This window comes from Thalassophryne amazonica, chromosome 3 (assembly GCF_902500255.1).
Source record: "Thalassophryne amazonica chromosome 3, fThaAma1.1, whole genome shotgun sequence".
NCBI lineage: Eukaryota > Metazoa > Chordata > Actinopteri > Batrachoidiformes > Batrachoididae > Thalassophryne > Thalassophryne amazonica.
The window spans coordinates 98,108,245-98,180,333 of record NC_047105.1 but is presented as its reverse complement, the minus strand read 5'-3'; the positions used below and the strand labels follow the sequence as shown (position 1 = coordinate 98,180,333).

Below are 72,089 nucleotides of genomic sequence, written 5' to 3'. Positions count from 1 at the left end.
AATTGAAAAGCCACCTCAAGTGAAGCTATGAAATTGTCATCAAAAACTCTCAAAAAGTTGCACACAGGAACAAGAAAAGATTTGACAAAGTCATACATGAATCAACACTGGATGTGGGAGATGGAGTCTTAGTTCGGAGTCTTCGCTTGAGGGAAAAACACAAGCTGGCAGACAAATGGGAACAAACAATCTATGTCGTCACCAAGCGAATAGAAAACTTACTTGTGTACATTGTCAAACCAGAAAAGGGTGATGGACCTTCAAGAACTCTTCATAGGGACCTTTTATTTCCTTGTGGGTTCCTCTCCCCAACAGAACCAGAACCTGAATGAGTCACTAAACTCATAAACCACAAACAAGGCAAGATGCAGCAGAAGAACTTGAAAATGACCAAACACTTGAGGAAGAGTTTTATTACTCTGACCCACCACAAGTAGAAGAAAGGCATTTCATTCAGATATATGAGCCACGAACAACAAAGGTGATCAATCACACCAAATGGCCTGAAAAAAAAACAAAGAGAGACATGGAAATTGCAATACCGCTGGAAATGACAACTTATCTGAATGTGACAAGGAAACTGGATATGACAACCTACCAAAATTGTCAACAGAAATGGGAAAGGAAAATGAAACTGGAACTAACTCACCTGAAGTTGAAACTGAAAGTAGAACTACTTTGCCCGTGACAAGTGATCGAAACAGCACAAGTGAGCTTGAAACAAAACCTGGAGATGATACAGAAAGTTCATTGAATGCACCTTCAAAGGAAATCACAACAGTTTGTCCCAACTCACCTGAAACACATCCTAAAAGTGACAATGTTGTTATTTAAATTGAACAAGACCTTGAAACTGAAACCTTGCACAATGAAACACAAGTCAGAAGATCTGAGAGAAATCGACAACCATCCCACAGACTTACCTAACCACAGCCCGGTAACCCTCTTATAACAGTCATCAAATCACTCTTCCAAGGGCTAAACAAAGCTTTCGTTGACTCCCTTGCTTATGATGCTGACTGCAACGGAGCCATGCACAGGAACATGCATGTGATTTAAGAGGGGAGGGTGTAACCCAGTGGGTTTTAGTGCCCAAAAGAAGAAAACTATTATTTTAGTGCCCAAAAGAAGAATACCATTTATGGTAACATCAATCATTTTTAAACTGTAAATCAAGGCCTCTTATAGGCCATAATAGAAACACTGTTTCCCCATTGGCTCAAGACTCCACTTAGCCCACCCCCCTCCCTTGTTGAAGTGGTGCGCGCTCATGTTTTTATGTTGATCGAGAGATGAAAGCACACGCAGAAGAACCTTCGAGAGAGACGAAAGCACACGCAAAAGAACTTTCGAGAGAGACGAAAGCACATGCAAAAGAACCTTCAAGAGAGACGAAAGCACATGCAAGAGAACCTTCAAGAGAGACGAAAGCACATGCAAAAGAACCTTCGGGAGAGACGAAAGCACACACAAGAGAACCTTCGAGAGAGGCGAAAGCGCACGCAAGAGAACCTTCGAGAGAGACGAAAGCACACGCAGAAGAACCTTCGAGAGAGACGAAATCACACGCAAAAGAACCTTCGAGAGAGACAAAAGCACACGCAAAAGAACCTTCGAGAGAGATGAAAGCACACGCAAAAGAACCTTCGAGAGAGACGAAAGCACACGCAAGAGAACCTTTGAGAGAGGTGAAAGCACACACAAGAGAACCTGATGATTTTACATTGAATAGAATCGAAGATAATCAAATTACTTCATCTGAACGAAACCACATTGGACCTGAGACATTGGAGGACCGGACCCGACCCACCTCTGCAATCTGAAAGCCATTGGAACACTTTGATCTGCAGGGAACTGGGCTGGAGGACTGGACTCTAATGAGAATAACTATAGAAGTGTCTTGGCTGGGTTTCCCCCCCTTATTTTATCTACTGGACCTGGATCTGGAATTCTCCCTGACAAGGGAGATGGCGAGCCTACCCTGTTGAACTGAACTGAACCGGAGTTGGCCTTTTGAGAGAGCAGGTGGCTCTCCCAGCAACACAGACAATTGGAGTGTGGTAGGAAGAACCGCATGAAGGAGATTTGACTTGACTGACTAAGACACTGACTAAGCTGGCAGGACTAATAATTGTTTTGAGCTCACCTAGGGACACTGGGGTTTATGTTTTTGTTTATTCGTTATTTATTGCGTACTGTAACCTGGTTGACACTTTAATGCCCACAGACTTGTCAGCACCTTCTTTTGACCACAGATAAGACTTTTTGCTCTGTTAGCTGGGGAAAACAACAAAAAAAAATTATGCCTGATCTGCAGGTCAACCTGTTCTCCCTTGTGCAGTGGACAGCAAGAAAGCTATGGTTTGTGTACTGTATAAATCAGTTTTTGAATAGTTTGGGAGGTCCTGTGACTTATACACTGAAAAATCAAGCAGCCATTATTAATAATGACTATTTATGGAGGACTTTCCCAGGAAATGGCTCCCAAAACTAAAAACTCCAACTATAAAAGTACACTACAACAATTCACATATTTTCAAAATTAAAGAGCTGATTAAAATAAAATTAAATGTAAATATTCTCCCTAAATATCTATACATTTTCATTGATTACCAATCTTCCTACCCAGGTCATTCTTCCCCTTTTTATATCATATAATATCCTCATTTATTTGGGCTGGTATGCATGCGAGAGTCAGCAGATAACTTTTGCATTGGCACAGGTCCCATGGTGGCATTGGCCTACCTAGTTTTATTGGCTACTAGAGAGCGGCTAACACTCATAAGATTATGCTCTCATTCACCTCACCTCAGAGCAACTGGTGCAAGACTGAGGCCATGTCATGCTTCTCCTCGTTCCAGGCCCTGGCCTGTAGCAACCTTCCTCTCTTCCTCTCTCCCACCATTTGGCTGCAATTTACATATTCAGATGGCAGCAAAGCAGGATCCAAAATAATTTGAGCGCATGTGAGGGAATCTTGAGATGGATCTGACATGGCAAAGCCTGCCAGTATGACCTGCATGTGTCATGTATAATAATGTCCATTATGGCAATATTTGCCGTGTCAGGCATGGTTCCTGCACATTCTTGCTATGTGTGACGGGGACTTTACACTTTATTTCCTAAAATCTCATCCCATGTGGTGTAGACTTAATCCTTAAAGCTGGGTGTTTATATAAGGGATCTATTTCTTTCTTTTATAACCTTTTCTCTTCATCCTCTAAACCAGTCATTAATAAAATACAGCCAACTGGACAAATGAACTGTGGATTGCTGTGTCTTATCATTTCTGGGAAAAAAGCCTTTCATGCTGCCAATTCCTCCTCAAGCTGTGCCAAAGTCAGCTTAATACAATTTAAAGTACTACATAGAATTTACTATAGTAAGACCAGACTTTCCCAGCTTTATCCAAGCAAACTAGATGAGGGATGTTCTAGATGTTCTGGACTCGACCCACAGGTTTTAGTTGTTTGAAATTGTCAAACTACTGGCATACTTTATTTGATCCCATCTCAAAAAAATTTAGATTTAAAAAGCTGTCTTTCCCCCACATGGCTGTTTTTCCCCCCCACCCAGAGTTATTGAGCGGCCCTCTGTGTTTTGTTAGTTATGGGGCTGTTGAACAGAGCACTGTTTCTTCCCGTTTCATCCCGAATAACAAATCAGGGTGTGTTTTGAAGTATCATAGAAACTTCTTGATGTTGTGTGGGCCGCCAGAAGAGGAGGTACTGCTGGCCCACCACCAGAGGGCGCCCTGCCTGAAGTGCGGGCTTCAGGCACGAGGGGGCGCTGCCGCCTTACAGGAACAGCCAAGGTGACAGCTGTCACTCATCAACTATGACAGCTGTCACCGATCATCTGCACTTCACCCCGGATAAAAGCAGGATGACACCTCGTCGCCGAGATATCGTACTTCTTGGAGGTAACTTTCTCTGCCTGCGTATTGTACTAATTGATTTCAAGAGCTACTTTGTTGCAGCTGTCTACCCAGAGGCCACGACTGTTTCGTTCTACGTCCCACCAGATAAGTGGTACTCAGATGCTGCACGAGTGTGTGTTAGAGGTGGAGGTGGAATTCCCACCGTTGTTGTTACGGGGTGTACACACACCCACACTTGACTGTCTTTGCTCTTCGCCAGCAGTACCAGATCCGACACGCTGAGACGGTGGCCACCTGGGGAATTCGGGACCTGGCGGCTCCAGTATTCTTCGGGTTCGGTGGCGGTGGAAATCGTGTGGTTCCGGTTCATCTCCAGACGGACGTCTCCTATCGTCGAGCCTGCCCACACGACACCTTTATCCATTGACTTGTATTTATTCTATAATCTGCTGTGTGTGGTTGTGACATTCACAACAGTAAAGTGTTCAAATTTAACTCCCTCTATTGTCCGTTCATTTGCGCCCCCTGTTGTGGGTCCGTGTCACTACACTTTCCCAACACTTGATCCATCTTTGTCAGTCTTGTAAAAACTTGGTATAGTTACAGCCATCATCAATCTCTCTAGAGATTGGCTTCCTGTTAATTCTAGAATAGAATTTAAAATTCTTCTTCTTACTTATAAGGTTTTGAATAATCAGGTCCCATCTTATCTTAGGGACCTCATAGTACCATATCACCCCAATAGAGCGCTTCGCTCTCAGACTGCAGGCTTACTTGTAGTTCCTAGGGTTTGTAAGAGTAGAATGGGAGGCAGAGCCTTCAGCTTTCAGGCTCCTCTCCTGTGGAACCAGCTCCCAATTCAGATCAGGGAGACAGACACCCTCTCTACTTTTAAGATTAGGCTTAAAACTTTCCTTTTTGCTAAAGCTTATTGTTAGGGCTGGATCAGGTGACCCTGAACCATCCCTTAGTTATGCTGCTATAGACGTAGACTGCTGGGGGGTTCCCATGATGCACTGTTTCTTTCTCTTTTTGCTCTGTATGCACCACTCTGCATTTAATCATTAGTGATCGATCTCTGCTCCCCTCCACAGCATGTCTTTTTCCTGGTTCTCTCCCTCAGCCCCAACCAGTCCCAGCAGAAGACTGCCCCTCCCTGAGCCTGGTTCTGCTGGAGGTTTCTTCCTGTTAAAAGGGAGTTTTTCCTTCCCACGGTAGCCAAGTGCTTGCTCACAGGGGGTCGTTTTGACCGTTGGGGTTTTACATAATTATTGTATGGCCTTGCCTTACAATATAAAGCGCCTTGGGGCAACTGTTTGTTGTGATTTGGCGCTATATAAAAAAAAATTGATTGATTGATTGATTGATCAGCACCAGATTTGAAATTGGAGTCAAATTTTCAAACTGTTTCATCCCAATTTGCAAAATCGTCGCTAGTACTTGGTAACTTTCGGGTGTTTGTAGTCCTAACGGCTTCAGTCATGTTCGAATGTCTTCAAACGAGACATTCCTAGTTTCATTGGGGTAAAAATTTGAAATTTGAAGCCGAAGCATCATTTGTTGTGGACTGGTAGAAGGCGCACCTCCTTACATTCGTGTTAGGCAGGTTGCTAAGTCTGGACTTTAGAAGCCAGCCTTTTAGGAGGCAAGATGGATTAAACTGTTTCATTCTATTTTGCACTTTTTTTGTATCGTGGCCAATCGTAATCGAATGGTGCTCTGTGGAACAGGGGTGTTATCTTTGTGTTTTTTGTTTTTCTTTGGTTGGATTTTGTTTGTATGTTTGCCATTTTGATTAATGAAATATAGGAATAACTTTTTTTTAAATTAAATTAAATAGACTTACATTTTGTTGTAGTGTTTCCAGCACTGTTGGTCAGCAGTCTGTTGTCCAATTTTTTGTTGTCCAGACTGTCTGAAATAACATCCAATATGATCTCCATTGCATGTTTACTTCATGGCAACATAAAAGTCTCTATGTTGCACACGGCCCCCTGCATCCATGTCAATCTGACAATTTGTGTTGTTCAAACAGCATCAATTAGCATCCAATATGTTTTCCATCACATATTTATCTATCTTGTTTACTTTTAGAATATAAAAGTCACACCCCCAGGTAAACGCTGCTTGTAAAGGTGTGTTCCGCATACAGAAAAACGTATGATTTGTTCTACAGAGCAGTTTATTTATGTTTTCAATAAACATTTTTTTGATGGGTGCTACTTATGCATTTCTCATGTAAGGACACAAATCCTTGATGCTCACTTCTCTTCACCTTCTAACCCAGAATTGTCATTTGACACACAGAGGAACAGTTTGTGTCAGCTGCATTCTGCCCTTGTGTTTTTGGCATGCTTGCAACATTTGACTTTCTGCATGTATGCACATGCATACAGCGCATTTTGTGTATCTGTTGCTGACTCTGGAAGATGTGTTTGTGGCTTCACCTCCCTGCTGTCTTTGCTGTACTTTAAAGCTGAGTCTGGAGGAGAAGGTTTACTTCCATTTTGTCTCCAAAATTTTTTCACTTTGTCATGTCAAAAGTTCCTATTTTGTCTGCTTCTACAACCCCTGGCAAAAATTATGGAATCACCGGCCTCGGAGGATGTTCATTCAGTTGTTTAATTTTGTAGAAAAAAAGCAGATCACAGACATGACACAAAACTAAAGTCATTTCAAATGGCAACTTTCTGGCTTTAAGAAACACTATAAGAAATCAGGAAAAAAAATTGTGGCAGTCAGTAACGGTTACTTTTTTAGACCAAGCAGAGGGAAAAAAATATGGACTCACTCAATTGAGGAATAAATTATGGATTCATGAAAAACAAAAGAACGCTCCAACACATCACTAGTATTTTGTTGTACCACCTCTGGCTTTTATAACAGCTTGCAGTCTCTGAGGCATGGACTTAATGAGTGACAAACAGTACTCTTCATCAATCTGGCTCCAACTTTCTCTGATTGCTGTTGCCAGATCAGCTTTGCAGGTTGGAGCCTTGTCATGGACCATTTTCTTCAACTTCCACCAAAGATTTTCAATTGGATTAAGATCCGGACTATTTGCAGGCCATGACATTGACCCTATGTGTCTTTTTGCAAGGAATGTTTTCACAGTTTTTGCTCTATGGCAAGATGCTTTATCATCTTGAAAAATGATTTCATCATCCCCAAACATCTTTTCAATTGATGGGATAAGAAAAGTGTCCAAAATATCAACGTAAACATGTGCATTTATTGATGATGTAATGACAGCCATCTCCCCAGTGCCTTTACCTGACATGCAGCTCCATATCATCAATGACTGTGGAAAGTTACATGTTCCCTTCAGGCAGTCATCTTTATAAATCTCATTGGAACGGCACCAAACAAAAGTTCCAGCATCATCACCTTGCCTAATGCAGATTAGAGATTCATCACTGAATATGACTTTCATCCAGTCATCCACAGTCCACGATTGCTTTTCCTTAGCCCATTGTAACCTTGTTTTTTTCTGTTTAGGTGTTAATGATGGCTTTCGTTTAGCTTGTCTGTATGTAAATCCCATTTCCTTTAGGCAGTTTATTACAGTTCGGTCACAGACGTTGACTTCAGTTTCCTCCCATTCGTTCCTCATTTGTTTTGTTGTGCATTTTCGATTTTTGAGACATATTGCTTTAAGTTTTCTGTCAAGACGCTTTGATGTCTTCCTTGGTCTACCAGTATGTTTGCCTTTAACAACCTTCCCATGTTGTTTGTATTTGGTCCAGAGTTTAGACACAGCTGACTGTGAACAACCAACATCTTTTGCAACATTACATGATGATTTACCCTCTTTTAAGAGTTTGATAATCCTCTCCTTTGTTTCAATTGACATCTCTCGTGTTGGAGCCATGATTCATGTCAGTCCACTTGGTGCAACAGCTCTCCAAGGTGTGATCACTCCTTTTTAGATGCAGACTAATGAGCAGATCTGATTTGATGCAGGTGTTAGTTTTGGGGATGAAAATTTACAGGGTGATTCCATAATTTATTCCTCAGAATTGAGTGAGTCCATATTTTTTTCCCTCTGCTTGGTCTAAAAAAGTAACCGTTACTGACTGCCACAATTATTTTTCCTGATTTCTTATAGTGTTTCTTAAAGCCAGAAACTTGCCATTTGAAATTACTTTAGTTTTGTGTCAGGTCTGTGATCTGCTTTTTTTCTATAAAATTAAACAACTGAATGACCATCCTCCAAGGCCAGTGATTCCATAATTATTGCCAGGGGTTGTATTTGGTCTAGCTTCTGAATTTGTGTTGCGTCTCTTTGTAATTTAACAGAGGCAGTCGTCATGAGCCTCATAAATTAATTTAAAGACTCTAGCTTCATGATCTTTGCTGTGGGCTCTACAGCGCATAGCTCAAATCTATTTGGGGTTTGTGGAGCAAACTTATGTGCATGGCACAAAATTGTTTGAATTATCCTTTTAATTAGTCATGGGTGTGTTTTGCGCGTAACATGAAATAAATCAGTTGATCTGTCCCTAATACATGGTGGTGACACAGAGCAATGAGGGCAGCTGAAAGACAACCAACAACAGCATAAAACCAACTGATCAAAGTGTCATCTGTCATCCCCTTTAAGCACCAGGGTGCACTGGAACCTGGGGCACTGCTGTTTCAACAGCAGACTGAAGTGAGAGGTTTTCTGGTGAGCACCCCTTGTATTGTTTTCACTTTTGGGATCCTCTGGTATCTCCTGACCTACACCAGCAAGGATTAGGATGCCAAAGTATACATGATGTCCATCTCTTTGCACTGGTCACCAAAAACACATCTCCTCGCAAGATTGGTCAAATCCATACATTTTTCTGAATTAAGTCAAGAATCAGCATCTCAAAAGTATGACTTGATATCCTGAACATGAGTTACTGCAAATCCTTTGGGCCCTGGTACAATCTGTATTACACACGTTAGCAGCCGAGTTGGGGAGCTCTTTCAGTTGGAATGAAGATCATTCAGTCTATCCATTTGTAGACAAATATGTCTGTGGGGTTCTTCCAGCACCCACCTGTGGTGCTGTGAAGGCCATCTTCAAATTCACGTTCACAGAATCTCTCTGTATTGATATTTATATTATCCTCATATTTGGAGACATCTTCCTCTTCCACATCACTGTGTGCCTGGCTCTCTACAAATATGAGCTCTAAAGCCCCCTGACAGCTAAATCTTTTGGTCATGAAAGTGGAAGATTCTTTCCTGTGATGTAGAGATATTTGTCTCTTTTGTCCCACACCTGTGATGTGCAGATGTGAGTCATATATGCTCAAATATGTTTGATGTTGCAGGTGGACACATGAGAGAAGGTAATGACTGTGGAAAAGTGAGGGCAACAGTTTCTCCAGTCTTAGAATGTAAAGCCCCATTTACACATAGACGGTTTTGTCGGTGGGTAGTACGTAGACCGAAGTTTGCGGTAGTTCTGGCTGTTTTCGCAGTGGAAAGGGGCGGAGCATTTCGCCGGCGTTTTGACCGCCGTACTAGCCGCAAATATGCGGATAAAACACTGCTAAATCCGCTGAATAAAGCGGCATTTTTACACCGTAGCATCCGGCACACGTCAGGCAACGGGGGTTAATACCCAGTTCTATCCTTTACAATCACAGGTTAAGACGTGCGTGAGAACGGCGATGTTCTGCTTCCGCCGATAATGCCCTGTGTACCGCTGGTTTTATCGAGGCAAATCCTGCGTTACTCCAGGAACTTTTGCATATAGGCACTGCCCCTAGAGTATAATAGGATGAAGCAGCAGGAATACATGCCTCTGTCACTGCAGGAGGAGGGAGACCATCCTCAGCCTTTTCTTCTCCTTCCTTTTCCACCTCCTCAATGTATTGCTCCGTCTCCACCTCCCCTCTGCTTCTGAACCAGACCTCTTGGTAAGTCCTTGCCGCTGCCAATTTTCTTTTAGGAGGCATACTGGAGCTTCTCTGCAAAAATATCTGGAGCTGGCCGCGAGTGAGAGGCCTGCATGCAGCGCACTAGCGTTTTTATACTGACCGCCGCCTATCAGCTGTTTGGAACGCCGTTAATAACCGGGAGGTGGCGTTTAGAACGGCGTACTGTCCGCTAGCGCCGCTGTTTTGTCTGCCTCTGTCGCCAGTTAAAACGCCCTTGAGGATGCCGATGTGGGCTCTATCGCCGTTTTACACGCCGTTGATTAGGGATACAATGCCGGCCGCCAATTATGATGGTGTAAACTGCAGCACTACAGGAAGGGGCAGGATGAAACGGCGATTAAAAAGTATCAAACATCGTTGTTCGCATTGTCTCCGTCGTCACGCGAATTCTCCGGGAGCACTCCCGGAATTATTTGACATGAATAATTTTTTCGACGATTCCCGGTAAAGCCGGAACTAAGCCACGCCCCCTAGTGCCGGCGTTAACAATGCTGTTTGATCCTTAAGACAGCCAAAAACTCTTCCGGGACGCTTCCGGGAGCTCTTACCGTCTATGTGTAAACGGGGCTTAACATTATTTGTGTGTGTGGGTGGGGGGTTGTGGCATGTTTTGGTGTGTCTCTGTGTATGCAGGTCATACAAATCCTAACTTGAAGACCATATGAAGGAAGTAAAAGTGTGGGGTATAGTAGGATGTGTCCTCAATTTCTTTCTTTTTTTGTACATGTTTATCACTGTTAGGATTTGGGTTGTTTTTGTATTATGCATTAGAGCACACCTGGGCATTTTATGGTCCGCGGGCCACATACGGCCCTTTGGCTGACTTGGACTGGCCCACAAATATCTGGAAATTAGAGAATAAAATATTTACTATTCTACCAAGTTAGTGTTGCGTGTGACCTTTGTCCACCTCCTAAGCCATTTGTGGCTGCGTGTGCGTGCCCTTCGGAGTATAGCAGAGACTGGCACAGAGCAATTGCCCCATGCCACACAGCCTGCTATGGCACTATTGCATAATTCATGCCACACAGCCTGGCATGGCACCATTGTGTAATGCACGCCACACAGCCTGGCACGGTGCCATTGCATAATGTATGCCACACAGCCTGGCACGGCGCCATGGCGAAATGCACGCCACACAGCCACACAGCCTGGCATGGTGCCATCACGTTTGTCCCACGGTGCGATTATGTAATTCATGCCACACAGCCTGGCATGGCGCCATGGCGAAATGCACGCCACACAGCCAGGCACGATGCCATCACGTTCGTCTCACGGCGTGATTATGTAATGCATGGCTCACAGCCTGGCACGGCACATTCGCATGATCCATGGGGAACTATCCGTGGGGACAGCGACGGAGATGGTTGTGGGGCCATGGATCCAGCTTTGGAGACTGTTTGGTTTTATACCCGCTTTTGTGAATGTTTCGTTTTCACACTCATGTATTCTTGGTGCGTGGGATTTTCAGTGATGGGAAAGGTGCAGGATCATTCGTCCACCTTTTCCCAATGATTTGTGACTTTTTGACTTTTTCTCCGTTCAGCTGTCGTTGTGTGCCGTGTGACTGGGCCTTTGTGACTGAACTAAAACAGCATTGCTTTTATTTTGATGCCTTTTTTTTCATTTGTTCTCGGAAATGATTAATCTAGTCAGTGAGTACCACCCCTCAAAAGTGTCCGCTCATGCCAAAAAGAGAAAGGTGAATGCTGAATGCTGAATTTTGATGAAGTTTAATAAATCCAGGTCCAGGTCCTCTCTCACTGATGATCATTTGTCAGCTGTGCTTCACGTCTCCACCTGACTTTGATACACTTATTAATGTTGGGAAGGTGTCGTAGCACGGACCCACAACAGGGGGCGCAAATGAACGGACAATGAATAAGCCAAAAAGTAACAATTTAATGTTGTGATAATACACAACTAAATACACAGAAATTGCAAAGTCAATTGACACCAGGTGACGTGTGGGCAGGCTCGAAGATAGAAGACCCCCGACGAGAGAGAAGCCGCGTCCCACACGGCTTCCACCACCAATGGTCTGAAGAACACCGGAGCCGCCAAGTCCCGAGTCCCCAGGTGGCCTCTGTCTTCGGCTGTCGACCCTGGTACTGCTGGCAGAAAGCAGAGACAAGATGAATGAGTGTGAGTCCGCACACTCAGTAATCCACAGTCTGTACACAGTTAGGAGGGAGCACCTCCACCTCCAATCACACACTCGTGCAGCTCCTGATTAACCACTTATCTGGTTTGGAGTGTGAGGCGAAGCCGTCGCTGTCACACCAAACGCCAATCCCACAGACAAGGAAAACCACCAGGAAAACGGCTGCAACAGAAGTTCAGATTATTACACATTATTACAGGTGGAGTTGCAGTCCGGCCTTTATGGTGATGATGATGATGATGATGAACGAGTGACAGCTGGTGCAGAGGATGAATGACAGCTGTCACTTCTTCTGGGTCTGGCGCCCTCTCGTGCTTGGAGCCCGCACTCCAAGCAGGGCGCCATCTGGTGGTGGTGGGCCAGCAGTACCTCCTCTTCAGCGGCCCACATAACAATTAAAGATCAACAGAGACTAGATTTCTCTCACTGAACAAGAAAAAAGAACTGAAAAATGCTAAAATGTGGAAGTGGTGGAACATACACATATAGTCATGTAAAGACATGATGAGAACGAGTGTACTGGGACACTTTTCTCTTTTTTCTGCACAGTTCAGTGACAATGATATTGTGACTTGTCTTTAATATTTGGTTTAAGGCTGAAACGATTATGTACATGTGATTTCTTCATTTTTTTAATTTTTTATAAATTTTCAAAAATGTCAAACTTTTTTTCACACTGTCATTATGGGGCATTGCATGTAGAATTCTGAGGAAAAAAATCATTTCATCCATTTTGGAATAAAGCTGTAACATAAAATGTGCAAAAAGTGCAGCTCTGTGAATACTTTCTTGATGCACTGTACATGTCGAGCTGCATCAGGAAGGGCATCTGAAATAAAAGGTGCTAATTCACAATGTTGCTTTCTTGCTGTCTATACACACAGGGTGTATGTGTGTCATCAACTCATTTATCTAAGGTGCATCCAAATATTGCACTGCTTAAATACCACAAATCCACTGCACTGCACTTTAGACCGGGGTTTTTTTTTTTATGTGGATCTCCACTGTGCCTCACCACATCTTGTTTTTAGACCAACATGTCTGCAGGAGCACATATGAGCACATCTGGACTTGCAGTTTAAAGTAAGTAGATGCTAAACCAAAACTGTACTGGGTGGAAACTACAAATGACAACAGTTGTGTTGCACTGTGCTGCTTTGCAAATTGTGGAAGACAGGTTTCTGTCAGTCAGTTGTGCTTTTCATCTATTGACAGTTCTTAACCACGTGAAGAGATACACCACACAGTTGCAGATTATGGACTTAAATTTTCAACCATCCATTTCTGATTACTGTTTTTTTAAGTGAATAAGTGATTTAATGTATATGCAGTGTGATATTTGATTTTTATTGTAAATAAAAGTTATTTGCTTGTGTTGTGTACCATGTAACCCTTAGCTGACATCATGGCTATACCATTCAATATAATGGTAGAGCCATTATAGCAGCTGGAATTAGAATTCAAGCGAATGGGAGTAGACCAACTGGGATGTTAGAGATTCATTCCTTCTCTGTTGCATTTTTGCTCCTGTTCCAAACATTTGCCATGAGATGCAGCTGGTGTGTGAGCTCAACGTTTCTCCATTGGAACTGTAAATAAAGGTGGCCTCTGTGCTCTCCATTCTATCCCTCACACATCCAAAATCTTCTTCCCTTCCCTGCTGTTATCACTCCAAGTCTTCCTCTCTTTGTTGCTGGCTGTCTGACAAGTTGTGAACATGTCCTGAGGGCATTGTTCAACACATCAATTGTCTTATTGCCAAGTGTAAAGGCTCTGTGACACTTGCATGACTTTGATCCACATACTTGCATGCACTCTGCCGTGCACGAGAGTAAACCCGTCTCAAAGTTGTTGTAAACCGTTGTAAACTGTGCGCGGCTTTGTGCAAGTGCGCAAAGAAAATTTTGAAATGTTCAAAATCTCCATCACACATTAATGATGTGAACTTCAAGTGAACATTGTCCAAACAAGTCAAAAACACAGCGTGTGTGTGACTGCGTCAGTGCTCCGCATCAGAGCGCAGCTCGTCTGAATGATTATAAATGAGATGTTAAATCTATCATGAACACACTTTTACAGCTGCACAGAAGAAGGAAAGAACATGCAACTGTTTTACCAAGCCATCACAATATAAACATTACAAATAATGACCTTTTTCGATGGTTCCAAATGTGTTCTCCACCTCGTTCAGCGTGCGTGAGAAAAGCTGCTGCTGGAACAGTCCGCTGTGATTCCGGAAGCAATTAGAGCCGTTTTCAACAGCCAACTCGGAGAAAATGATTAATCCACTACAAAATAATTATTTTATATATGCAGGGTCCAGCACACAACGTGTGGCAGTCAGTGGAACAAAGCGCGGCATCCAGCTAGGAACACGATGGGTGGGATCATCACGACGATGTGTGTACAAGTGCACTAGCGCTGTTTATGTTTATATAGTGAAAAAATAAAAGTTGTGAGAGACTTTGGGGCACATGTTGGTTTTGTTCCATTTTGGGTTGTATAGGTGCAGACCAAATTTGAACTCAATCAAATAAGATTTAGAGGTCCCCCAGAGTGACACATTTTTCTCTCCCTCCGCTGTCAAGGCAACGTCACCCTAACGGGAGAAGACTCTGATGACATTATTTTTCTTTTACAGGTATATGTGATGGCTTCTAATCGCAAAAAGTGGTGGTTGATTGGTCACCAAGAGGAGAACATTACTGGAATTACTGGATCACTACATTGCTTGTTTGGGGAAAATTGTTGCTTTGTGGGGGACTCCTAAACAATGTCCAATTACAATAAAATTTGTCACAAGAACAACATGTGGCCCAAAAGATTTTGTAACACTTAACATTTTGAACAGGTCTAAAGTGTTCAGATCAAAGTCGTGCAAGTGTCAGGGCACCTTAAGTGAGAATCTCCCCTACAATGACAGAGGACTGACATTTCTATTTCAGATTTTGTCACCCAGGATTTCTGCATCAGTTTGTTCCCACATGTTTCGAAGAGTGAAATAATGTGAGAGCTGTAAAGCAAGAGAGATGTTGAGATGGCAGAAACAGAATCAGAACCCAGGGCGCATATCTCTGACACTAAGCCAGTGATAATTAGATTTGATGTGAAACTCCACAGAACAAATGAGTACAGTGCTGTTGTCTGTTAATTATCTTTTGCCATCCTGTTGTTTCTCTTCTCTCAGTGCTTCCATTTGTGCAAAACATGATGCGATGACACAGGCAGAACGAATTATGAGTTTTAATTACTAATTATGTGCTAGAACAATGCAGTCATTAAGGACCCCTTCACACATAACACGATGTTGGGCGAAAGATGCAGAGACCGGAAGAAAATCCGCAAACAAAAAAACAAAATGGGGAACCACGAAACATTCCACCTACTTTCGGAAGGGACACATGGTCGGACAGGTGTGCATGATACTGCGGTGACGGTTCCATGCATGCTCGTGTTCACACGCACGAACACAGTGTGAGCACGTGGAAAGTCACGCGCACACAGCAGCGGAGCAAAAAAATTTAAAAAACAACACAATTTCTAATACTTAATTCTTGTTATAAAGCGCGGACTTAGACTCCGCTTAGATGTACACCAGGAAGTATTTAAATGATGTGGAGTACTGTTCTCCCTTTTATGTTTTACATGAAATACATGATGCACTCATCTCATGAAGACATCATCCAGGCTCTCATCTCATGAAGAGCCGGCTCCCGTGTCATGAACACATCAGCTGGCATGGCGTGTCCAGCATGCAATGATCTGCTGTTGACTGCTTTGCAAATGTGATATGTGTTTTAATTATTACAATGTGGGGAAATTCCGCAGATACAGTAAATTTTGCTGAGTAAAATATACTCTGCTGAGATAACATTTGGTCCCAGTCTAAAGACTAGAGTAAAATACACTCTATTATAGAGTGAAATCAGCTCTACTGTCTTGCCAAATCAAGTGTTTCTACTGCAATAAGAGTTGATTTTACACTGTGATAGAGTTGATTTAGCACTGTGTTAGAGCACATTTAACTCTATTTGGACTGGGACCAAATGTTATCCCAGCTGAGTAAATTTTACTCTGCAAAATTTACTGTGTACACGCGCCTCGTCGGGGCATCCCGTGAGGTGATTTTCTGCATGGCACGATATTCACCAGCGTTGCAGCGTCACAGAGTTTCAATCCTAATTGCCTGATTGTCAAAGCTTTATTTTGATGTGAACTTTTGAACTTTTTGAACTTAACATTTGAACTTTAACACTGGCCTTCGATGCTGATCACTAACTTTTGATGTTCATCCTGACTGACAGTTGCTCAGGATCAAAGTATTAAGAATCAAAGCCAAGATCCATCCCTTGATCCACATCTGAGCAAATTTAATAGGTTCCTACTCTTCCACCAAGTGCCATTACATTTGGTTCATAAATTTTGTGCAATCCTGCTAACAAACACACAAACCCATACTGTTAAGCACATGCAACAACAATTTGTAGCTGATTTTTTTCATCCCTATGTATGGTATAGGCAGTACGGTAGAATAGTGGTTAGCACTGTTGCCTCACAGCAAGAAGGTCATGGGATCGATTCCCACCTGTGGCCTTTGTGTGGAGTTTGCATGTTCTCCCCGTGGATTGTGGGTTCCCTCCAGATGCTCCAGCTTCCTCCCACATCCGAAGACATGCAGGTTTGGTGGTTTGGAAACTTTAAATTGATCGTAGGTGTGCGTGCGAGTATGAATGTGTTTGATTGTGTATATGTGGCCCTGCTACAGACTGGCGTTCTGTCCAAGGTGAATCCTGCCTCACGCCCTATAACTGCTGGGATAAGCTCCAGTCCCCCCACGACTCTTAATTGCAGTAAGCGGATATCGAAAATGGATGGATGGATGTACGGTACATGAATCACCAAAACAAACAAACAAAACTGCACCAAGTTAATGCATCCATTGCATCATATTTAATCACAGGAAGCTCACAAAGTCTAAAGGATTCTATGTAATGTAGAAAGGCTTTGTTTGGTGTATTACTTTAAAAGGTTTTGCCTTCATCTTTGCTATTTGCGATTTGTGTTGCTGATCAAAGCCAGAAAGCTGCTCAATAAATAACGTCTTTCATTTTCACCCAGAATTTCATCACAGTATTGGATTTTAGCGATAAACATCATGTACATTATATAACATGCTGCTTACTGGGTTGTGTTATGGTAAAATGATGGATCTTTGTGTCATCAGCCAATGAGTACACACATTAAATACCCACAAAAACAGCCTTCATACACAGATTCAACAATAAGAATGTTTTGGCTTCTTTTTCCTCATGATCGGTCGGCTCTGTTTTCAAAGCTGGCCATGAACTTCAGCTCATACATCACATATTGTCACCTGGAAGAGTGAAAGCCAGACTCTGAGGCTTAAAGCTGCCCTTACACAATGCAGCAACACAAAGAAAGGCCAGGAAGGAAGAATTACAAACACATCCTCCACAAGAAAGTCCCGGCCCAAGCTGGCGTATCGTTACACATATCACATCCGTTTATTCAAATAACCCTGATTAAATTATCGTCCACAGTCAAAGGGCTCCATATGCAGCTGGCTGATATTCCTGTTTGTTCACTTGTCCCTCCCCTATTGAGGGACTTGATTCCAGGAATGTTAAAAATGTGGAATCACATTCATGCAATGCAAGAAAAGGTTCAAGATGTGCATTAAAGTGCCAGAGTTTCTGTGCGATCATTTGATCTCATAGAATAAGATGTTCGTCTTTGGAGGCAGATTAAATGTTTTGGCGGTTTGTGGCATTCTCAACTCATCACATATTTACACTTGGTCAGTGCCCCTTTGTGTTGCTATGTGATCGGTGAGGTAGCCCCCTCGCAAGTGGTATAGAGGGGGATTTTCTTAAAAAGATTTGCAAGTTCAGCTACACATTGCCAGAAGGTACATCTGAGATGCAAACCTAGATTTGATCTGTTTTTGGTGAAAGAAAATCCTTCTCCGCTCTACTCTACTATGAAGCTAAGCGTGGTGATGCAAAATGCAGAACTTGCACTGTGCACAATTTCTCCAATCACAGCCACATAAGCCTATAACTTCTTCTGAGTTGTCTTGGTGTCTTTCTTCACTCTTCTCCTTCTTGCACAGTTTTTGAGAACTGTCTGCTCCATGCAGATTTACCATAGAGTGCCATACTGATTGATGTAAATTAACTCCAAGAAATATGAATGTAGACATATGAATAAAATACAGTTTAAAAAGTGGCTGTAAACATTCAGGGCAGTAGATTGGGTTGGTTGTGTTTTGTTTATGGGAGTAGGTCTATGTGGCTGTGTGTGTGTGTGTCCATGAGTGTTTGCAGTACGTTACGTTTGGCTCAGGGATGAAGCTTTTTGTCAGCCTCTCTGTTGTGGGACTTTGTTGATCTGTTTTGTCTCCTGGAGGGCAACAGGTCAAACAGGGGCTAGGCAGGGTCTGAAGGGCCTCCTGTCATGGTCTTGGTTCTCCTAACACAGCAGGATGTGGCAATGTTTTACAGGCTGGGCAGAGGGCAGCCAATGATCTTTTGGACTGAGCCTTCTTAACCAGAGCCCTGATATTGGAGGTCCAGGTGTGGTCTGTGGAGATGTGGGTGCCCAGAAATCTGAAGGTGATGACTGTTTCCACCTGTTCTCCATTTATTGGGGGGGGGGGGGGGGAGTCCTGTCTGTTCTTCCAAAAGTCCATGATAAGTTCTTTTGTCTCATGAGCGTTCAGGGTCAGGTTGTTCTCTGAGGACCAGCGCAACAGTTCCTCCAACTTAGCTCTGTATGCTGTCTCGTACCTGTCGCAGATGACTCCAACCACTATGGTATCATCAGCATATTTTATAATGCGTTTGATCCAGTGACAGGTGGGGAGGGGGATCTGTAATTTCAGCAGTTTGGTGATGAGAATGTCCAGTATGATGGTGTTAAACGCTGAGCTGTAGTCCACGAAGAGCATCCTCACATAGCTCTTCTAGCTCTCCAGGTAGCTTAGTGCTATGTGGAGAGTGAGGGCAATGGCGTCCTCTGTAGAACAGTTTGCTCTGTAAGCAAACTGGTGGGGGTCGAGGGAGGGAGGGAGGGAGGGAGGCAGTCTCTGATGATGGAAGACTGATCGCTTCAGGCCCTGATTATAGATGTCACGGTGATGGGTCTGTAATTATTCAGGCTGGCTATGTCAGGTTTTTTTGGGAGATGGGGTACAATGGTGGAGGCCTGACTGGATGTCTTTGGTAACATGATGAACACCCTACTTAAAATAATTACACAATGAGACAAGGTCAATATATGGTGGTCAACAGTGGTGGAGTTAAATGCAAACACTTTTGTACATCCCATGAGGGCCAATGGTAGTCCTAAAAAGACTGGAAATGTGAACTCTTGTTGTTAATAAAGTGAGCTGTCTATCAAATTGCTTCTGGAAATCACTGTTCAATAATGGCAGAATCACTGACCACATTGTAACGTAAGAAGACATGCAGTGATGTCCTGATGAATGTTTTACATATTGAAATCATCTCTGGTTTGCAATAAAATGGGCAAGTGTTTGAGTTTGAGTGTGGTTTGCTTGATTGGTGCCAAGCTTCAGTGATCATGACAGGACTGCCTCACACTGCCCCTTCAACATTTGGTTTTCATCTTCCCGTGGATTTGATTAGTGAGGTATCAGCTGAGCTTGACCTAATCATGTTGGTTTTGAAAAATTTATCTTGCCTCTCCTGTATGCAAATGTAATGACTTATTTCTAGATCAGAAAATCTAAAGCAGTTCCAAGTGAGGGCTCCTAGATGTTGTTTGTGGAGGAGGTTTTGGTTGATAAATAAAAGCAGATTTAGACCATGATGCACTGCATGTCTCCTGATCGTCCACCTGGCGGTGAGCCCACTGACCAGACATATCAAATGGGAAAGAAGCAGTAAGAGAACGGCCGCTGTGTATCAAACAGGACTCCACTGTTTAGACTATTCCATAACTTTCCAAGGACATATTGATAACACTGAGTGGAAGAGAAGTTCTGCAGAAACCACTGCACTGACTTACTGCAGCATGTGCATGTACTCATGTACACTATATGCTGGATTGCCTTCTGCAAATATATGCTGTTCAGTCGGCGGCATCCTTGTGTACATTTTACTCTTATGACAGTGTTGATGTTTGTTAATCACTTACAGATGTTGTTTGCGGTAGAGCTTCATGTCAAAAGAACCAGAGCGGAGAACAGAGGAAATTGGTTTTTGCAAAATCATGATGGTTCCCAGGTGAGTTCTCCATTGTTTTACACAGGAAACACAAGCAGGCACATTTTTCCTTTCCTTTTTTCTGATGTGCCTGACCTGCTATTTCTCAAGACATTCCCGCTTCAGGACATTTTTTTTTGACTGGTTGTAATTTGGTATTGCATTATTTCCAACACAGAAGAGAACCATTTTCTCTTTGCATTACATCTCTGTAAGATGGCATATAAATATTCAACTGTGATTCATTTATACATTTGAAAATAAATACATAGAATTACTGTTACTGACATGTAGTCATTTCGGATTATTTTCAGGAAGAAGGAAGAAGTAAGTCCTCTACAGGTCCTAAAGGTTGATGGGATGGTGCTTGTCCCTGAAAACTGTAGTGTGTAGTGGTTGTCATTGTCCAACCTGTCATTCATGTCATGACATCTGGGTAACAGATGTGAAACAATGGTGAAACAAGAAGTCCTCAACAGCGGATCAGATGGAGGAGGTGATGACTTGTAACTGGACGGCTGTGAAGGCTGCAGCAGGTCCTCAGGCCCTGATTGTCTGGGCTTTCCCAGCCATCGGACTAGGGTATGGATCTGTCAAGGTCTATGTGTTTGTCGACGTGGAACAACATTCCCACGTTAAACAGACCCATGCACAGCCGTCTCTAAATCAACCCTGGATGTCCACTATCCAGGTATTGATGAAGAGACCATCTTCCTTGCCACCGAGGGATTCCCACGATGAGTGTGTAGCAGTTGAGAACCTATGACTTTCCCTGGATGGGATGCCAGGTCACCGCAGGTAACTTTCCTAGCTAAGGCTCGTACTCATTTAGAGTTGGATGGACTGGGACAATGCAAATGAAGTATCTTGTCCAAGGACATGGACAGGTAATGTTTAAACACAGATGTGGAATCAAACCCCAGTGGAATCAAACTCTTATACCACTGATGTAAGAGGATTTTTTTTTTTTTTTTTACTTATTGACTTATATAGTGACATAAAAATACATTTAAAAGTAGTTATGAGGTTACTGGACAGAGGTGTTTGGTGGTGTCTGGTGAACCTGATACCTTTGCCTGAAAAGTAAGGTCCATATCAAATGTGGATGCATGGTGATTCAGTGGTGACAAAATTATTACACCAGCTACAGTGTAACCATGACCTGATCAGCCTCCAATAACACCTGGATGGTAGGTTTAATTTCCCTTTTTGTTCTGTGATATATATATATATATATATATATATATATATATATATATATATATATATATATATGGAACTTTTGGTTGTGGAAGCAAACACACTAGCCACTACTTCTGTATTGTGTTTGCTTTATATTCAGTTAACACTCTGGTTGGCAGGTGGCATCACCATTGAGATATGGAAATGTGCAAGCATGCACTCTAAGGGCCCTGTCCCTCTGGCGTTTAGGAGGATTTGCATATGGATTGCGCACAAAATTGGCCCATATTCGCCAAACATCCGCAATATTCGTGTAACATGCCTGTATGAGTCGGCCGTCATCCGAACACGCCAGTGATCATCCGCAGAGGCACGCATGTCCGCAGCCAGGATTTTTGAGCTGTTAAAAAATCTGAATGCGGATAACATCTGCCTTACATACTCCATATATACTCAGTTCATACACAATATATACTCACTCTATGCGCTGTATATCTGCCGTTAACCACTGATATCCGCAACTGACGGGGATTTGCGGCTTGGCAGCGGACTGGGACAGTGTGTAAAACAGATATATTGCGTGCCTAACATGTCCAACATCACAAGCTAAAATATGTTGTAGCGAATGCATACAAATTGGCCACAAAGCGTTTTTATTACATCTGCTTTGCAGCTGATTTGCGGACAATCTGTGAATGCATAACAAACACGTCACGTAAACCCAAAGTGTGGCAGAAAGCGACATACCTGCCAGTCAGTGCCGGTCCGGCTGTGTGAATCCTTTTATTTAACACCAACAAAAGGAAGAGTTGCTGTTTACCCACAACTCACTCAAAAAAAAAAAACAAAAAAAAAACACCTCGCATGACAAAATGAACATTAACTCTGTGATCAACATGTTCAAGTCCAGCAAATGCTCCAGAGGCTGTATTGTTGGTGTGAATAGTGATGCCGACGGCCTGAGTGCGCTTCATTTATGACCGCAATGCTGATGCCGTGCATGCGCAACACGTGCGCGATGCATTCATAATACACCCGTAATACTGCCGTGATAATCTTAATGTGTCGGATCAGTTTCCTCACTACATGCGTTATACGTATAATTGTGATTGTTCATCATATATTCGCTATATATTATTAATATATCCGTAATTCATACTGGGACATTTGTCATTTTTGGCCATTTTTGTTGCGGACGACAACGAACGCCCGCAATTTGTATACTCAATTCATGCGCAATTAATCCTCTCCCCAGTGGGACAGGGCCCTAATATCTGATCATGCTTGCAATATTTTCTCTGCACTGCAAGTGATCAACTGAGCAAGTTCACATGTGTTCACATGACACAGAATACATTATCTAAATTGGTATTTATTTGACTTTGGCATGGCAATGTGATTAAAATGAATTGTTTCTTGGTTAAACAGCCTCCTCCAAGTCAGCATCCGGTGAAAATGACAAACAGCAGGGCAACAGTTGAACAGTGGGACAGAGTGAGGGGGAAACAGGTAGCACCACCTAAAGAAGAGCAGACTATCCTGACTCTGCGTCTTCTAATTAGATCAGTTTGTAGTTAGTCTTTTCTGTCTATAAATTTTCCAGCCTCCTTAAATTTCCATTTGTACAGCTGGATGTAACCTTCTGGGACCCAAAGCAACATTTTGTTTAGGGGCTCTCCATATGAGGTATGAGCCATGTAAACCATTTTCTGTTGTCCCACAATCAGCAGATACTTAACAAAATAGCTAAGAGCTAAGCTAGTGAAAGGCATTAGAGGGCTTTATTTTATGAATTATAGATACTTAATGTCACCAATATATCTCATTAACTTTGAGGGACCACACATATTTGAGTAAGGTGTGGTCTTTTTTTAACCATATACTGTATTATGGAAGCACATTGCATTCACTGGATAAAAAATAAAATAATGCAATGTTAAAATACCCTCAGCCATATGAGCATAAAATTAAGAAACAGAATGTGACCTTTTGGCCCCTTTAAAATAGGCCAAGGTTAGCCATCTTTGAAAATGTCCAAAGTCTGTGTCCCAGTTATGGTCCCTGTGAATTTGAAGACCCTGGCAGTAATAGGACTGGACTTATGCTGAGCACAGACAGATGGATGGAGGTTAAATCTTCACAATAATTGATGGCCATATTTTGGCCTCAGATAAAAATTAGACACCTTATGTCATAATTATGAAAAAAAAACCTCGTAATTATGAGATCAGGATCTTGTAATTATGAGAAAAGATCTCGTAATTAAGAGATAAGATAAAGAAAAAGTTCTTGTCGCATGTAAATTCTTACTAATCAGTGAACAATGATCACAGTTAATCTGCTGTTACTATTTCCCAGTTGGAGACACTGGGAAATATGGATGTTTCTTAAAAATGAGGTGTGCAGGCATCTCAAGTTGCTGGGATTGTTCAGGTAGAAAGCCCAGTCTTATCAACGGTGTCAGACAGGAATGGTTGGACACAAATGCAGGACGCAACACAAAAGCTCTGGTTTAGGTTGGCGTTTACTGAGAAACTCAGTGGGGTTCGGTACACAAAAAGGCAGTCCAAAACAAGCAAACAAAGCAGAATCATCAGGCAAAAGCGTGGTCGGTACAAACAGGCAGGTGGTCAAATACACTACGTGGAAACAGGACTTGGAAAATACACACTAAACAGAGCCAGAAACGAGGGCACAAGGCGCAACGATCGAGCGAATAACCAGTGCAACCAGTGAGACTTATATACACCTGGGTAATGAGCAGCTGATCAGAAACACCTGTGCAGAAGGATCCAGAAGTGGGCGTGGTCAAGACAGAGACACGCCCACCACCCGGCACCAAGAGATGGGAAAGACATGATCACAAAATAATACTGACATAAACCTCGCAGAAGAACCGAACAATCACAGAGCATGACAAGTCTGATGTGCCAGATGTCGCTTTCTTGCTGCAGGAGCAGTTGAACCAATACAGGATGCTTCATGGATACAAGTTCAGTGGTCAATGTGACACCTTTCCTGATCTCATAATTACAAGATCTTATCTCATAATTACAAGATCCGGATGTCGTAATTATGAGATATAATTATCTCGTAATTAAGAGATCTTTTCTCGTGATTATGAGATAAGGTGTCTAATTTTATTTTTTATCTACTGAATGCAATGCTCTTCCGTAATATATGACTTTATAATATAAATTCTGTGTAACTTCATTATTAAATCACTTGTACCATTCATTGATTTTTCTATAATAGTTATTCCAGTTAAGGATCACAGGGGAGCTGGAGGGGTGAGAGGTGGGGTACATCCTGATCAGGATGCCAGTCTATTGTAGGGCCACATGTAGACAGACAAGCACAGTCACACAATCACTCACACCTACAGACAATTTAAATTTACCTAGTCTGCTGTTTTTGGAAGCCGGAGCACCTGGAGGGAACTCTGTCAAGCACAAAGGACCGGGCGGGTTGTGATCTCACTACCTTCTTGCTGTAAGGCAACACTCCTAAACCTTATGGCATGGTGTCACCCTCACTTATACTGGTCAGTTACAAATATTGCACTGATCAATATGAGCTTTTGATCAAATCTCTTGTCACGTTGGGTGTGGAGATATTATGGTAAACATACTTTCTGGGATATGTTTTGCTTGGCCTTGACATTGACCTTTGACCAAGGTGTTGGAGACACTAACACAAGTTGGAGACACTAACCTAAGTAATATTAGCACATTGTTTGTCGATAATCCATCCAGCCGTTTTGTGTATATATATATATGTGTGTGTGTGTGTGCGTGCGTGCGTTTTTAGTTATTTTTGTTTACTTACACACACACACATACACAGGAGTGACTACAGGATAATGACAATAATTTTACACTGAGTTATAAAAACATTGTGTTGAAAAGTAATAAACAGAGGGTCCAGGATTTAATCATTTTGACATTTGAGGTAGAAATAATATCTTGAAATACTACATGTCATAAAACTAAGACATTTGATTGATATGTACAGAGTTTATAATAAGGTCTTTTTAATGCCTTTAGGAGCTTTTATGAGTTTGAGTTTTATCTTTCTTTCATCTTCTACCGCTTAGTCCAGTTAAGGGTCGCCTACGGACAATTTTTTTTAAAGATTCCAATTCACCTAACCCGCATGTCTTTGGATGTGGGAGGAAACCGGAGCACCCGGCAGAAACCCACGTAAACATGGGGAGAACATGCAAACTCCACACAGAAAGGCCATGGGAATTGAACTCACGACCTTCTCGCTGTGAGGCAACAGTGCTAACCACTAAGCCACCGTGCTGCCCACAGTTTGAGTTTTATCAATATATCAAAATTATTTCAATATAGAAATTTCATATTGGTGTTAAGTTTCTGTCAAATGATATAAAAATAAAAATGAGATGATCAAAAGGGGCGGATGTAAGAAGTCTTGTAAATCACTTCAGCAATGTTATCTGGTTTCAAAAGCAGCATTTTTAGATTTCGAAGTGTTTTATTTCTCACTAACATTTATAAAATATATAAGAAACATATTACATTTATCCAGAAAGAGAGAGCAGCCAGCAGACATCACTGTGCTTCTTGACTCTGATTGGCTGTCGCCATGTGCTTCCCAGCATCCCTCGCTCACATCAGGGGAATACCCTATATTGACCTCATGTGTCACTACTGTAAGTAGTTCAAGATTGTCTGTTCTTTTCAAATTTTTCCCTTCAGGGGAAGTATTTATTAATTATTGGTAATGTCATATTATGAATCCCCTATTTAAAGGCTAATAAATAAAATCATAATGGTGCCAAAAGAAATTATTTTCATCACTTAAGTCTTAATTTGAAAGGCAGTAGAGCTTTTAACATTCGAAACACAAGGCAGTTGCTGATAATTTTATTTATTCAGTTTAACTTCTTACTGAAACAAGATCCAAACTGGGAAATTCCTCTGTCCACCTCAGCTGCTATGAATGAATTTGAATCAAGCAAAAATAAAAAAAATCAAGCAATGAATTTTGTCTAACATCAGCTAAGCATTGTAAAATTAGAAACAGTCACATAGAACAATGATGTCTTTCACTGTAAAATCTGTGTCATGATGCTGGTCTTGATTTTATGTTAATATGCCTTTTATTGTTTTTTTAATTGTAATTAGAAATATGAGAAGTATTTTAGTGAAACAGTTTGTGCACTAAAAGTAAGAAAATTCAGTGGCCTTTCTTCATTTGTAAAACCCTATATGCAACATGCATATTGAGCAGATAGGGTGACCCAGCCCTGACAATTTGACTCCTGTCACCATAGTGACATCACTGCAGAAGTCTGGTGATTCCTTTGGGAGGATATGGTGGGTATAAAGTTCATCTGGCCTGAAGTCCTGGTCATCTACAGCAGTGATACTTGGTTGCTTTTGAAGATGTAATCTCCCGTCTGATTTGCACTCAGCTGGCAGGATGGGAGGGTGCTGGTCCCCTGCTCCCCTGGGTTACCACATCCCATCCGTATCAGGGTCTGGCAGACTCTCACATAAACACTGATTACATGCGCTGGAAGTCACTGCAGGACTAAAAGCTGACAAGAGTCAGCGGGATGGAGTGGCACTGAAAGGACAAACATGGTGACAAGAAAGTAATACAAACATGTAGACCCATCATATGAATCTTGGTCATTCCAAACCTCTTTAGGTGCTTTTGATGACAACACTCACTCACTCACTCACTCACACACCTTCAACTGCTTACTCCAGTTAAGGGTCATGGGGGAGCTGGAGCCTATCCAAGCTGTCATAGGGCATGAGACAGGGTGCATCCTGGACAGGATGCCAGTCTTTGATGACACATCTTATTTTTACCCAAGGCCATCAAATATGGCCGTCGGGTATTGTGAATGCTTTGTGTCTGTTCGTCCGTCCGTCCATCTGTCTGTGCTCAGCATAAGTCCAGTCCTATTACTGCCAAAAAGTCACATTCTGTTTCAATCTGTTCCGTCTTTTTTTTTTTTTTTGAGTGGCAGGGGTGACAGCCAATCAGAGTAGAGATGCGCCATGATGTCAGTGGTAGGTCTGTCTAAAATCGCTTCATTTCTGTGTTAATATGAACTCTTTTTCATTTATTATGTAAAGCTAGAGAGAAATAAACACTTTTAAAACTGAAAACACTGTTTTCGGAACCTAACAACACCTTTGAATTGATTTAGAAGACATTTTGCCGATGTTAGAGTGATAACGTCACAGGCTTGTTTAGCTAGCTGCAAAGCTCTGCTTCATTTTTGTGTTAATATAAACTCTTTGTCATTTATTATGTAAAGCTAGAGAGAAATAAATACTTTTAAAACTGAAAACACTGTTTTTGGAACCTAACAACACCTTTGAATTGATTTAGAAAACATTTTGCCGATGTTAGAGTGATAATGTCACAGGCTTGTTTAGCTAGCTGCAAAGCTCTGCTTCATTTTTGTGTTAATATAACCTCTTTGTCATTTATTATGTAAAAACTAGAGAGAAATAAACACTTCTAAAACTGAAAACACTGTTTTTGGAACCTAACACCACCTCTGGAGCAAAATCACGGATGTTAGTGTGCACGCTGACATCCGCTAACTCAAAGGTAACTTCCTATGGAGTTGAATTTGTCTCATTCATACCTGCAAATGCACAGAGGGTGATCTACTATTCCTTGTCAACTTCCGCTCTTGTCAAAAGCTCATGTATAAACACGCACTGCCTCATGCAGACACCATCAAAACCATCCATTTCTATTTAATCCACTAGATGACGGATGCAGCCTGTGAGCTGTTGCCAAGCAGCCTCCATCTTGCTGTTTCATTTTATTTATTTTATTTTTATTTTTCGCAGGTGGGTTAAGAGCAGTCTTTAATATTAATATCTTTAATATGATGCGAGCGTCCAAACCTCTTACTTTCACCCCCAATTATTTCCCATCTTTAACTTAACTTCATAATGACATTAATGAAGGATCAGAGTAGTATCTTGTGTCGTGGCAGACATGGTGTGTTTCACAAACTGGTGGTATTATTTTCTGTCTGGAGTGGGACCAACAAATTCATTCAAGTCTTTGATATAAACAGTCTGATCCTCTTGTGTTGACAAATAGTGGCTGTACAAATGTGGGACTGAGTTTGAATAAATGTAACAGCACAGTAAAAGCATGGAAAATGCAGATTTATGGTGATAATCTCTTGAAAACATTGATCATGCCCATCAATTTCTATTTATGTCTGGTTGTTAGATGCTAACCAAGATGGCGGCGATCTGGCAACAGCCAGCAAATGAGGGGATCAGCGCGGTCCTCCATCTAGTGAGAAAATATAAATCGATGGTTAAAACGTATATATTGTTTTTGATTGATTTACTGATAGTAGGGCTTTATTGAACATGTACAAATTGTATGTATGTAAGACTGTCGGATCTTAAAAATTAATTAAACAACTGCAAATTATAAAGAACACAATGCTCATACAGCCGAGGATATTTTAGCATTAAAGTAGACCTGCATTGAAATAAATGTGCTCAGATTTCAGAAAGAAATAGCTGATATGTATTTATAAGACCCTTGTGAATGCAGTAAAGTAAATCTGTAAGCCCAAATTTGTAATTCAGCGGAGAAATCTTCGTTTAAAAATGACAAATTTGCAGCTAAAATTTAGCCCTCTGTGAAAACAGTTTGTACAGCCGTATCATTTCCATGACGTCAGGGACAAGACGACGCGCTCCCGCCTTCAGTCCAATCCCACATTGAAATTGATTTTATCTGTTAGTAATGTTACTTATACACGTCCTGGTTTCAACATCCAAAAGTAAGCTGCAATGAATGTGAGATACAGATCTGTGTGCTCAGATCAGCAACGACATCAACAGCGGGCGCCGTTCTTCCTCTCCCGCTCTCTGCCTCTGCTACGCTTGCTGTTTTAATGCGAAGCGGCCGGTACACCTGTTGCTGCAAGGACAGACTTCTTGCGGCAAAATCCACAGCATCGCATGTCTCGGCAATCGGAGCCCCAGAGCTCCATGGACACTGAGAGAGGTTTATATATTTTTAATGACTGGGATTCTTTGCGGGTCCTGCCTCCATATCCCGCGATGGTACTGGAGGCGAAAGACAGTAGATTTTCATTGCGAAACCACTCAATGAAACGGGCGTATGAAAAAGTCCCCCAAAATAATTTTCAAGCACAAATAAAAGAAATGTGTACTCAACAAACGTGCTGTAAGACAATATGAAGTTTTAAAAAAAGTAGATCCTTCCGTATAAGACAAGAAAAAGGTGCAGATGCAAACTGACGTAAATCCACAAATTACAATTGGCGCAATGCATGCTGGGAGAGGGTCTTGTCCGTGACGTCTCGGCAGCATCCATGATGAGAGGGACAATTTGCGGAGGGCTAAATGTTAGCTGTAAATTTGTCATTTTCAAATGAAGATTTCTCTGTTGAATGACAGATCTGGGCTTGCAGATTTACTTTACTACATTCAGAAGGATCTCATGTGTAAATGTAAGTCATTTTTTGTTCAAAAAATCTGACTGCATTTTTTTCAATGCAGGTCTCCTTTAAGTTATACGTATTTTTAATATGCTGAAGTTTGTCACTTAGTTTCACTTTCCATTAGCTGGATATTTTCTTCTCTGTTGAACTTTGCTGGCTCTCTGGTGTATTTAATGATCCTTAAAACTGTGAAAGCGAAACGTGTTATTTATTGTTACCATCAGCAGAGCATGCAGTGAATGTCCGTTCATGTAAAACAGATGCAACGGGTTCAGACGTCATTACTGAAGAGATTTCACTGGTTTTATTGCAACCAGATAGTGAAAGCAAAGACTGATGTTTATATCAGTGGCCTGCATGGAAAATATTTGATCTGCAACATTGATTACTTTACAGTGCACAATAATACAATGAAGGACTGTGTGGGTTCAGCTTGCGTTATTGATGTCTTCTTTTTTCTGTATTTATGGAAAATGACAAACTTTTGGGGAGGTGGTGGCCTGGAAAAAGAAGTGGGCTTTGATTCTCTGTTAGGGCCCCTTCACACATAACACAATTGAGGCAGAATGGCGCATGAAGGAGGAATCAAATGGCACTCATGGGAAATCGGAGCCGCACTCAAATGCCTTGTACAGCAGTCACAACATTCATTCTGGCACGGCACATGCACTCTATATTAACAGAATAGAATAGAGCCTTGATTGTCATTGCACATATATACGAGGTCTGTCCATAAAGTATAGGTCCTTTTAATTTTTTTCAAAAACTATATGGATTTCATTCATATGTTTTAACGTCAGACATGCTTGAACCCTCGTGCGCATGCGTGAGTTTTTCCACACCTGTCGGTGACGTCATTCGCCTGTGAGCACTCCTTGTGGGAGGAGTCGTCCAGCCCCTCGTCGGAATTCCTTTGTCTGAGAAGTTGCTGAGAGACTGGCGCTTTGTTTGATCAAACTTTTTTCTAAACCTGTGAGACACATCGAAGTGGACACGGTTCGAAAAATTAAGCTGGTTTTCAGTGAAAATTTTAACGTCTGATGACAGATTTTGAGGTGATACTGTCGCTTTAAGGACTTCCCACGGTGCGAGACGTCGCGCAGCGCTCTCAGGCGCCATCATCAGCCTGTTTCAAGCTGAAAACCTCCACATTTCAGGCTCTATTGATCCAGGACGTCATGAGAGAACAGAGACATTTCAGAAGAAGTCAGTTTCAGCATTTTATCCGGATATTCCACTGTTAAAGGAGATTTTTTTAATGAAAGATGTGTTGGCGGATTGCAGCGTCGGCTCGCAGCCGCCGCGACGCTCCGTCACAGGAAAAACACCTCCATTGGAAGCCTTAAGGACAAGTTGGAACATGTCCAGCTGTTAAACAATTTCTCATATACTCACTCCACTGAAAGCCATCAAAAGCCTGGATTTTACAAATGGTTATCAACACGGAGGTGTTTTTCCTGTGCCGCCGCACCGCGCCGGCTGCGTCCCGATGCGCGGACCCGTCCGCACGTCTTTCTTTCTTTCATTAAAAAAAATCTCCTTTAACAGTGGAATATCCGGATAAAATGCTGAAACCGACTTCTTCTGAAACGTCTCTGTTCTCTCATGACGTCCTGGATCAATAGAGCCTGAAATGTGGAGGTTTTCAGCTTGAAACAGGCTGATGATGGCGCCTGAGAGCGCTGCGCGACATCTCGCACCGTGGGAAGTCCTTAAAGCGACAGTATCACCTCAAAATCTCTCATCAGCCGTTAAAATTTTCACTGAAAAGCAGCTTAATTTTTCGAACCGCGTCCACTTCGATGTGTCTCACAGGTTTAGAAAAAATTTTGATCAAACAAAGCGCCAGTCTCTCAGCAACTTCTCAGACAAAGGAATTCCGACGAGGGGCTGGATGACTCCTCCCACAAGGAGTGCTCACAGGCGAATGACGTCACCAACAGGCGTGGAAAAACTCACGCATGCGTACGAGGGTTCAAGCATGTCTGACGTAAAAACATATGAATGAAATCCATATAGTTTTTGAAAAAAATAAAAAGGACCTATACTTTATGGACAGACCTCGTACATACAACGAAACTTGTCTTCTGCATTTAACCCATCCTAATTACAGTTAAACACAATCTAACCACTAGGAGCCATGAGCAGCCACAGTCCAGCGCCCCGGAAACCACCTCCAGATGAAGACAGTGCCTTGGTCAGGGGCAGAGAAAAGAGCAGACCCTAAATAAGTGTTTTTGAAATATTCGCGTGCCGCTTGTGGCGGAAAACTCATTTGAACAGCGGGCAAAATGAGGTCACACAGCCATCTGATCATGTTCGGAGCATTTAAACGGCATGTCGTACGCAGGTCGGGCATATTGTACCACGGCCGAGCAGCTGCACAAATTCATTGGCCATGTTGAACCGTGGCTGAATAACACCATTGAGGCAGCCTTCACACAAGTGGTCAAAAATCGTCGAATGCCGTGTGAGTGGCCAGTCTGTAAACGGCTGGAGTCCCAGTTCCACCCATGAACATCCAACACCACTTGCGGGACACTTAGGAAAGGCGGGGCTATTTGCGCAGCCTGCATAAGAGAAGAGGGGAGACGACCACATTCGACCTGGCTGTGCAAATGGCCCCACAATGTCAAACTGCCCCACGGGTGTGCCATTACCAAGAAACCTATACAGTAGTGTTCAGAATAATAGTAGTGCTATGTGACTAAAAAGATTAATCCAGGTTTTGAGTATATTTCTTATTGTTACATGGGAAACAAGGTACGAGTAGATTCAGTAGATTCTCACAAATCCAACAAGACCAAGCATTCATGATATGCAAACTCTTAAGGCTATGAAATTGGGCTATTAGTAAAAAACGTAGAAAAGGGGGTGTTCACAATAATAGTAGTATCTGCTGTTGATGCTACAAACTCAAAACTGTTATGTTGAAACTGCTTTTTTAGCAATCTTGTGAATCACTAAACTAGTATTTAGTTGTATAACCACAGTTTTTCATGTTTTCTTCACATTTGCGAGGCATTAATTTTGTTGGTTTGGAACCAAGATTTTGCTCGTTTACTAGTGTGCTTGGGGTCATTGTCTTGTTGAAACACCCATTTCAAGGGCATGTCCTCTTCAGCATAAGGCAACAGACCTCTTCAATTATTATGAGATATCCAAACTGATCCATGATACCTGATCTGCGATATATAGGCCCAACACCATAGTAGGAGAAACATGCCCATATCATGATGCTTGCACCACCATGCTTCACTGTCTTCACTGTAAACTGTGGCTTGAATTCAGAGTATGGGGGTCGTCTCACAAACTGTCTGTGGCCCTTGGACCCAAAAAGAACAATTTTACTCTCATCAGTCCACAAAATATTCCTCCATTTCTCTTTAGGCCAGTTGATGTGTTCTTTGGCAAATTGTAACGTTTTCTGCACATGTCTTTAATTTAACAGAGGGACTTTGTGGGGGATTCTTGCAAATAAATTAGCTTCACACAGGTGTCTTCTATCTGTCACAGCACTTACAGGTAACTCCAGACTGTCTTTGATCATCCTGGAGCTGATCAGTGGGTGAGCCTTTGCCATTCTGGTTATTATTCTATCCATTTTGATGGTTGTTTTCCATTTTCTTCCATGCGTCTCTGGTTTTTTTGTCCATTTTAAAGCATTGGAGATCATTGTAGATGAACAGCCTATAATTTTTTGCACCTGCGTATAAGTTTTCCCCTCTCCAATCAACTTTTTAATCAAACTACGCTGTTCTTCTGAACAATGTCTTGAACGTCCCATTTTCCTCAGGCTTTCAAAGAGAAAAGCATGTTCAACAGGTGCTGGCTTCATCCTTAAATAGGGGACACCTGATTCACACCTGTTTGTTCCACAAAATTGACGAACTCACTGATTGAATGTCACACTACTATTATTGTGAACACCCCCTTGTTCTTTGTTCCTCGCCAGCAGTACCAGGTCCGACACGCGGAGGCAGTGGCCACCTGGGAGTTCGGGACTTGGCGGCTCCAGTATTCCCGGGGTCTGGTGGCGGAGGAAACCGTGTGGTTCCGGTTCTACTTTGGAGAGGCATCTCCTATCTTCGAGCCTGCCCACACGACACCTTTGAGAATTGACTTTTGACCATTGTTGTAATCTGTTGTATTTGTTGTGCGCATTCACAACAGTAAAGTGTTGTTATTTGACCTACTCCATTGTCCGTTCATTTGCGCCCCCTGTTGTGGGTCCGTGTACCTACACTTTCCCAACAGGATATCTCGGCCAACGTCATGGACCCCGAGGGGCGTCAACCGGCTGTTGAACGGCCAATGGAAGAGCAGGGCGCACAGGCGTCTGCAGGAGGAATGGTTGGTGAGTTGCAGCGAATCCTCACCGCTTTTACGGCTCGGTTGGATCTAATGACCGAGCAGAACGTCCTCCTTAACCGCAGGGTGGAGGCTCTCGCCGCACAGGTGGAGGTGCGCCCTCAGGGCGCTGCTGCGGCTCCCCCTCCTGTCGATCCTGTGCGCAACAGTGACGTTCCACAGGTCGTTCAACGACCCCTCCCACCTTCCCCTGAAGCATACATAAGCCTCCAGAGCCATACGGGGGTTGTGTGGAGACATGCGCGGACTTTCTTATGCAGTGTTCGCTCGTCTTCGCACAACGTCCCGTCATGTACGCGACTGATGCTAGTAAGATAGCTTATGTGATTAATCTGCTTCGCGGCAAGGCACGAGCTTGGGCTACAGCGCTCTGGGAGCAAAATTCACGGCTCCTTCTGACATATGATGGGTTTGTGAGGGAGTTCAGAACAGTGTTCGATCACCCAAATAGAGGAGAGACCGCTTCAGCCGTGCTGCTGTCAATGAGACAGGGGCGCCGGAGCGCAGCTGCTTATTCAGTCGACTTCCGCATCGCGGCTGCGAGGTCCGGCTGGAATAACACTGCCCTCCGCGCCGCGTTGGTCCTGAAGGAGCTCCTGGTGGCCAAGGACGAACCGCGGGATTTAGACGGGCTTATTGATCTCGTTATACGATTAGACAATCGGTTAGAAGAACGCCGTCGGGAACGAGACGAAGGGCGTGGCCGGGCACGCGCCGTCCCTCTCCCTTCCGGTTCCGACCGAGTTCCACCCTCCCCACGCTCCACGGCCTCTACGCTCCATGTGGTGACAGCTCCCCCTGTTGACGAAGCTATGGACACGAGCAGGGCCAAATTTAGGGCACCAGATAGACAGAGGAGGCTGGCCCGCGGAGCGTGCTTTGTTTGTGGCTCAATAGAGCATCAAGTAAGGGACTGCCCCGAGCGGTTAAAACACCAACGCCCGCCCCTAGACACTGGGTTAGGGGTGGGCCAAAACATTCACGTGGGACATACCCATATTGCCACACGACTCCCAGTGACAATCCTTTATGAGGATTTAACCCTGAAGGCCCCAGCACTGGTGGACACGGGCTCTGAAGGGAATCTGTTAGACAGCAGATGGGCCAGGGAGATAGGGCTCCCTCTGGTGGCGCTTACCTCGCCTGTGCAGGTGCGGGCACTAGATGGCTCCCTACTCCCACCAATCACACATAAGACACCACCAGTAACTCTGGTGGTGTCAGGAAATCACCGGGAGGAGATCGAGTTTTTTGTGACTCCTACTACCTCCCGTGTGATTTTAGGGTTCCCCTGGATGTTAAAACACAATCCCCGGATCGATTGGCTGTCCGGGGTAGTGGTTCAGTGGAGCGAGACCTGCCATCGGGTATGTTTAGGTTCCTCGGTTCCTCCCGGTTCCCAGGCTAAGGAGGAGGTCAGAGTCCCGCCCAATCTGGGGACGGTGCCGGTGGAGTACCATGACCTTGTGGATGTGTTCAGTAAGGATCTGGCGCTCACCCTTCCCCCCCACCGTCCGTACGATTGTGCCATTGATTTGGTTCCAGGCGTTGAGTTCCCGTCCAGCAGGCTGTACAACCTCTCACGACCTGAGCGCGAATCAATGGAGACCTACATCCGGGACTCTTTAGCTGCCGGGTTGATCTGGAATTCCACTTCCCCGATGGGTGCAGGTTTCTTTTTTGTGGGAAAAAAGGATGGCGGACTACGTCCATGCATTGATTACAGGGGGCTGAACGAAATCACGGTTCGTAACCGATACCCATTGCCTCTGTTGGATTCAGAAATTAGATCTTAGAAATGCGTATCACCTGGTTCGGATCCGGAAGGGAGACGAGTGGAAGACGGCATTTAACACCCCGTTAGGTCACTTTGAGTACCTGGTCATGCCGTTCGGCCTCACAAACGCCCCCGCGACGTTCCAAGCATTGGTTAATGATGTCTTGCGGGATTTCCTGCACCGATTCGTCTTCGTATATCTAGACAATATACTCATCTTTTCTCCGGATCCTGAGACTCATGTCCGGCATGTACGTCAGGTCCTGCAGCGGTTGTTGGAGAACCGGCTGTTTGTGAAGGGCGAGAAGTGCGAGTTTCACCGCACTTCTTTGTCCTTCCTGGGGTTTATCATCTCCCCCAACTCCGTCGCTCCTGATCCGGCCAAGGTTGCGGCGGTGAGAGACTGGCCCCAACCCACTAGCCGTAGGAAGCTGCAACAGTTCCTCGGCTTTGCTAATTTCTACAGGAGGTTCATCAAGGGCTACAGTCAGGTAGTTAGCCCCCTGACAGCCCTGACCTCACCAAAAGTCCCCTTCACCTGGTCGGATCGTTGCGATGCCGCGTTCAAGGAGTTGAAACGGCGCTTCTCGTCTGCACCCGTTCTGGTGCAGCCCGATCCTAGTCGCCAGTTAGTGGTTGAAGTGGACACCTCGGACTCAGGGATAGGAGCTGTGCTTTCCCAGAGCGGGAAGACCGATAAGGTCCTTCACCCGTGTGCCTATTTTTCCCGCAGGTTGACCCCGGCCGAACGGAACTATGACGTCGGCAATCGAGAACTCCTTGCGGTGAAAGAGGCTCTTGAAGAGTGGAGACATCTGTTGGAGGGAACGTCCGTGCCATTCACGATTTTCACTGACCACCGGAACCTGGAGTATATCAGGACCGCCAAGCGGCTGAACCCCAGGCAAGCCCGCTGGTCACTGTTCTTCGGCCGTTTTGACTTCCGGATCACCTACCGTCCCGGGACCAAGAACCAGAAATCGGATGCCTTGTCCCGGGTACATGAAGATGAAGTCAAAACAGAGTTGTCGGATCCACCGGAACCCATCATCCCGGAGTCCACTATCGTGGCCACCCTCACCTGGGACGTAGAGAGAACCGTCCGGGAGGCCCTGGCACGAAGCCCGGACCCCGGGACTGGGCCGAAGAACAGACTCTACGTCCCACCAGAAGCTAGGGCTGCAGTCTTGGACTTCTGTCACGGCTCTAAGCTCTCCTGTCATCCAGGGGTGCGAAGAACCGTGGCAGTTGTCCGGCAGCGCTTCTGGTGGGTGTCCCTAGAGGCCGACGTCCGGGACTATATCCAGGCCTGCACCACCTGCGCCAGGGGCAAGGCTGACCATCGCAGGGCTTCGGGACTGCTCCAGCCGCTGCCCGTGCCCCATCGCCCCTGGTCCCACATCGGCCTGGATTTTGTCACGGGCCTCCCGCCGTCCCAGGGCAACACCACCATCCTCACGATAGTGGACCGATTCTCCAAGGCGGCCCACTTCGTGGCCCTCCCGAAGCTCCCGACGGCCCAGGAGACAGCGGACCTCCTGGTCCACCACGTCGTCCGGCTGCATGGGATACCATCGGACATCGTTTCGGATCGGGGTCCCCAGTTCTCCTCACAAGTCTGGAGGAGCTTCTGCCGGGAACTGGGGGCCATGGTGAGTCTCTCATCCGGGTATCATCCCCAGACCAACGGGCAAGCAGAACGGGCCAATCAGGAGGTGGAGCAGGCCCTGCGTTGCATGACAGCCGCGCACCCGGCGGCCTGGAGTACCCATCTGGCCTGGATCGAATATGCCCATAACAGCCAGGTGTCGGCAGCCACCGGCCTCTCCCCTTTCGAGGTGTGTCTGGGGTATCAACCTCCTTTGTTTCCGGTGGTTGAGGGAGAGGTCGGTGTGCCCTCGGTCCAGGCCCACCTACGGAAGTGCCGTCGGGTGTGGCGTGCCGCCCGTTCTGCCTTGCTGAAGGCCCGGATGAGGTCAAAGGCCCATGCAGACCGTCGGCGGACCCCGGCCCCTACGTACCGGCCAGGGCAGGCAGTGTGGTTGTCTACAAAAGACATACCCCATCAAGTGGACTCCCCCAAACTGCAGGAACGGTACATCGGTCCGTTCAAGATCACCAAGATCATCAGTCCAGCCGCAGTGAGGCTTCAGCTTCCGGCCTCACTGCGGATCCATCCCGTTTTCCACGTGTCCCGGATTAAGCCCCATCACACCTCACCCCTCTGTACTCCCGGTCCGGCACCACCTCCTGCCCGGATCATCGATGGCGAGCCGGCTTGGACTGTGCGCCGGCTCTTGGATGTCCGTAGGATGGGCCGGGGCCTCCAGTATTTGGTGGACTGGGAGGGGTACAGACCTGAAGAACGCTCCTGGGTGAAGAGGAGCTTCATCCTGGACCCGGCCCTCCTGGCCGATTTCTACCGCCGCCACCCGGACAAGCCTGGTCGGGAGGCGGGGGGGGGGGGGGGGTCCTGTTGTGTGGGCCGCCAGAAGAGGAGGTACTGCTGGCCCACCACCAGAGGGCGCTCTGTCTGGAGTGCGGGCTCCAGGCACCAGAGGGCGCAGCCGCCTCACAGGAGCAGCCAGGGTGACAGCTGTCACGCATCACCTGCAACAGCTGTTACCAATCATCCTATCGGCAGGAGTATATCAGCAGGACGACGTCTCCACCTCTTTGCTGAGATATCGTTTCTACCTAGAAGGTAACGTATCTCAGCTGACGGATTGTATCCTTTTGGATTTTGTGCATTGTTCTGGAGATTACTTTTCCAACGAGAGGTGGAGGTAGCTTTCCTACCGTTCGGATTCCTGGGTGCAAACGCGCCCTCCTTTAATTGTTCTTTGTTCCTCGCCAGCAGTACCAGGTCCGACACGCGGAGGCAGTGGCCACCTGGGAGTTCGGGACTTGGCGGCTCCAGTATTCCCGGGGTCTGGTGGCGGAGGAAACCGTGTGGTTCCGGTTCTACTTTGGAGAGGCGTCTCCTATCTTCGAGCCTGCCCACACGACACCTTTGAGAATTAACTTTTGACCATTGTTGTAATCTGTTGTATTTGTTGTGCGCATTCACAACAGTAAAGTGTTGTTATTTGACCTACTCCATTGTCCGTTCATTTGCGCCCCCTGTTGTGGGTCCGTGTACCTACACTTTCCCAACACGGACGTCATGTGTCACGGATCAAACCTCACCACACCTCACCCCTCTGTGCTCCCGGACCGGCGCCGCCTCCTGCCCGGATCATCGACAGGGAGCCGGCTTGGACGGTGCGCCGGCTCCTGGACGTCCGTCGGATGGGCTGGGGGTTCCAGTATTTGGTGGACTGGGAGGGGTATGGACCCGAAGAACGCTCCTGGGTGAAGAGGAGCTTCATCCTGGATCCGGCCCTCCTGGCCGATTTCTACCACCGTCACCTGGACAAGCCTGGTCGGGCGCCAGGAGGCGCCCGTTAAGGGGGGGGTCCTGTTGTGTGGGCCGCCAGAAGACGAGGTACTGCTGGCCCACCACCAGAGGGCGCCCTGCCTGAAGTGCGGGTTCAGGCACGAGAGGGCGCTGCCGCCACGGACACAGCCGGGGGTGACAGCTGTCACTCATTATCTCTTGACAGCTGTCACCCATCTACACTACATCATCTCACTCCATAAAGACCGGACGTCATCTCCACCTCGTTGCCGAGATATCATCTACCTGTGAAGGTAATATTCTCTGCCGTATTAAGTAATTATAACTTACATGTGATCTGTTAGCAGCCGTTGTCCTGTGGTGCCTTGTCAGCTGGATTGGCGGTTTGTGAGAGTGCCGACGTCTCCTTCCAGATAAGTGATTCAACAGGAGCTGCATGAGTGTGTGATTAGAGGTGGAGGTGACTTTCCACCTTCTGATTGTTTTTGTTACTGGGTGTGCACACACCCACGTCTCACTGTTTGTGCTCCTCGCCAGCAGTACCAGATCCGACAGTCGGGGACGGTGATCACCTGGGAATTTGGGACTTGGCGGCTCCAGTATTCACCAGGTTCTGTGGCGGTGGAAATCGTGTGGTTCCGGCTCTTCTCAGGACAGACGTCTTCTATCCTCGAGCCTGCCCACACGTCACCTTTGTGGATTGACTGTTATCAGATTCTGAGATTGTCTGTATATTCGTTGTGCACATTCACAACATTAAATTGTTACCTTTTGGCTCATCTATTGACCGTTCATTTGCGCCCCCTGTTGTGTGTCCGTGTCACTACACTTTCCCCAACAGGTCTTGTTGGATTTGTGAGAATCTACTGAGTCTACTGGTACCTCATTTCCCATGTAACAATAAGAAATATACTCAAAACCTGGATTAATCTTTTTAGTCACATAGCACTACTATTATTATGAACACTACTGTACATTAAAAAAAAAGCTTATAATGGTGAGGAGTTAAGAGGGCTGTAATTAGGGGGGTCAGCTGAAAAGCAAAAAAAAAAAAATGCTTAAAAAGGCAGGGGGTCTGGGGGGTCTTTCATGGAGAAAAGAATCGCATTTGATTTCCTTGGCATGGAAACGCTAGTAACATTTCAGTTTAGATTTTTGTTTGATCCACATATGAAGACCAAATTGGAAGGAAAAAAGGCAAACACTACATGATCAAATTTCTGTCAAATCTAAAACTTTTGCAGAGTAGTTAATGCTAAGTATTTACACATTTAGCCTAATATGTACAAACATCAAGCTAAATATTTAGCTAAATGTTGAGACAAATATGTACCTTATTAAAAGAGCTAATTGTTCCTTCCTGAAAGACAGATGTCATTCATGGATGTTTTATTTTGGAGTAATATTGTAGCCTGTGGCCTTTTGATGTCAATCTGAATTGCAGTTTCAGGGGCACTTCTAAAATATAATATATAATATAATAATAAAAAATGGTTGTGCAAAATTTTGTCAGTTTTTTTTTTTTTTTTTAGGTGCTCACCCTCCCCCCACCTAAAAAAATAATTTTTTGGAGGGGGGGCAAACATTCACCTGGGGAGTAATTCAATGTAGAGCTGCCACTGCAAAAAAGAAAAGGAAGAAATGAAAAAAATGAGCTTGCCATGATATATTTATTATTATTATTATTATTATTATTATTATTATTGCACTACCAGTCAAAAGTTTGGATGCACTTTTGGCTGGTAGTGTGTATCAAACAATGTCATTGCAAAATTTGTTGCTTTTGTCACAGCATATTTGCTGATCAAGTTCATTGGGGTCAAATGTCAGATTGCTGTAGCCCTTGCTGTCATGCCCACAAGTATGATTACCTAGTTTTGAATAACAGTGACTCTGTACAGTAACCTCAGTAAATAATTCTAGCATAGAATGCAAACATGGCTGACTGGTATATCCATATTTTGATTTTGAGCATATGAAGATTTTCCCCAAAGTGATTCCATTTGTAATGTGAGAACACAAACCTGTTTAACAGCCTGGAAATGATCATGTGAAAACTATTTAAACAATTATAAGGAAGAACAATTTTGGCACGAATCATGATACATGCTTCCATCAACAAACTCAAGCACATAATCTGAATCACAGTCAGGACGACTGTTCTGAAACATTGGGATCATATTGTGCAGGTTTTTTTTTTTTTTTTTTGTTAAAGTTACACTTTAACATTTAAAGTTGGTTCATGTTGAAAAGTGTTCTCACAATTGTAGAGAAGCTTGAATCTTCGACTGGACTGGGTTGCTTGATGTGAGGACGTTTCGCTTCAAATCGCAGAAGCTTCCTCAGCTAAAATTCTTGCTCTGGTAGTCTGACTTCAACAGAACAGAAGCCACAAAAGCTGGAGTTTTAAACCTAACCAGACACCTCCTACCGAGGCAGACTGCTATTGGCTAGTAACTAAACGATTGCTTTAATTAACACCTATTGTGCTCTAGTTAGTTAACTAGAGCACAATAGAGCACCATCAGAGAGCCTTGTCCACAACTACCACAAAAGACTTCAAGCTGTCATTTATGTTAAAGGGGGCAATACGCAGTATTAAGACAAGGGGTATGTCAACTTTTTAATCAGCGTCATTTGGGTAGTTCTCTTGTCATTTTGATTTAAAAAGAGGAAACACAGCTGTTTGACAATAAATGGCTTCACCCAACCACTAACTATGAGTGAAAAAAAATGTTTTTGTGTTGTCGTTCATATTCTCTGAAAAATGGCCAACGCCTCCCCTCCCCAAAATTCTGCCAGAGTATGTAAACCTTTGAGCACAACTGTAAGTGGTTTCAAGACACCTGTTTGCCTCTATTATCTTGATAAAAGCTGCTCTTTTACTGCAATGGAAAGCGTTCATGTGTAATTTGCTGGGAAATGTTAGGGGGAAATAATAGTGAGCTGGCTTACAACTACCCATAATGCTGCAGTGCACGTAAGTAGCTGCCTTATCAGTTACAAAAAAAAAAAAATCAAGTTAGCAGCTTTGACCTCACCAGTTGATGTAATTATATTCAACTGTTTCATTCAACAGCTCAGTTCCCACGTAGCCACTTAGACTGTGAGTCAGTGGAGTTTGTAAAATAAGGGAAAAGCTGTGTACTGTATCCCACAGATGTGGACTCAAATGAAGTTCATTGCGCCTTAATTCAGCGTTTACCACGACTGTTGCAAAATTAGCTGTACTTCACCAGGATTTGATTATTAAGTAATTTTATGCGTAGGTCATTGTACAGATGTAGAGAATAACTGCTGGGGTCCACCTCCTCCAGCTGCACAAAATTCTTTCAGATCTCTGTGTCTTGGCAAATAAAACAGAAATGATGAAACACGAATCTTAATTGGGCTATTAGTAAAAAAAAATGTAGAAAAGGGGCTGTTCACAATAATAGTAGTGTGGCATTCAGTCAGTGAGTTTGTCAATTTTGTGGAACAAACAGGTGTGAATCAGGTGTGCCCTATTTAAGGATGAAGCCAGCACCTGTTGAACATGCTTTTCTCTTTGAAAGCCTGAGGAAAATGGGACACTCAAGACATTGTTCAGAAGAACAGCACAGTTTGATTAAAAAGTTGATTGGAGAGGGGAAAACTTATACGCAGGTGCAAAAAAATATAGGCTGTTCATCTACAATGATCTCCAATGCTTTAAAATGGACACAAAAAAACAAAACAAAAAAAAAAAAACAGACATAGAACACATCAACTGGCCTAAAGAGAAATGGAGGAATATTTTGTGGACTGATGAGAGTAAAATTGTTCTTTTTGGGTCCAAGCGCCGCAGACAGTTTGTGAGACAACCCCCAAACTCTGAATTCAAGCCACAGTTCACAGTGAAGACAGTGAAGCATGATGGTGCAAGAACTATACGTACCGGCCCGGGCTTTGCGGTCGCAGGATGCGGGACGTCTCTGTGTTCCCAGGGTGAAGAAGACGTCTGCAGGTCAAAGAGCCTTTTCGTATCCTGCACCCACCCTGTGGAACAGTCTTCCCGCAACCGTGAGGCAGTCTGAGTCCGTAGACATTTTTAAGTCAAGACTCAAAACCTATTTTCTCTTTCTTATGGATAGTTTTTATTTTTATTTGTTTTATTCTTTTACTTCTGTTTTTATTTATGTATTTGAATTTTTTTAAAATTCATTTTTAATTATTTATTCAATTTTATGTTGACTTGTTTTATGTAAGGCGCCTTGAGATGGCTTTTGCTGTGATTATAAGCTAATTAAATTAAATTAAATCATGATATGGGCATGTTTCTCCTACTATGGTGTTGGGCCTATATATCGCATACCAGGTATCATGGATCAGTTTGGATATGTCAGAATACTTGAAGAGGTCATGTTGCCTTATGCTAAAGAGGACATGCCCTTGAAATGGGTGTTTCAACAAGACAATGACCCCAAGTACACTAGTAAACGAGCAAAATCTTGGTTCCACACCAACAAAATTAATGCCTCGCAGATGTGAAGAAATTATGAAAAACTGTGGTTATACAACTAAATACTAGTTTAGTGATTCACAGGATTGCTAAAAAAGCAGTTTGAACATAATAGTTTTGAGTTTGTAGCGTGAACAGCAGATGCTACTATTATTGTGAACACCCCCTTTTCTACTTTTTTTTTTACTAGCCCAATTTCATAGCCTTAAGAGTGTGCATATCATGAATGCTTGGTCTTGTTGGATTTGTGAGAATCTACTGAATCTACTGATGCCTTGTTTCCCATGTAACAATAAGAAATATACTCAAAACCTGGATTAATCTTTTTAGTCACATAGCACTACTATTATTCTGAACACTACTGTATAATGCTGTTTATACTGGCTCGTTTTAAGTGCGCTGAGCTCAATGTCTATGGTGTACTTTCTCAGTTTCCAGTTCCTCTGTGCATATTGCAATAAGGACAAAAGTCTCTCCAGAAGACTGCATTTCCTTGCAATTATTTGACACAGTATAATAAACATTTAAAGTTAAGCAAGATAAGAATTTTTAGCAGTGACGCAAAATGAATTATGGTGGTGTCAAAGTTCAGAACAGTCTACAAGTGCGACAGACTCATACAGTCCTATCTTCCACCCAGCACATTGCTAGGGTACCATGACACAGCAACCATGTCAAGTAAATAGCAAGTATAATTATGCTCTTCTGCACACCCATGTTAAAAAATAAGGTGTGGTCAGGTGGAGTGCCCATGGCTTGCTATCATGAGGCAACAGAAAGGGACTGTGCCATAGATCAACAACTCTGCACAACGGGAGGCACATTGGAGCATCACGAAGCTGAAAACTCAGAAACTGAAATGAAAACAAAAATGAACTAGAGTACTGCTCATAGAATGCAGACCTCTGCCAACACTAATTTTTAATTCCACAAAATTTTACCATGGAAAATTTTTCAATGTGAAAGTCCTGTGAGAAGTGGCTATTCATAAACCAAATTAGATGTGATCAAATGTCATGAGTATGCATGTAGTTCATGCACCAAATCAAAGTTTTTTTTTTTTTTTTTTTTTTTTTTTGTGGTGGTGGTGTCAGTTCTTATTCTTTTTTTTTGTTTGTTTGTTTGTTTGTTTGTTTTTTACTTTTTCAGTTTCTGAATTCTTTTTCAGTTAATTTTCACGGAACATTGGTTGTCTCTGCTGTGCACAATTTGTCATTCCTTTTTGGTGCTTGGTTTCCAACTGATAAGTTGAAGATAGGCAAACAGGCATAAAATAGGAACCTCCATCCAATTTTGCAGGTAAATGTATAACAAAAAAAAAAAATAATAATAAGAGTGAATGAGACACTTTTGATTGAGATATAATGCAAAATGTACATCAAATGGGCTTTTCAATATTACATTCAAATGTCCACAAAATCCACAATCCAGATCAGATCTGGACCAAATTTTGCCAGGTGATAGTGAGTGCCAGTCTGCACCTCACTAACAAATATGAGAGTGATTGGTGCATATTTGATTTAAAATATGCATTAAATGACATGCATAACACTTTCAAATATGAAAGAAATCCTCTGTGGAGTACTTGTTTAGCGTACATGAAATGTAAACCACCTCAGTGCCCCGAGATAACATAATACAGGTGAGCTCCATTAACTCCTGCAGGCACAAGTCATGATTTGGCTTTACATGCAATCAATTTGTGTACCCCGAAAAATTTCGATTACGGTATAAAAGTCCATTTTGATTTGACTGTTTTTGGGAGGGGTGGGTGCGAGAATAAATACGCACCAACCACATGCATGAGGGGCAGGTGCGTGCCTCAGGCACATGGGGTGGGTGTGTGTATAAATTCCGAGGTTATGTTTTAACCCATTTGTCTGTTTTTGAACAGCCTGTAACCCACAATTTTTCATACATTGTTCAATTTTTTTTTTTTTTAACAGAGGATTCAAATCCTGAAAGGCAAGAAGTGATTCAATTTTCAAGGCCATAAGTCAAAGGTTAAAGCCAGGAGGAAAAATCTTGGAAAACTGGACAAATCCCTATCCTTTAACACTGAATGAATTTTCCAAAATTTATAACTGTCAAAAAAGGCTGAATTTGTTTTATATTTGAGACCATTGTGAAGGATGCAGTGGTGGGCACAGCTAACCAAAAATGAGCTTTGATAACTGCTAATCAGTTAACTGAAAAGTTATCTTTTATAACGCTAAACCAATAAACCACTAAAACATTTTTCGGAAGCTACAGCTAACTGCTAACTGCTAACTTTTAGTATTGTCTCCGGTACACTATCAGCTACTGACAAGCCAAGCTTGAGTTTAAACACCACCAACGCTTCTCATAGAATCAAAGACGATCACAAACCCAAACACAACCAATGAGCAGTCGCTTCTGTCTTTGTGCGGCATGCCCACTGCTGTAGGAAAGAGTCATTATCCTTCACAGCATACAGTGGTCCAGTCGTGAGGCAGACGTCTTGAAAAGGAAAGCAGGTTTGACTGATGGTTTTGATTTCTAAATCAAATTAATCCGGATAGAATAACTACATTAATGTCAACTCTGTCATTTGTACAAAGTGAAAATATAACACATATCTTTTAATTTTAAAATAATGCACTAATTTCTGAAGTTTTGTTCATTAACAGACACAGATGCCCAAATGGATTATGGTTAAACTGAGTCTCCACTCACACTGATTGGTTGATTCATTCATTCTATGGAAAACCAACAGAAGTTACTGTAACATGTGTGTTGGTGTTTACAAATGTGCTTTTGTAAAATATATTATTTTTTTTCAATTGTAAGAAAAAAGTCTGTTTGTTAAGTTGTGATTCAGGTCGACAACCATGTGATATAACCGGGCGCCATTCCCACTGCCATCCAGTAGATGGGTCAAAATGCATAGAACACTGTAACTTGTGTTGGTTTTTACAGTGTAGTGCTCTAGCTTATCCTTGTTAGTAATCGCAGGGACCTGTTGGTCATTAAGGCCACTGTCACATGTATTTAGTGTTTGTATTATGACTTTCCAATAATTTAGAAGCTCCTTGTTTCCTCATTGTGCCATTTTGGTATCGTAGTTTCACCACCATTTTTCCCTAATGTTTGTTCAATAAATTTCAAACGCCAAAACAGTGGTGACGTTGATTATCTTCAAAAGTTGTTGTTGCCTTTTTGGTCAGGGCATACTAGCCCTCCAGCTGTTTGAAGTCAAGATTAGCCCATTTCAGGTACGGTTTCAGATTGTCCTTGAATCTTTTCTTTGGGTGGCCTTGGTGTCTGTAGCTTGACACCAACTCACCGTGTAACAGCTGCCTTGGCATTCTTGAAGCTCTATATGGATAACATGGCTCGTCTGTCTAAGGGCCCTGTCCCATTGGGGAGAGGATTAATTGCGCATGAATTGAGTATACAAAGTACGGGCGTTCGTTGTCGTCCGCAACAAAAATGGCCAAAAATGACAAATGTCCCAATATGAAATACGGATATATTAATAATATATAGCGAATATATGATGAACAATCACGGTTGTACAATGCATGTAGTGAGGAAACGGATCAGATGCATTGCGATTATCATGGCAGTATTACGGGTGTATTATGATGCATCGCGCATTAAGTTAAATCTGTTATAAACACAGGAATAAATAGTGTAACAGCTGCAGACAAGAAGGAAAAAACACGCAACTGTTTTATCAAGCCTTGACAATGTAAACAAGTCAAATAATTACCTTTTTAGAAGGCTCAACATGCTTTCTGCAGCTGGGCGTGAACGGCTTCCTCTGTGATGCAGGAGGTCATTAGAGCCATTTTCAACAGGCAATTTGCAGAATAAAATGATTAATCCACCATGGCAGCCAGTAGAACAAAGAACAGCATCCAGCTGTGAACACAGTGCATCTATTTGCATCCGCCGCAAATCAGATGCAAAGCAGACGTAATAAAAATGCTTTATTCGTGGCCAATCTGTATGCAGTCACTACAACTTATTTAGTCCGCTGTGACACGTGTGTCCCATCACCTGTGTGCAGAACATAATAATACAGTCATCATCGATTTTCATGTCATATATTAAGCTCAGTCGTAGGTGCCTAGAAGCCTAAAACCCACCTGTATCACAGGCGCTGTTAGCCGGGCTGGCTGGGCTAGCTGCGGTACCAGGACTCTCCTCCTCAGTTTCCTCTTCAGCAAAGCAGCTATCCAGCAGTTCTGTCGGCTGAACGCTGGGCTTGTCTCCCAAAATGCGGTCCAGTTCTTTGTAAAATGGACAGGTGGCACGTCCGCAACCACTTTTTTTGTTAGCGTCTTTAGCTTCCTTGTATTTAGCCCGGAGGCTTTTTATTTTCCAGTGGCACTGGATACAGGACCGTCTGTACCCGCATTCGCACATTTCTCTGGAAATATTTTCAAACACTGCTCAGTTTCGATAAGAGCCCTCTAGTTTGGCCTGAATAGAGTTGTCTCCCCAAATATTAATCAAGTCTAAAACCTCGCTTTCCCTCCACTGACCCGTCTCCGCATTGTCATCCGCCATGGTTGTTGTTGTTTCTTCCCACTTGTGCCGTGTCGGGCACAGAATAGTGACGTTCGTCACATAATGATGACGCATAGGTCAGATAAATGCGACCTGGCCATTCAGACTGTAGTCGCATGGCAAAAGATCAGATATGTATCAGAATTGGGACCACATACCCAAGTGGCCTGGATCGGATTTGAAAAAACCTGATCTGTGTTCAGACTGTCATGAAAAGATCAGATACAGGTCGCATAGGGCCAAAAAAATCGGATTTGGGCCACTTCAGTGTGCTGTCTGAACGTAGCCTTAGTCTGTGATGTGAACATGATGGCCACGCAAAATATCCATTTTACACACTGTCCCAGTCCGCTGCCAAGCCGCAAATCCCTGTCAGTTGCGGATATCAGCAGATGCGGGCGAATATACAGCACATAGATTGACTATGTATTGTGTATGTATGGAGTATGTATGGAGTATGTAAGGCAAGAAGTGATTTTTGTGCAGTTCAAAAATCCTGGTAACAGAAAAACATGCCTCTGTGGATAATTACAGATGTGTGCGGGTGTCAGCCGACTTATACAAGCATGTTTCACGCATATTGCGGATGTTAAGCGAATATGAGCCAATTTTGTGCGCAATCCATATGCAAATCCTCCTAAACGGCAGTGGGACAGGGCCCTAACCTGAGCTTGAAGAATCTTAGTTTCTGTGCTTGTAATGCTGGCTTTTTCCTGCCAGCGCATCTCCATAACTGACAGAAGAGAACTTGTGTGAAATTGTTCCATCTAATTGATATGCCTCAAAGTTTCACAGCCATACAACAGCGATGACAGAACTACCACATTCTACACTTTCAGTTTGGTGGATAAATGAATGTCTGTGCTGCAGTACTTTAGAGCATAGACCCCCCAAGGGCTTGGCTGGCTTTCTGGATCCTGGCAGTAACGTCCTGGTCCAGGGACCCATCACAGGACTTTATGCAACCCAAGTACTTAAAATTACTGACATCAGCTCAACACATCAATGTTAATGTATTGCTGGCAAAGAGTAGTCTTGGGCGCAGACTGACAGAGAACTCGTGTCTTCTTGACACTGATTGTCAAGCCAAACAGCCTCCCAAAAATGTAGTTACTAAAGCCTGGTCACTAAATATAGGGGGGAAGCATGAAAGAGAGGCAAACGAGGAAATTAATTAGGCCATAAAAGTGAATCCTGGACATCATTTCTTCATCTGTTTGCTTGGGTATTTAAAAAAATATAAACCACAATAATAAGGGAAATGCCTGCTAAATCTTTTAAAATGTCTGAAAGTGATGATCGTAATGTTGAGTGGAAGTCATAAAAAGACGGTGCTTTTGTTGGAACCAGTAAAAACGTGCTTTGAAATGTTTCTGTTCACAGCTGGCTGGTAAAATCAATTACTGCTTTGTTGAGGAACATGCATTATGGGACTTGAGTTTATTTGTGCATGTCCGTTTTCCTTGGGTCATGTTGACTACAGAGCAGTTGGAGAAGGTTGTTTGATTTTATTTATTTATTTATTTTCAGAAAACAACAAGACCAAAAGGGATCCCTCTCTGCTGTGCATTTAGTGCACAAACTACAAAGACAGGCTGTGGTCAGCACACCCTTGTGAAAGGAGCTAAAATAGTGTCAGCAGGATGTCCAACAGACTTCAGTCAAGTGTAGGAGACAGGAGAAGAGAAGGAGACACAGTCATGTGATATAATGTGCACATGGTTACCTCCCTGAGCAGGTGTTTGTCTCTTTTTAAGCACATTTATGGTAAATGGTTTCATCTGATATCTCATCAGCCTTGAAAAGAAACAATCCATTACATTTTAGTATTGTGTTTTAGTTTTGTTTTTTGGTATTTTGGATGTGGATTCTGCATTTTTTTTCTTTTGCATTCACCATATTGAGCTATCCCATAATCCCTTGAGCACGTGATAGGTGCTGCAGTCAAAACAACATGGAGAAACCACGTGATGACAATTGCAAGTGTACATTATACTACCAAAATGTAAATTTTCACTTCATAAACACAAACCAAATTTCAGACATCATATATATATATATATATATATATATATATATATATATATATATATATATATATATATATATATATATATATATATATATATATATATATAACTCTGGAACAAACAGCACAAACAGTGTTGTAAAGGACAATAAGCAGGGAGTTAAGAGCAAACTTCACTTTCCCCAGAATAACATATGAACAGGAAGCGATCACGGCTCACCGCAATTCCCACTGAAAATAACAGAGAAATCACTTGAGATTCTCACGTTTGCATAAAAGAAACAATACCAATGTTTAAAGACCCAGAAAAAATATTCACCAACGTTTTACCCTGCAATGTTGATGCCATTGTCCATGTGCAGGGGTTAAATTGCAGCGTTATCTGAGCATCTCACTGCAGTTCTCAATGTTGCTGACATCTCACTGTGCTGTAAACACTGAGATTTTGCAAGATTTGAAACCTCATTAGTGTGAATATTGAGGTGGGGCATCTTTCAACATGTAGCTGAATTTGTCCATACATTTCAGTGGATCTCAAATAGATCTGGTGTCCTGAACAATATTTAAAAATTCATTCTGTGAGCATCTGCTGGCACTCTGACTACTTTCTTTGTTTCTCTAACTATCCCAATTCATTTCTACCCACCTCTACCTTCTTATACTTTCTTGTACTTCCTCATTCCACCACCAAGTCTCCTTGTCCTTCCTCTATCCAGATGTCATGCCAAGTAGCTTCCTAGCTGTCTCCTCACAATTTATGCAGTAGTTGTCCAGTCTTCCAGCATATCTATATCTACACCTAATGCCTGTCTCACATCTTCCCTCACTTTCACACATCTTCCTCCTTCAGGTTCCACCATCTCACCCTTGCTTCACCTCTCACAGTCGCCTTCTGCTTCTCCAAAGTCATACAAACCACCATCTGATGTTGTCCAGTTATGATCTCCCCAGGCACCATCTTCGTCTTAGTTTGTATCACCTGAATAGTGCATACTTTGCCTGTGGGCACCTTTCTCCACTCTGCATCATCCTGTGTTCATTCATCTTCAGATAAGTATTCGCTACAGCCATTTCCATCCTTGCAAAATCCCCCACCATCTGTCCATCCAAATTCCTCTCCTTGATTCTGTATCTACACAATACCTGGATGCAAAACAAATCGATGAAGGATTGCAACTTCCATCCGATTCACCCTAGAGAATTCGGTGATAACCACGTCACAAATGGGCCCGGGGCCTATATAGGACTTGCTTCTCTTTTATTTCTCTCAATCTCAAAATATATTTTAAGCAGAGGTGGGACGAAGTCCCCATGAATTCACTCTCAAGTCATGAATCAGCAACTTCCAAGTCAAATCTCAAGTCATAATGACCATAATGACCGAGATTTCCTTTGGGGATGAAAGTACATGAATTTTATATAAAAATCATCACACAGAATGTTCTGAAGTCCTTTTAATGGCAGTATAGACAGTGTTAACCCCTTTCCAGCTAATGACATGTTGATCAAGAATTCTTTCGAAACTTGCCGGAATGCATCTGGCTGTACAGTTTTGATAATCTTTCTGAAATTAACCACTACTAATACAAACAACGGAGTGTTTTAGGTATCTTTCAGTGGTTTTACCCAGTTAATTCACTGTATTTCTGAACGCAGCAACTTAAAGAGCAGTTGGCTGTTGATAACCATTTTCATCATTTTCAGGTGTAGCTTCCCATAGATTCTATGTCTTCAATTTGCCTATAGATGGCTCCACAGTTGATCCTTTGTTTCAAGAAATGGATTTGATCTCAATCAGGATTAAATGAACAAAATATGACCAAATGTGACCAAAATAAGTTATAATTAAGTTATAATAAGATAGTATTAATTGGTCTAACAAAGGTAAGTAAGAGTAGAAACAATGAGATGGTACAAATTTTAATTTCAATGAACTTAATTAAGCCAACAGATTGTTTCTGAGAAGGTCATTGTGCTTCTATGGCAGACCAATTGTGCATTAATTAATGAGGCAGCAAATAATATTTTACTGCAAATGTGCAGTAAAATAACTGCAAATGTGTATTTTGCAATGACGATCGAAACTGGTTACACAAATACCCTCTGCAAGTTTCAAATAATGATTGCTAGATCAACATGTGATTAGCTGGAAAGGGGTTAAAACTGTCTATACTGTCATTAAAAGGACTTCAGAACATTCTTTGTGATGATTTTTATATAAAAGTCATGTACTTTCATCCCCAAAGGAATTCTCAGCCACAATCAGTCAAATAGCCAACTAACTGTGAACTCATGGTTTACCACTAACAAAGGGTTAATTTGAAGCACTGTACCCATTTTAAATTATTCTACCTGGTAGTTTCTAATAAAAGACATAACATTGTCAAATGTAATAAACTTCAACTTATTTTATTCCCATTCACTCATGAATAATCTGTGCTATCTACAAAATATATGGGGGAAAATTCATAAAAATTTGGGATTCTAAAGGGTTAATATCCCCATAGTAGGGTAAGAACTTAATTAAACCCTAAGAATGTATGTAGTGGTATGCCTTACACCTAAAAAATGGGGTTAATTGATGCCCTGATTACATATTGTGCCTTTTTTGTTAGGGGAATATATCAGATATTGCAGTACAAAGACATGTTAATGTTTTGGCAAACAGGGGGTTAATCTGCTGCACTGTACATATTTTAATTTAGTACAACATGATTTTCTAAAAGTAGACATCCATACCCTTCAAATAAAACAGGTCTCATTTTGTTCTACCGCTGGGAGGGGTATGGGTATTTTTTTCAGCCCTTGGCCGCTGGACTAATTTGCATGTCCTCCCTCACTCAGTCCATAAACCTTCTTTTTTATCCCTTTTTCCTCCTTTTAGTGGCTACAACCTCAACTTCCTTGTCCCTACAAAACATTTTTATTGTGACATTTGAAAGAAGCTAAAGTTTTATTACTTAAATTTTCCAACTTATTTTTCCACATTTGAAGGATTTGGTTTCCAATCTACTTCTGCCAACTCAGCTGCATGGAATTCTTGCAGTCTGCTAAGTCTTCTCAAGTGGCTTCACATTAGCAAGGCTCTGTGTAAGTCAGTGTAAGGAACACTGCTCATGCAGTATATTAGACTATCTGGTAAGCTCTTTTCAGGGTCCCCACAACAGATCTGATATGGATTTCCTTGTTGCTATGGCACAAGTTCTATGCCAACTACACATTACATGGAGAATGGGCACAGATGGTCTTGAACCTGGAGCCTTTTGTTTTGGAAGCAAGAGCACTGAATACTCGGTCACTGCTCCGCCTCAGTATGTTAGACTGTAATTATCCTAAATTCACTGTTCATCTTTCATCAGAACAATGTTGTTTCTTTTCTTCAGTATCTGATTCAACCATGTGAAAGTCATGCTATGTGGTGAGTGACCTGTCATGTAACAACAACTAGGGATCATCACACCATTGATTGTGTTATGCACCAATAGCTAATCAATGATTACAATCTCCTCATGATATCTGCATGTTGATTTGGTGCACGTTTTGCCCTCAGTTCGATGTTCTTCCTGTGTAGTAAAACTGGAGCTTCCTGTACTCTTTCCAGTGGAATCATACTGCTTTTGACTTTTAGTGTCAGAGTCGGTGTTCCTGTCATAAAACAGTCATCTTCTGCAGTTATTGTCCAGCATACACATAAAAGGATGTGATTAACAGTGAAGTGCCACAGAGGGATGCAACAAATTTATCCAACATTTTGTTTTCCTAAGAATGGGTCTAGTGTTGTGTGTGTGTGTGTGTGTGTGTGTGTGTGTGTGTGTGTGTGTGTGTGTGTGTGTGTGTGTGTGTGTGTGTGTGTGTGTGTGTGTGTGTGTGTGTGTGTGTGTGTGCATTTCTCCTTGATATTTCTTCCATTCATTCATTCATTTTCCATACCCATTTGCTCCAATTAAGGGTCACCGGGGCCTGGAGCCTATCCCAGCAGTCATAGGGTGTGAGGCAGCTTTGCACTCTGGACAGGATGCCAGGCTATCACAGGGCCACATATAAACAGACAAACACATTCACACCTATGGCCAATTTAGAGACACCAATTCATCAAACCTGCATATCTTTGAAAGTGGGAGGAAACAGAGCACACAGAGGAAGCCCACATGAACACAGGGAGAACATGTAAACTCAACACAAAAAGGGCCGGGTGGGCAGCGATCCCATTACCTTCTTGCTGTGAGGCAACAGTGCTAGCCACCCTGCCACCCTATTTCTTCCTTATATCCTTATTTTAGTGACACTGGCTTCACTGAAGACCCAAATGCAGGGAAAAAAGGGGCTGAGTGTAAACCTGTTTAATCAAAGTTTATAAACAGTCCAAATTCAATTACAAGAATCAATCAATGTAGCAAAGGTTAGCATGAAGGATTAAGCAAAGGCAGGTCCAGAATACAGGCCAGTGGTCAAAACTCAGAAGATCTGTCAGCTTAGTGACAGCGTCTGTAAAATGCTAAGCACACAGTTTCTAAAAGGCAGACCAATGATCAACTCACAGTTCAGGCAGTCAGTCCAGGTAAAATATATCTAAATGAGGCAGCCAAGAGAAACAAGGTAAAACAGGAACAAACACTGGTCAGCAACAAGGAATCACAAGGAGAAACATATGAACACTTTTTGTCACAGTGAACCATACAATGTACTGAAAACATGAGAGATGGGTTCAAACACACAAGGAGGACCATTACTACTATAACAAACAGGTGTGCTCTAAAAGGAAATGAACCAAACAAGACACCACACTGGTAAAACCACAGTTAATATCGTTGAGGGAAATTTGACAAATATATTAATTCTCGTCTCACCATCTTTCTTACTCCAAATTTCTTTTAATGACAAGACTATGACTTTAGGTAACATTACCAGCATGTTCTGGGAACATCTGGATGAAACACATCTTTAAGTGACTTTATGTAACCAAAAAGAACCAAAAAGAATCTTTCCTTCAAAATGTTCCCATAATATTAGGTCTAACATTCTCAAAATGTTTGTGCTAACATTACAATCAAATGTTCTAGGAACCTAAAAGAAACTTTATTTAAAAACGTTCTGCAAACTTTACAGCTAACATTTTGATAACATTTTACAAACATTCTTACACCCCCAATTCCAGTGAGGTTGGGATGTTGTGTAAAATATAAATAAAAACAGAATACAATGATTTGAAAATCCTCTTCAACTGTCAGAGAAACTATATTCAATTGAATACACCACAAAGACAAGATATTTAATGTTCAAACTGATAGACTTTGTTGTTTTTGTGCAAATATTTGCTCATTTTGAAATGGATGCCTGCAACACATTTCAAAAAAGTTGGGACTGGGCAACAAAAGATTGGGAAAGTTGATGAATGCTCAAAGAACACCTAATTGGAAACAGGTGAGTGTCATGACTGGGTATAAAAGGAGCATCGCCAAAAGGCTCAGCCGTTCACAAGCAAAGATGGGGTGATGATCACCACTTTGTGAACAACTGTGTGAAAAAAAAATAGTCCAACAGTTTAAGAACAATATTTCTCAGCGTTCAGTTGCAAGGAATTTAGGGATTCCATCAAATACAGTCCATAACATAATCAGAAGATTCAGAGAATCTGGAGAACTTTCTACACATAAGCGACAAGGCCGAAAGCCAACATTGAATGTCCAAGATCTTCGATCTCTCAGGCAACACTGCATTAAAAACCAACATCATTGTGTAAAGGATTTTACTGCGTGGGTTCAGGAACACTTCAGAAAAACATTATCAGTTAACACAGTTCGTTGCTACATCTACAAGTGCAAGTTAAAACTCTGCCATGGAGGTCTGTTAGTGCCCATGGCATGCCATCTGTGATGGCACCATCAATGCTGAAAGGTACATCCAGGTTTTGGTGCAACACATTCTGCCATCAAAGCAACGTCTTTTTCAGGAACGTCCCTGCTTATTTCAGCAAGACAATACCAAGCCACATTCTGCACATGTTACAACAGCGTGGCTTCGTAGTAAAAGAGTGCGGGTACTAGACTGTCCCAGTCCCACTGTCCCAGCTTTTTTGAAACGTTGCAGGCATCCATTTCAAAAGGAGCAATATTTGCACAAAAACAATAAAGTTTATCAGTTTGAACATTAAATATCTTGTCTTTGTGGTGTATTTAATTGAATATAAGCTGAACAGGATTTGCAAATCATTGTATTCTGTTTTTATTTACATTTTACACAATGTCCCAACTTCATTGGAATTGGGGTTGTATAATGTTTTGGGAACTTTATTTTGTTAGCTTGGTGTTTCAAAGTCCCATGTCTACAACACAGCTCTCCCATTGAGGTCATGAACAGATCTGTCCACCGTAGTCACCTTCAAGGTCACACTCTTCCAAAATCAGATAAGCTTGTGCGGCTTTCTTGCAGACTCAATAAAACATAGTTTCCAGGCACTGCAAAGCGAATCTTTTCACTTTGTGAAAGTGAAAGGAGGTTTGATTGCCTGCCAAAAAACACAGGATGTTGATGAAACAATGTATTTTGGGTCAAGTCTGCCTATATGCAATATGGCAAATTAAACAGGCTGTACGTAAGGGAGAAAACCAGGATCATATAAACTATTTTATTTTGTTGTGCACTCCTTTTTTTGTCCAAAACATGGAAAAGGTATCCAGTAATATACTGTCAATCTTTTTCCAAAAATGTTCAGTAATTTTACAATCCTTTATTGGAAACATTTTTATCAGGTAATTACTGCATATTCTTTACAGTGTGGTGCCAAAAGCCATAACATATATTTTTTGTTTCTAATTCCAGCTCTTTTTTTTAACCATTGCAGTATATTTAGCTATGTATAGCACACAATTTCAGTCAAGGAGCTGGCTTCTGAAAAAGTCTTTTCAGAAGTTCAAATAAAATCCTCTGCTCACCAAAATATTTTAGTGTTTTATCATCAATTTTGAACCAGAGACTGTCTAGACTTGACGCAAACTCAGTGTCCTCAAATTTTAAAAGTCTTGTCTCAGTTGGTGTAAAGGCCTGTATCATGTATGAAAGAGCAATAACTTTTTACTTTTGGGCACACCATTTGGACAAAAACTTCACATTAACACCCTTAAGTCATAAAGAGGTACTAACTGTGATTCCCCTAAGCAACAAGAAATTCCCATTACAGTATCTGTCCAGAGGCATAACGAGACATTAGTCCTGAAGGAGAAGAACACCTTTCTGGAAAATACAGAAAAAGAAAAAAGAATGAAAAAAATGAAATGAAATGACAGCAAAGTCAACGTTAATCTGTGATTGCGATTCCTGCGCAGAAGGATGCCAACACTTGAACTGGACTGAACCTGAACCTCAGAGGGATCCACGTGGGAGTAAATGTGAAAAACATGATGGATAAGTGTGAGCAAAGCTGATCCCTTTGGTTTGCATGCCTTCTCTCGTGTGTCTGTAAACTGATGTGGTAAAAAGTTTGAAACCACAGTAATACTGATTGCAGGTCCTGGACATGTTTCCTAAATTATATTTAGAGCTAGCCAAGCATACACATGGACATAATGCAACATGTTTGGTGACCTGTGGGAAAGCATGCAGTGTCCATGATCATGTTGTAATCTGGCTCATGTATATTTGTATTTCTGGCGTAAGTCATTTATAACTTGAAGAACGAGCATTCCTGTGCCTGTCCCTGTCTGTACTCTCATACCCTCACTTTGTAGCTGATCAGTGGCTGCTTCCTGCACACGTAAGTGACTGGAATCCTACTTGCACTTCTGTCGCCTTACATTCTGAAACAGAAATGTACAGAATCAGGACACAGGATTCCTACTAACCCTAATGATGACACATTTATCCCATTAAATTTGAAAACAAATTGATTTCGGAAGTGAATATAAATGCTTGTGTCCACTGACATAAAACACATTTTCTTTTTTTTTTTGTTCTGGCAGTTTGTAAAACAGATGCTTGTCATGGTGTACAGAAAACTCTGGCCTTAGTAATGATCACATGGCCACAGTAATGATAAGAAAATGTAATTCACTACCACACAAGATCTTCAGAAACCATGACAAAGTCAGATTTCCTCAAGGGGAGAGGAAATCGATTGCAGGAAGATTGGGCCTTTTGAGTTTTAGAACAAGTTTGTTCTGTGTGTTTTTTCTATCCATTTTTGTCGAATGAGGTAACAGTACCAATGGCATGAAGACGGTAAGTGCAATAGCAGTCTGACATTGGATCCAGTGGCCTTGATCTTCACCCAAATGACTGACCTCTGACTGACCTTGCCGGGTAAATTCTGGAATCCAAGTATGAACCAAAGCAGTTTGACAAGCATATTCTACCAGAAGACTCAACAGGTTAAAGAAAAATGATTTATTACATAAGTGAGTACAGAGATGTAAATTTGGTTTGGCCTTAGTTCCCTTTGCAGCAGTGGGATGAGCTGAGATGTTCTTGAATCCTGCTTGTGGAGGTGGCAGGTGCCAGAGCCCATCCCCAGTGGTGGGCAGGGACCAACAGGTGGCAGTGGAGGTAGCGTCAAGTGGGGAAGTGAAAAACACGAAAGGTGAGTGAGACGTTAAAGCTTTTAAAGGACATGCCTGTGTCCGATTGGTTTATGGCAGTGGTTTCCAAACTATTCCAGAAAGGGCCAAGAGGGTGCAGGTTTTCCTTGTAGCCACTGACTTCAGCAGGTTATTTCACTGCTTAACATCCCCTTGAGCAGGTGGGATGAGCTCATCAATGAAATCACGCGCTGGAGTTAGTATCCCCAGAGGGGACCCGCAAAGAATCCAAGACATGGCCACGGTGCTCTGCGGCTGCGGTATACCGAGACCCTGCGGCGCTGTGGATTTTTCCGCAAGAAGTCTGTCCTTGCGAGCTGCCGGAGCGCTCCGCATCAAAAGCGAGCATAGTCTCTGGACCTGTTGCCAGAGTTGGCGCAGCTCTGCACAGCAGAGAGGGGGGCGGTGTGAGTGGCCCGCTGCAGCGTTTACCGAGCCCGCAGACTCAGTAAGCACATCGGAGGCAGTGAGAGCAATCGCGGTGATTGCTCTCATGGCGGCGCCTGATAAGGATGCAGAACACAATGCGCTGTTAAAAAAAAAGAAGCATGCAAAATTGCACTAAAAAAGAATCTGTGAAACTTCGAGGCCGCCAAAGGTGAACTGCATTATAGCAAGGGACCACTGTATGTGTGAAGGGGCCCTAACAGTGGCATGTGTTTAGGATTGTGTATGTGGCTGAAGTCAATTAGCTGATTGTTTATCTGAGAGATGCTGAAATGTGAGTCTTCTAATTTAATTTACATTTTTTTTACCTTGTCATTTGCCACAATAAATTCCTTCAGAGCAATTTTAGGGTCAACCTTCAATGGCATACCACATTTGATAGAAATCAGCAAATGGAGGAAGAAGCAGGACGTAGGTCAGCAAACAGATGGGCAGACATGACCTTGGCCCACTCCTTGAGTTAAGGCACATTTGACCTTGCTGGGAAATTCCAGAACCCACCTCTGTATGTAATCATGGATGAGCGCTAATCTACTAAATCTTAATGAATCCAAGACAGAGATTATCCTGTTTGGGGGAAACACTTCGACAGCCTGCTCTGATGATATCCTGGGCCCCATGAGTTCCATCATTTAGTCCTGTATGAGGAACCTCTGGATGATTTTTGACAGCCATTTTAAATTTGATAAGCAGATCAGTGCTGCTGTTTAAGCAGGTTTTTCAAACTCCCCCTTTTAAACAAAGACCAAGCCCTATTTTTCTGGGATCAACCTTGAGAAAGTTATCTACACTTTCCTTACAAGTAGTACAAGCCCTGAATGCATTGCTGAAATACCAATGCATCCACAATTTCCATAAATGATTTACAGAGGGGATCAGAGGGCCTATTATATATGAATGTTAAAATCACCAATGATCAAATTATTATCAGCGCTAGTTGACAAGATACAAATAAATGCACCAAATTCATCCAAGAATTCAGAATATGGGCCAGGGGGCCTATAAACAATGACAAAATAACTCGACTGATGTCCATACTTCTGCCCCAGACAATATGTAGCATCATGGGCTGAGCGGAGAATCAGATGCTCAAATGATTTATACTTGTGACCCCCAACAGTTAATAAAGTAAACCAAGAAACCATGTCATCTGAAACAACAACAGGTAAGTTATAGTTTCACTTTACAGATGAACAAAGATTTCTAAAGAATTTTTTTTTAAACTTAAAACTATTTTATTTACAAGTGTTCTAATGTAAGAAATGTTTTTTCCTTCAAAATGTACAGTAATCAGAAATTAATTTTGAGGGGAAAAAAGAAAAAACAAAAACATTTGTAAGGATTTTCTTCAGAAAACTGCTATGTACAAATTAGCAGTTATGTGACACATTTCTGCACTGTAGTCTTCCATTTTTTTGGCCTGATGTCTCGTTTCTATTGGACAATGCAAAGCTACGTCACAGTGCACAGTGGCGAAAGTTGAATTGGGTTGAACTTTGACCGTGACAGCTTGACGACAAGCAGCAATGCCCACCAACTCAATTTTTGACATGTCGTGCTTCATTGAGAAGAATGTGATTTAGAGCAATCCACAGTGCATTTAATGCCCTGAACGCATTCAGTGTGAAAGGCCCTTAAGTTGAAATAAATGAAAAAAAAAACCCCTTTGTCATCTGGAAAACAATTTGTAGTAAATACACGGGGAGTGATTTTTAAGGTGGCTTGTCATTGACTACAGCAGGTTCAATTCCGGAAAATCATTGCTATCTAGACTAGGTGCTGAACTTGCAAACTTGCAAGGGTTTAACCAGGGAAAAATGCTGATGGCATTGTTCCAGATGACACATTTGAAGTCACTTTTCCTGTTTGCGCAGCATGGCTATCCTCAGCAATTACATGTTCTGTCTTGCAGCATAAGTATGCATCTCAGTTATATCAGAGCCCACCTGGTGATAAAGATTTGTGTCTGCAGCTGAAGCCAAACCTGGAACACAAAGACACTTTTTTTCATCCTGCTCAGTGTTATTTCAGTCATTGACTGTGGTGAAGATTGGCACTTACACCCAGCTGGCTTCCTGGTGCACACTGCTGTGTGCCTGTCAGTTATAGTGAGCGTAGTGGCTCCTCCTGGTCCCAGACGACCCATTTACACCATGTTACACCATGGCACTGCCAGCGGGACCCAGGTCAGTCTTTTCTACTCGCCCTGACATGCGAAGAAAAAAGGTTTTTGACCCAGAACACTTAAACAAATCCAATATGACACTTGGGTAGATGAAGCAGTAGAGAGTAAGATCTTGAAGAATAGTGATGTGGGTGTTAAAACCAATCATCTAAACATCCTTTAAACTGAAAATTTATGAATGGATCTCAATATTTTTCATAGTTATTTCCACAAAAGAGCCAAAGATGTGCACACAGGTGACACCTTTTGCACCAGTTCATACATTTTCACTGTGTTTAGGTATGTTATTTTTCTATTATAAGATACTTTAATATGGGGGTGTCAAAATCCAACCTCTCATCCATGTTGTGACACCAGGGTAATGGATCAAGTAGGGGACTGCTTGTTGGGGTAAAATACAGTGAGGACCTTGTATGCCCCTTGGCCACTACGGTAGCTATGAAGGCCCAACAGAAACCCTGAACATGAGACAACTAAGGGGGCTCTGGAGAAAAAAGATTACCTCAACAGTGGATCAGGCAGAGGAGATGATGACTTGTAACTCAACAGCTGTGAAGGCAGATGAAGGCTACAGCAGATCCTCAGTCCCCAACTGTCTGGGATTTCCCAGTCATTGGACAAGGCTAAGGATCTGTCAAGTACTGTATGTTTGCTGGTGTGCAAGACCATTTCCACATTAAACAAACCCATGCACAGGAGTCTCTAGATCATGGGTGGACAACTTGTTCCAGAAAGAGCCAAGAGGGTGCAGGTTTTCTTTGCAGCCAGTGATTCCACAAGGTGATTTCACTGATTAACTGATTCAATCTGCTCAAAGTGATATTAATCAGTGAAATCACCTAGTGGAATCAGTTGTTGCAAAGAAAACCTGCACCCTCTTGGCCCTTTCTGGAACAAGTTGCCCACCCCTGCTCTAGATCAATCCTGGATGTCCACCATCTGTCTGGGAATCGATGAAGAAACAATCTTCCTTGCCACAGATGGATTGCCATGAATTTAATATGCCATTTTCAAGTGGCTAAGGATTTTCACGAGTTCACTAAGGTATGTGCATACATCTCCCTTATAAAAGATGCCTTTTTTTTAAGCTATATGGGCTATCAATACACACAGTACTTTTTGCTGTGAAATTATTTAATTTGGTGTGACAATCCCGTACAATTCTTTACGTAATGTGGTAATTTTTTCCACAATCAATTAGAATCAGCTAAGAGTGGCATTGCTTACCTTCAAATTCATATTTCATAAAACATCAGGGGCCTTCTTTGGGTTTTTACTACTGTGCTGCAGCACATTGGCTATGCCTCTGCTCATCTTTTGAGTGGTGAGCAGAAGGCTTTTGCTCACCACTGGAGGCAGCACCACATACAGTAGCAGAAAGCGCAGTGCAGAAGAAGCCCATAACGTTGTGCTGAAATTCATCTGCATTTTTTGATGTTTGAACTCCTCAGTTTTAGTCTTTATTTTATTACAATTCAAGCCCTTTGTGCAGGAGACATGAGACAGTTGTGAATCAACCAGATGTGACATTCAGCTGCAGCAACAGCAGCATGGAAGCAAAAACGACCGTTAAGTGTTAATTCCCGTTCTGAACTTGTAAGAGTCTCTCTGACCTTTGAATGTTTAAAAGAGTTTGAAAACCCTAAAGTAGCTACAGACTCACTCAACCGATTCATAATGTTCAAACTGGGCCATGCATCGACTGGCTCTTGAGGGCCTTTCACACTGAAAGCGTCAAACGCGTCAGAAGCATCAAAAATCGGTCTAAAAAGCAATATTTTCAATGAGACGCATTGCTTTTTAGACGCGTCAGAAGCGTCGCATCAAAAGCCAAGCTAAAACAATGCTTCTGACGGAAGCGCGCATTGCCGCTTGTCGGCAGGCTGACGCGGTCAAAGTTCAATCCAATCCAACTTTCAACGCGTTGAGCCGTGATGTAGCTTCGCGCTGTCCAATAGGAACGACGCGTCGGGCCAAAACACGGAAGATTAGTGGCAGAAACCACTGATCTATACAAAACGGATTGGTGCAGAAACCACTGATCTGTACAAAAACAGAAGCGTTTCACAGGACTGCTCAGTTATAGAACAGTTTTCTGAAGAAAAATCCTTGGAAATGTTGTTGTTGTTGTTGCTGTTTGTTACCTCAGAATTTCTGATTACTGTTAAAAAAAAAGTTTAGAACACTTGCAATTAAAATAGCTAAATAAATCAATAAATGTTTTTTTTTAGAAACCTTTCATCTGTAAATTAAAACCATCTGTTATTTCAGATTAGATAATTTCTTGTTTAACATAAGGAACCTTGGACATTTATTTTTAGACAAATAAAATAACATGGAAACTTGTACATTTTTTAAAGTCTGGTAGATTATTTATATCTCATTTCAACCAGAAACAACAGACACTGTAAATAAATACAAATGTTTATTATAAATGCAACAGGAAGTAATTTAACAATGACTGCAATGTGATTGTAAAGTAGGATTTCTGTGACATAAACCTCATGATGAATTTTTTTTAATGGTCATTTCAACTTGTAATTTCGCCAAAATATGTAATTGCCTTTAATATTGTTATCAGGACATTTTTAAAATATGAATTTGAGTGCAATAAGTGGAGAGCTTCTACCTGTGCAAATGTCTTTTGACTTTGATTCGTGGACATTTTAATGATCCATTCATTTATTGTTAAAATATAAAATGAAACAGCTTTTAAAAAATAATAAAATAGTTGCTGTTGAAAGAGCCTTTTATTTAGAAGCAGGTGATGTTATGTTGGATTCTCGAGACCAGATGAAGGTCTCTTCTGCAGGTTTGAACTCTGGTGGTGTTGCTGTAGACACTTTTGTCCTATTTTGAAGAGCAGAGATGTTTCTTTCGACTGGACTTCGTGGTGTTCAGCTCATCAATGGAAATTTGGTTGTCTGCACAGCAAATGTTCCTGATTGGGACAAATAAAAAAATTTATTTAAATATAAAGAAACACTAAACAGTTTATATATAAAAAAAAAAAAAAAAAAAAAAAAAAAACGATGGAAAAAAATGCCCGAAAAAAAGTTATTTAAAGTTAAGCTTTGTGGTGTCTGAAAAAAGCTGTAGCTTCATTTGGTAAAAATAAAAAAGACTGAACCACCTACAAATTAAAGCATTGACTCAGATCAACTGTTCTAAAAAGCTAAGCTAACGTTAGCCGATCAATAAACCTTCACAGCAGTGCAGAAACGTCACGTTTTATTTTAATATTATTCTCACCTCGATAAAGCTGCAGAACTAAACTCCATTGGACAAACTGGGACTTCGCATATATCCAAAAAGTGGGAGATTTCGGACTGAGTGGGTGTGCTCTATCCCCCCGGCTGCCTGCCTTGCTGTGCCCAGGAATGATGCCTGAAGGCCGGCTTCTCCGTGCAGGTCGGCCCGCTGTCGCGGTTCTATCGATATCCCATCAAGTCGTCAGTCCTCCCTCGGTCGGCGTCACTCCGAAAAGTAGCTAAAAAAAAGCTTCTCCCAGCAGGGTGATGGGAGAATTGTTCTACTGCTGTTTTTTAAAGCTTTTTTGTGGTTCAGGCGACCCAAATTCAAGATGGCGATTGTTGAACTTTTTTCAGGTTGTGGAAACAGCCAGAGTGTGACGTAGCAATCTCCGCCCCCTTGCCGCTTCCGAAGCGAAGAGTGACATCACACGTCGGATGCGTCAGATGCGTTGGAAATGCATCCGACGGATTGGGAAGCATTGACGGATTGGCCTGAAGTATTCAGTGTGAAAGGCCCATTAGTGTGTTTAGCTCAATCTAGGAGTCCTTGAATTGTATCATTTACTTTATTATTGATTTCCAATTAATAATGCACTTGGCCTCAGTGTGGAAGGTTCCTGGTTCAAACCCCACCCTTGCCACATTTCTCCATGTAATGGGGAGTTGCGTCAGGAAGGGCATCCGGCATAAAACGTATGCCAATTCCACATGCAGATCCACCTCGGATTTGCTATGGCGACCCCGAGTGCAAAGAAGGGAGCAGCTGAAGAAACTCACTATTGGTGAATTGTTACTAAAAGACAAACTAAAAGGATTAACCTGCAATCTCATATCTGAGCAAAGCAAACAAACAAAAAAAAAAAGATCATCGCACTTTTTCCAGCGCACCTGATCGTGTCCTCCTTTTGTTTTGCTCTCATGTTGTCACTCCAGCTGTTGTGCATCCATTCAAAAGGTCAGGTGGTTAAATGCTGTCATGATAGCTTTCTCTCTATCTTTTTTCTTTCTTTTTGCAGCTGAGAATGATTAAGTCATCACACTGTTCTTTTTCCTTCGATAAAAGACAACCAAACTTAACAGGGAAAATGAGGCCTAACACTTAACTGATAATACCAGGGCTCTGAGAAACAATATCACAAATACACACACACACACACACACACACACACACACACACACACACACACACACACACACACACACACACACACACACACACACACACACACACACACACACACACACACACACACACACACACAAACACTATCAGTGTGAGGCAGTGCAGAAAAGCTTGCCTGTGCATCTTTTTAGCTTGAAACTTTGATGACACCACCTGCCATTGGTCCTCAGTGACACCTCAGCCCTGTCCTTTACCAAGTGTGTTCACCACAGCCTGAAAAAATGCACTTGGGGGAAAATGAGTCACTGGAGACTTCACATTGTCGATTCTACTGTAAACAAAGTAGTTCATGGAACCACTAAAGGGTTTTTGGAACTCAGGGGACCCTTAATGTGTGGCATACATGATATCATGCTGATAGCTATGCTGGGTTACAACGCTGATTATTTCTTTCTTCTTCCTAGAATTTGAGGTCAGATTAATTTAATCTTTGACATAAAAGCTATTGTTGCTATTCCACAGAGAGCCAGAGTATCTGGAAAGTATTGTGATTTTGGAGGGATTCGTGGACAGCTGCTGCACTACTTGAGCAGAGTACAGAGTCCTAACTTGTGGTCTGTGAAAGCTCCTCCAAAGGGCTAATTACACTTCAGATGTTGAGTGTTGTTTTCACTCAGCTTTCCTCGAATATAAACTCAGCCAGGACCATCGTAAAAGCCCATTTTAAAAACTCTCCCAACCTCTATGGTGCAGCTCTGAGTGCACACTGTGTGCATCAAGAGTTAGGATGCGTCACATGGCTCGATGGTTGAACATGTGTGCCCATCTGTGAGGATATGTCTGCCTGTAAATCAACTAAGGCAGCATGTAGACCCAATTACATCTGTAAATCCAAGTAGCATCATTCTGAAACAAGTAATGCTTCTTTCACACAGGAGATGCATGTTTGCAAGTTGGACACATTGGGATTAGAATTTTGGACAGTCAAACCTGTACTGACAACATTTATATACTGTGGGACCCAGATCTATCCCAGATTTGGAAGCTATATTAGTATATAGTGATGTAATAGATAATAGTTGATCCGTCATCCATACATACCGCCCCACACGGTTTGACACACGCAAACTACAAAGTAAATGCATGAGAGTGATTTCACGTCAGGGTGACTTGTTATTAAAGTGATAACTGCACTAATTTTGATACAGTTGCAGTAAAATCAGTCTGAGTGGAAGACATGCAGCTCCACACTCACACAGCCTGTAAAAACAGCCTCACACTCTGCTTGAGACTGCATTCTCAGTGCACTTCTGGATACAGACACAAAGAATCTCTCAAAAACTAAAGAAGTCAAGGAGTAAATGTCTTCTCTGTGTACTCTTAATCTGTGCATCTTGGATCTGGCAAATGGGTGCTGGCAACATTTTCCCAGATGGACTGCCTCCTCAGCGACCATACTAAGGGCCCCTTCACACATAGTACAAATAAGTACAACTCAGTGCGTCTCACGGCGAAACGGCTTGCATGAGCAAACCACGCGAACATTGAGTCAACGGGCAGATGTGCATGATCCCGGTGCGACGGTTTGTGCACATGACGGTGTCCTTCGAGCAGAAACACAGTACGAGCAGCTGCACCACATCACACCGCTGATGTGGAGAACAATAAAAATAAAAACCAGCTGTATAATTAGTGAATATCACTGGGTTGATATAAATAATACATAACAGGGGATACAATACAGAACCCCGTGGTTAAATAACCCTGGTTAAGAAAAAAATGTCACTCACGGGATTCTATCCCATAAACTCTGATTACCAGATGGAAACATTACCACCGCTCTACCATCTCTGGCCTGTAATCAGTGTGGAAAAATGCTTCAAATCAGCAAAGACATGGAGGTGCACTGTGTCCAGCCACTGCAGCCTGGCGCAAAGGCGAAAGATGGTTTATATATTTCCATGTGAGGACAGCAGGCAGAGACACGCGCCTCAGAGAGGAATGTGGTCAGTTCATGTCCTTCCAAACACGGAACATGTTCTCAAGCTGGTACATCCAGAAACAGAGATCTTTACAGCTGCAGCTGTGAGCAGACATGCCCCTTGTCCGTTCAACGCCCAGACCAATGTGTCACTCTGTGTTATGTGGTCATTCATTTTCATTATTTGTTATGTAATTGCGTAAGTATGTATTGTCGTAATTATTTATATAACTGTCCTGGCAGTGGATTCTGTGTTTGTAATGTGTGCATGGAGCTGCCATCCAGCTGTCAGTGTGCTGTGTGATCAGCTGACAGGCTCCGCCCCGTGCTGTGTGCAATCAGACCTCGCTGTCCGGCCCCCATGTGATCAGATCTGTACATACAGTACATATAAACATTTTATCCAAGTGTGTGTGTGTGTGGGGGGGGGGGGGTGACATACGCGGACACATGCGAGACACATGCACCGCGTGTGTGGCTTTTTGCAACTCCACAGTTGTGGGGGACTTAGACAAATTTCACATCCATCTTGACAGTGATTGTCTGCTGACTGTTTTCATGATGTTAATGTGAATGGGTACACATTTTCTAAGTGTCAGGTGAGTGGTGTTAGATGTTCGTGTGTGTGTGCTCCGGTCAGAAGTCGCTGCTGTACGGAGGCAAATAGCGAAGATGGCCATCAGCTGCAAGTTTGGCTTGGAGTGGTTTGCCGCCTCCGATGATGACATCAGGTTATATCCAAGGTAAGAAGGCTAGAACGTTTGAATGACTAAAATTAATGCTTTAAAAATATGTTAGCACTAATCCTAACCTGCTCCGCTACAATCTCCCCCACACCGGAAGTTCCGGTGCCATCAGGCGTAGAACGCGGAACTAATGTGTGTATATAGTCAATAGGCTGGTGGCCTGTCATTAGTATATCCATCCTCCCCCTATGACCCATGATTGGAATAAGTGGGCATAGAAAATTAATGAATGAATATGAAGGAATTGTAATTCTGGCAACTTTAGCTGCCAGTAGTTTACTGAAAATTAACAGTGAAATTTTTACATTGCAGATCCAGAAGTATTTGAGCAATGACAATTTTTCACAAGAAAACAGATAAAATCTAGCTTTGAGAGTCCCATGTTGTGTGTTGGGGGGTTTGGCTGGGCATTGTTTTGCTGTTTTTGTGTTTATTTTCCTCCCAGGTGGTTTGGGGCTGATCTCTGGGGAGAGTGTGCTGCAGAAGAGTCTCTCACATCTGTTACGGTGATCTGCTGCTCCTGTTGCACTCACGTGCAGATCTAAGGACTCTCAGCTGGTGCCAATGAAGAAATGAAGAGCTGCATTTAAGCCAGCAGTGATCAGGGCTGAATTGCCGGAGAATACGACCATGTGACGATCGTTTGGGGACGCTGAGGGCCGCTCCAGATTCTGACATTGCGCCTGTGAAGGAGGACGAGGGTGAGAGGCAAATGCGGTCAGCACACGTCAGAGGTGATTATTCTGCAAGGCTTATCTGTAATTGTAATTTGGCGTTTTTGTGCAGCTATAATTAAATATTGGTGAAAATTGTTTGGTTTGCTCCTCACGGCAGTGGCGCGTGGATTGATTATCCTCCACTAGCTGTGAGCAGCAGCCCTTTTGAACTAAATCCGAAAGCAGACCTGAACGTGTAGCTGATAAGTGTGCCTCTAAATAATATTTCGTGGTAACAGTGTTGAATAACCTCAGTACAGTCCTGGGAAAAGCCACCTGGGGGGGTGTCGGCGGAATTCCTGAGTCCAAAACGTTCGGACTCCGATTTGTTGAGACGCTGAGAAAGTGCGCCGCCTCTTCACCTCACCAGACTTATTTAGTATTTCATATACAGCACAAGGGGAAAAAATAAAACTTGTTTCTTTTGGAACTGCTTCTGGTTATTTGACGCTGGGTTCAGTCGGACGCTGGATCGCTCCTCAATCTGCGTCCAAACCATAACAGAATTCTCCGGCCATTCCAGTATGGACCCAGCGGCAGAGGCAGTTCCTTTTCAGGAAAAAGTCCAGAAACACCTGGAGATGATTTGGGAGCAAGTACAGCACCTTTCGATCCAAATTCAGCAGACAGATGCCCGTGTTACGGAGCTAGTAGCGCAGGCAGTTCCGCTTCCTGCGGTTGCAGCTCCGGTTCCATCGAGCCCGGTACAGATAAGTTCGCCGTCCAGAGATTCGGCTCCTGAACCGGTTATATGTCATCCAGAACCTTATTCGGGAGATGTGGAGACTTGTGCTCCGTTTTTGATGCAGTGTTCTTTGGTTTTGGCTCAGCGACCAGCGTCTTTCTCTTCTGAGAGCAGCCGTGTGTCATATGTTACAAATCTGCTGCGAGGGGACGCCCTGGCGTGGGTCACTGCGTTGTGGAGCAATAAATCATCACTGCTAGTATCTTTTGATGAATTTTCCCGTGAGTTCCATTTGGTTTTTGATCATCCGGTATTGCTGAACCTCCGACAGGGGCGGCGAAGCGCAGCTGCTTATTCTGTGGATTTTCGAATCTTTTCCGCACAATCCGGTTGGAACGCTGCCGCTTTGAGGGGGGTGTTGTAGACGGGTTAAATGATTCCCTGAAAGACGAGCTAGTAGTCCGTGACGAACCGAAGGATTTAAACGAGTTGATATCCTTGGTTATTTGTCTAGATGATCGGATTAAGGAGCGTGGACGGGAGAGAGGGCGAACGTCCGAGCGGGATTTTGTGTTTCGGGGTTTCCCCGACACAAGGCCGGACCGCCATTTCTTCGCTCCACTGAGACTCCTCCGACGGGACCTCTAGCTCCTCTAGTGGATGAGCCATGCAACTCGGAAGGGTTAGAACAGCCATATTGCCCCGGTCAAACGAGTGTCAGGAGACAGCAAAGTAAAATGGCTCCACGTGTTTTTTGGGAATTATTTGGGATATAATAGGGGAGTTTTTGTGAACTGATTTTTGTGTACAGCACTCGAGGCAGTTCTGGTGGAGTGAACAGGCTGGCTGATTGGAGTTCGCTTGGGCTCAAGTAAGCGTGGGTTTTTATTATTTATAGTTGTTTAATTTTTGTTAGTGGTGTGGGTCGTTTTGTTTTGTTGGTTTTTATTTCCCTGTCCCCTAACCCCAACCTAACACACTTCTGACCGTTTGTCTTTAGTGTTGTGGGGTGGTGCAGGTTGGTTATGCTGGGCATCCCCAAGAAAACCTCTGCACCTGGGGGGGGGTTTCAGGGCCCTTATTTAGGTTTAGTTATTCCCAGTTCCACCCCAGCCTCGGTGAGCCTCTGACCGTTCGCCATTGGCGTCACTGGGGTGTGGGGCAGTGGGAATATACTTCAGACGGAGCGGTGGGGCCAATCAGAGCCATACGCCTTTTCCGCTGTCCACCCCTCCCGGTAGACTGGAGTATAGTCGGAGGGACGACACCGGCTGTATTGCCAGTTTTCCCCTGCCTTTGGGGGTGGAGCTGGGTTACATTTTCCTGTTGTCTTCCCCGGCTCAGTAGTCCTGAGCCGATTGCCACGACGTGTCAGCCGACAGACTCTGGGGGTGTTCCGGGGTCTTTCGGGGTGCTGGGGAGGTCAGCGGGGCTTCCCGTTGTTTTTCTTTGCCCCTGGGGTGGTTTTTTGGGGTCCCCTGGGGGTTTGGGATTTTATGTTGTTTATGTTTCCTCCTGTTTTCCACCTCTGGGGTTTGATGGAACGGTCCTCTGGGGGGGAGTTTGACTGTGGGGCCAGCTGGCCGTGTTTGGCGGGGGGGGGGGTTTCTGGGTCGTGGGGGTGTCTCCTGGGGTTTGATGGGATGGTCCTCTGGGGGGCGTTAAGGCTCCCGTATACGCCTGGGGATTCCTGGATGGCCCCAGCCATGGTTGTTACTTCCGGAGTTGACGAGAATGTCCTCTGGGGGGAGTTGACCTCTACATGTTGGAGGGAGGGTGTTGATTGTTTTTTTTACTGTAGCTTGTGTTATATTGTGTTGTGGGGCTTTGTTGGGTTTTGGGGTTGTATGTTTTTCGTTTCTTCCTGGGTTTGATGGGACGGTCCCCTGGGGA

The 72,089-nt window shown here is 42.9% G+C and overlaps 1 long non-coding RNA gene across 1 annotated transcript; it reads left to right on the top strand.

Annotated features, from left to right (window-relative positions):
- Nucleotides 1–48,321: 48,321 nt before the first annotated feature.
- Nucleotides 48,322–71,448, top strand: LOC117507319. The gene is made up of 3 exons (XR_004559679.1): nt 48,322–48,755; nt 66,768–66,778; nt 71,438–71,448. It is a non-coding gene; the product is annotated as an uncharacterized LOC117507319 (long non-coding RNA).
- Nucleotides 71,449–72,089: the final 641 nt, after the last annotated feature.